General features: G+C 52.1%; 6 protein-coding genes across 10 annotated transcripts in view; 5 read left to right on the forward strand and 1 right to left on the reverse strand.

Moving 5' to 3' along the window:
* The first annotated feature begins 9996 nt into the window (after nt 1-9996).
* TUBB4A (tubulin beta 4A class IVa) lies at nt 9997-14369 on the forward strand. 2 transcript variants are annotated; one of them, XM_081090903.1, is made up of 4 exons: nt 9997-10526; nt 11059-11167; nt 11273-11383; nt 12734-14369. In XM_081090903.1, the coding sequence occupies exons 1-4, from the start codon at nt 10470-10472 to the stop codon at nt 13789-13791; spliced, it is 1335 nt and encodes a 444-aa protein (XP_080947029.1). In that variant the 5' UTR covers nt 9997-10469; the 3' UTR covers nt 13792-14369. The 2 variants fall into 2 exon arrangements, with proteins under 2 accessions (XP_080947029.1, XP_080947028.1); XM_081090902.1 differs by having other exon boundaries at nt 10347-10526; nt 11059-11383.
* A 4926-nt stretch (nt 14370-19295) lies between these two features.
* Nucleotides 19296-28193, forward strand: DENND1C (DENN domain containing 1C). Its single transcript, XM_081091165.1, has 23 exons — nt 19296-19406; nt 20552-20616; nt 20697-20740; nt 20850-20899; nt 21073-21192; nt 21273-21342; nt 21775-21846; nt 21941-22006; nt 22125-22178; nt 22280-22390; nt 23225-23325; nt 23419-23464; nt 23592-23693; nt 23774-23899; nt 24731-24835; nt 25515-25605; nt 25698-25738; nt 25950-26021; nt 26636-26680; nt 26750-26857; nt 27060-27127; nt 27279-27486; nt 27593-28193. The coding sequence occupies exons 1-23, from the start codon at nt 19390-19392 to the stop codon at nt 28139-28141; spliced, it is 2331 nt and encodes a 776-aa protein (XP_080947291.1). The 5' UTR covers nt 19296-19389; the 3' UTR covers nt 28142-28193.
* Nucleotides 28194-28426: 233 nt separating this feature from the next.
* CRB3 (crumbs cell polarity complex component 3) lies at nt 28427-32301 on the reverse strand. Its single transcript, XM_081091166.1, has 5 exons — nt 30919-32301; nt 30527-30702; nt 29693-29760; nt 29046-29189; nt 28427-28719 (listed from the first exon to the last, which is right to left on the reverse strand). Exons 2-5 carry the CDS (start codon nt 30606-30608, stop codon nt 28648-28650), a joined length of 366 nt encoding a protein of 121 aa, XP_080947292.1. The 5' UTR covers nt 30609-30702; nt 30919-32301; the 3' UTR covers nt 28427-28647.
* A 1327-nt stretch (nt 32302-33628) lies between these two features.
* Nucleotides 33629-44170, forward strand: SLC25A23 (solute carrier family 25 member 23; the record flags this gene model as incomplete). 4 transcript variants are annotated; one of them, XR_013995996.1, is made up of 11 exons in its annotated part: nt 33629-33784; nt 34859-34985; nt 35557-35644; nt 35934-36045; nt 37356-37514; nt 37599-37751; nt 37949-38056; nt 39053-39220; nt 40171-40321; nt 41096-41177; nt 41304-41484. XR_013995996.1 is itself a non-coding variant. In XM_081091508.1 (11 exons), the coding sequence occupies 11 exons, from the start codon at nt 33629-33631 to the stop codon at nt 43340-43342; spliced, it is 1458 nt and encodes a 485-aa protein (XP_080947634.1). In that variant the 3' UTR covers nt 43343-44159. The 4 variants fall into 4 exon arrangements, 3 of the variants coding, with proteins under 3 accessions (XP_080947634.1, XP_080947633.1, XP_080947635.1); XM_081091508.1 differs by lacking the exon at nt 41096-41177 and adding an exon at nt 43288-44159; XM_081091507.1 differs by lacking the exons at nt 41096-41177; nt 41304-41484 and adding an exon at nt 43288-44170.
* A 1803-nt stretch (nt 44171-45973) lies between these two features.
* On the forward strand, nt 45974-56847 carry SLC25A41 (solute carrier family 25 member 41; the record flags this gene model as incomplete). The annotated part of the gene is made up of 7 exons (XM_081090691.1): nt 45974-46186; nt 46403-46558; nt 47170-47322; nt 47487-47594; nt 55441-55608; nt 55687-55834; nt 56658-56847. 7 exons carry the CDS (start codon nt 45974-45976, stop codon nt 56828-56830), a joined length of 1119 nt encoding a protein of 372 aa, XP_080946817.1. The 3' UTR covers nt 56831-56847.
* Nucleotides 56848-58386: 1539 nt separating this feature from the next.
* The window catches only part of KHSRP (KH-type splicing regulatory protein), a gene marked incomplete at its 5' end in the record, with an annotated part of 11062 nt that continues 1481 nt past the window's right edge, over nt 58387-67967 (forward strand). The window contains 18 exons of the mRNA XM_081091600.1: nt 58387-58620; nt 60187-60283; nt 60865-60903; nt 61558-61597; nt 62708-62757; nt 63045-63116; nt 63884-63941; nt 64188-64362; nt 64557-64655; nt 65030-65128; nt 65252-65354; nt 66010-66110; nt 66202-66346; nt 66427-66587; nt 66667-66776; nt 67154-67242; nt 67338-67538; nt 67642-67719. Coding sequence (XP_080947726.1) covers nt 58387-58620; nt 60187-60283; nt 60865-60903; nt 61558-61597; nt 62708-62757; nt 63045-63116; nt 63884-63941; nt 64188-64362; nt 64557-64655; nt 65030-65128; nt 65252-65354; nt 66010-66110; nt 66202-66346; nt 66427-66587; nt 66667-66776; nt 67154-67242; nt 67338-67538; nt 67642-67719 — 1951 coding nt within the window. The remainder of the gene's footprint in view (nt 58621-60186; nt 60284-60864; nt 60904-61557; nt 61598-62707; nt 62758-63044; nt 63117-63883; nt 63942-64187; nt 64363-64556; nt 64656-65029; nt 65129-65251; nt 65355-66009; nt 66111-66201; nt 66347-66426; nt 66588-66666; nt 66777-67153; nt 67243-67337; nt 67539-67641; nt 67720-67967) is intronic.

Genomic DNA, 67967 nt, shown 5'->3' on the forward strand with positions numbered 1-67967 from the left:
GGTCTGACCATTTTGTCTCTTTCCTTTAGGCTCCTCCCCTTGTGCGCCGCCCTATCTTCTTCCAGGCCCCACCCACACTATCAAGACCTTTTTTTGTCAAGTTCCTGGTGTGGGATGGAGCCTCCTAGCTAATGGAGAGAGAGAGGCCTCAGTTTCCCCAGCCCTGCCCTTCCAAGGGAAAGCCCCTTCCTCTTGGCCGTCTAAATACCGCCCCGCAGAGGGACCCTGCCCCTGCCCACGTGGTCTGCACCACCCGAGCCCGCCTCTTCCCGCGGTAGCCCCGCGAGGCTCTAATACCAGTCCGGGTGGGAGCGCCCCCACCCCCACGCCATCCCCACAGTCGATAAATTTATCACACAGGGTGTTAACGGGCCTTGCCCGACATGGTGATCTGGTTACCAGCGCCTGTGGCTGAGGAACCCGCGCAGATCAGTCCCGTCCCATTCCCTGCCACACTCCTTCACCGCCAAGATGTTGGTGCTTTGGACATGCTATGTCTGCTGCTGGGTGAGCCTCCTTCCTCCCCTCCCTCCCCCGACCCCCAGCTTTGAGACACCCGTGAGGCCGTGGAGGGGTCTGCCTGCCGGTCTGTCTGTCTTTATCCAAGGGCGGCTAGGCTGGAGCCTGTGGTGTGTCTTCACATCTGTGCATTCATCAGCGTATTTCTGGGATGTCTGGGTCAGTGTGCGTTTGTGTGAATGGGAGAGAAAGGGATTGTACACAAAAGTGACCTCTGTGTGTTTCCCTGTCTTCCTGGGTCTGGATGCTGGGGGTCAGCAGCTGGCTGTGGGTTTTTTTCTTTTTTTCAGTCTCATGATTTTATCTTCTCCCTTCAACCATTTTCTTTTTGTTTTTCATACTGTTGTATGTCTTTTTATATTGAATGTATTGGGGTGACATTGGTTAATAAAATTATAATAGGTTTCAGGTGTATAATTCTATACAACACATCTGCTGTATGACTCTTTGAGTTGCATATCTGGGTCCATCTATGTGTCTGGGGGTTGTCTGTGTTATATGTATATCCATGTGAATGTATGATTCCATGTTTGTGCTCATGCATGTGTATTTCTGTGTGTGCATACAACTAGGTCTGGCTGTGTATGTACAGGGTGTAGAGTGTATCTGTGACTTCGTGTGTGTGTGTTTGGGTCTCTGTGTTGTGTGTTGTGTTGTATTGGCTTGGAGGAGGTATGGTTACTGTGTCCCATGCATACACTTGGTCTATGGGAGCCTTTTCATGCATCTGGGTTGGGGGTGGATCCAATGGTATTTGCGTAGTTAGGTGTGTGTCTGGGTCTATATGGACCTATGTGTATTGTGAGTATATTGTTGCATTTTGTGACTATGTGTGTATATCCCAGTGGGCAAAGTTAGTGACTAAAGCCCCCTTGCTGGGGAGGAGAGTCCAGGCTGGGACACTTAGAGCTCCCAGGCCAGGAAGGGAGTTGGCAGCTGTGAGCGGCTGGGTTCCAACTGCCTAGCTCCACCAATCTACAGTGGGCGAGAGAATGACAGGATCAAAAGAAGGGTGGCAGGCCTGGAGGTAGGCTCACAGGGTGAATGGGCCTAACAGAGAGCCTGGCACCTGCTGGAGACAGGCCCCCTGCCCTTCCTGACCTTAAGATGGTGGGGTCAGGGGCCTGGACCCTGCTCACACACATTCACACCAATATCTCCTAGATCAAGCATGTCAAAGTCTCGGCCCACGGACCACATGCGGCCCACAATGAATATTTTTGCGTCCCAGCCAATATAACAATATGTAAGAGATGTTTTAATAAAACTTTTGTAACTTAATTTTTACAATATCCTGTTATACATAATTATTAATAACGAACTACAACATTCTCTAATGACTGATTACTATAATCATGCATTCATTTCCCTTACGTGTCTTACACGCAGGCGCACCATTTCTCCCCACTAATACTAGCAGCGAATATTTTAGCAGCCGATTGCCACGTCATTAGTCTTGGACTGACTTGTTTGGTGAGAGCAACAGGAAATATTTCGCTTTCGGAGGACAAGAAAAATAGCTTTATTTGCATTACACTTAATAATTTGTGCAGTTATTCAGTGTCTGCTAAGTTAATGTTCAAGAAAAAAATATTGCCCTAAACGGTTTGGCTCAGTGGAGAGAGCGTCAGCCTGTGGACTGAAGGGTCCCAGGTTCGATTCTGATCAAGGGCATGTACCGTGGTTGCAGGAACATCACCAGTAGGGGGTGTGCAGAAGGCAGCTGATCGATGTTTCTGGCTCTCTATCCCTCTCCCTTCCTGTCTGTAAAAAAATCAATAAAATATATTAAAAAGAAAAAGAAAAAATATTAATTTTTATTTAAATGTTCTATTATTTTATATTAATGATTATGTATTTATTTCAGCCCTTTGTATTCAGCATGTCTCTATCGAAATAAACCTATGTTTCTATGAAAATTGAAGCTTTTGGTTTTTTGCGGCTCACATAAATTTAAACCTTGTGTATTTGGCCCATATTAGCCTTTGAGTTTGACATGCTTGTCTTAGATCAACCAGCCACAGAGCCATAGAGATAGGCATGAACACACACACAGATCCCAGACATGGATGTGTGGGTTATGCACACACCAGCACAACCCACACATCCATGAACACACATGCATAATCTTACATACACTGAGATCACAAAAAAGAGCATATATACCCACACATTCACCTATGTGCACCACAAACACCTATTCACAGTATACATGCACATGAGGCATGACGTGTGCACATACCAAGTCATGTGTATCTGCATTCATGTAGATCCCCAAGCACACAGGTGTGCATGCCAGAACAAACCACACACTTCCAAAAATACGTGGCCACATAGTCTCCTACACACCAAAAAAGACACAAGAAAGTTCACACCAATTTACGGCTACATAGAATTACACATTCACCAGGAAACATACATCTACATATATTCATACAGCCACAATAGGAAACAGACATGCTCAGAGACATACTGATGTAGCAGGTGACATAGACATAGATATCCATAAGCACCTACACACAACCACACACACATTCACAGATGCATAGACATGCACACTGCCACAATCACCCACACATCCATCAGGACTGACACATACAGAAAAAGTGAGCCCTTCCACCCTTGTCCCCTCATTATCCCAACTCCTTACCTACCTCATTCACAGGATCCACCCATGAAAGGGTCCCCGGGATTCTGGCCTCCTGTGGCCTTCTGGCCAGACCACTCCCCCTACCTTCCCACCATGTCCATATTGTGGAGACACAGGGAGGACAAACTAACCCAGAATGCCTAAGGAGAGTAAGCTCAAGTGGCCTGTCCCTGAGTAGGGTCTTGTCTGCCCCCTGCAGTCAGCATCCCCACCCGGCTGAGTGCGAGCAGTTTGCTAGCACCCCACATCCGGGTCTTCTTTGCAATGAAAACACCATCACATGCACCCTGGTGGTTCATTACATTGTTGAGGACTCAGCACTCATTACCATGGTCTTCTCATCTCCATCTGCATGGTAAGGGGCCGGCCACTTTCACCCCATGCAGCAGTGAGGTGCCACAGGCAAGCTTCAGCCATTTTTCTGGCAAAGTGGGGAACCCCACCCATTACAGGCTTAAGGCAGGAGGAAATACCACCTCTTTTCCTAATGAAATGGGAGATCTTGCTGCTTGGTGGCATAGAAGAAATCTTTTCCCCGAGGAAAAGGTAAGGCTCACCCCTTGCTGACACAGAAGAGGGGAAATGCCAGCCTCTCAGCCTTGGGCATGCCACAAGAGCATCCCCTTTCCTCCAGTGAACAAAGAAGTCCTCCTTTTACATGCATAAAGCAGGAAGCAATCCTGCCCGCTTTGGGGAAGTTGGGAAATATTCCCTTTTCAAACAGAGGGAACATCCTGCCTCTTTCTTCTGGTAAAAAGGGAAGTCCTACCATTTTCAGGCATTCAGGAGGTCTATCCTTTTCTCCTGGTGTAACAGGAAGTCCTGCCCCTTTCGGATAGGTGACAGGAAACCCTGCCTACACCTGACAAACTAGGCGCCATCCAACCCTTTTCCTGGGTAACAGGAAGTCCCACCTCCTTCGGATTTGGAACTCCTTCCCCTCTCTGAGGTAAAATAGGAGGATGTCCCACCCCTTTTCTTGAAATGGGGAGCCATGCCCCTTGCTTTAGTAAAATAGGAAATCTTGGCCATTTCAGGGACAGGGGTGGGAGAAGGCCCCAGGGTGCTGTGGGGGGGGCAGGGGGGGCACACACGCGCTATGAAATGAGAAGCCTCCCCTTTTGCCTGGTTTAGTGGGAAATCATATCCTCCTTTCCATATGAAGTGGGACATGCAACCTCTCTGAAAAAAAGGGTTGGAGATTTTCTACTCTTGTTGCTTCCTGCTTCCCCGCCCTCGCCCCCGCCCCCTCCACTTCTCCCCACTCCACCCCCATCCTGCAGATCAGCCTGGGAGAGATGATCCATGTCCAGGGCCTGCAGCTGAGCTCACCAGCCTTTATGAGCAGCATCTACAAGGCCATGATCTACAGGCAACCTGGTATCTTTGTGTTTGGTGGCATGGCCAGCTGGTCCCAGACTGACATTGCCAAGATGACCACAGGTCACCTGAGGCCCCACTTCCTGGCTGTGTGCCTGCCCAACCGGGCCTCTTTGGACTGCAAAATTGGCTACATCACAAACCAGGCAAGCTGAAGACATCCTCTGTGCCAGGCGAGTGGGCAGCTGGGGAGGAGAACCCAGGAAGGGGCCCCTCACCCCCGCCGCAGCTGATGGTGGCCCTCCCCTGCCCATCCCCCAGGAAATCCTTCTATTCTGAGCATGCCTCTTTCGGGATGTATGCCATGGTGCATCTGATGGTGAGTGCTGGCGGGAGACAGGCCACACACCCGGTGAGGTCAGAGAATACTCCATTGTCCCCCGCCCCCACCCCCACCCCATGCTTGGTGCCAGCAGTGCCAGGCACAGCTTCCATGGAGCTTGTGTGTGTGTCCGTGGAGTTGGGAGGGCAAGAATGGGGAGGGCCTATCTCCTCTTAAGGCTCATTCAGTGTCTCTGTCCCAGAATGGCAACTTCCAGAACCCTGTCTCCTCCTCCCTGCAGCTGGAGACGGCCCGTGCCAGGCTAGGTCCATGCCCAGGGCTAGGTTCCACCAGGAGCGGGTGGGAGGGAAATCAGATCCTGCTGAGGTGCAGGTCCAAAGTTTTGGTAGTGAGGTGGCAGGAGGAGCTGGGGAGAAGGGAACCCGCTGGGAAGCAGCCGATGACCCAGTGGACAAAGAGAGCATAGATTCTGGTGGTGGAATTGGATCACATACACGGGAGCCAGCCCAGAGCACCTGGGCACGTGGTGGACAGACACAATGACACAGACAGAGGCCCAGGCCACGGGGCATGTGACAGTCACACGGGTGTTTTCACACCAGCAACCCAGCAACATTTCTTCCTGAAAGACAACCCATTCTGCTGCCAGCCTTTAAAAAAGACAAGACCATGTAACAAAGTAAGTACAGCTTCTGTTTGATAAGAGAACAGGGTCTTTGAAGCCGGATCTACCACAGCCTCAACTGTGTGTAACACTGGGTGAGACACTCAACTTCCTTCTCAGGCCTCCCATTTTGCATCTGTAAGATGGGCACGCAAACAGCAACTGCCTCCTAGGGTTGCGGTTTCATGTTAAAACATAAACAAGCAGCCCTGACTGGTTTGGCTTAGTGGATAGAGCATTGGCCTGTGCGTGTTTCTTGACTTCATGTAGGAAAGATTTCACAACACAAGCCCAGGTGATTTTGAGAGCACATTTATTACAGCTGGGGACAGTGAAACAAAGGAAGAGCTTAGGATAGAAGAAGCAACGGGTGAGAGAGAGAGAGCCTAGGTGGTGCTCTGCTTTGGCTCTCTGGAAATGTTACAGGGGAGAAGTGAGCCATGATGCGGCTGCTGTTAGCTCACTGAAGTCAGAGAAAAGGGGGCCTTAGAGACAGAATCAGAGGGTTAGCCCAGGACAACCGGCCATTGCCAGTTGCTCCCCTGGTTGCAAGTCTCATGGAGACCCTTAGAGCTGGGGGGGGTGGGGGGCAGTAAAGATGCACACTTGAAAAGGAAGAAAAGTGTGGACGTGCTCCAGAGAGAGCCCCTCCTGGATCTTTTTTCTTGAGAGTTCTTATTTGTTTTCTAAAGGTGGGACTTTTAGGGAGGTCTTAGAGCAGTGGTTCTCAACCTTCCTAATGCCGTGACCCTTTAATACAGTTCCTCATGTTGTGGTGACCCCCAATTTCATTGTTACAAATTGAACATAATTAAAGCATAGTGACTAATCACAAAAACAATATGTAATTATATATGTGTTTTCCGATGGTCTTAGGCGACCCCTGTGAAAGGATCGTTCGACCCCCCAAAGGGGTCGCGACCCACAGGTTGAGAATCCCTGTCTTAGAGGAAGATCTCAATAGAATATTTATCAGCATTATGCTGATTCACCAAAATGAGATTTATTCCCCTGACCTCATTCCTCCTTGGGTGTGGTTGGCACAAATGGCATTGGTTGGATTTCTGTTATCTATCTCCCTGAGTTGGGTAATTTAAGCTGTTTACCCTCTGGTTGGAGAGAAGTGTAAACCATTTACTCTTCTTCGCCCCCCCCCCATTTTTATTGAATTTATTGGGGTGACATTGGTTAATAAAATGATATAGGTTTCAGGTGTACAATTCTATAATATGTCATCTGTATATTGTATTGTGGGTTCACTGCCCTAAGTCAAGTCTCCTTCCATCACCATTTATTCCCCTATACCTACTTCTATCTCCCCCATCCCCTTTTCCCTCTGACAATCACCGCACTGCTGTCTGTGTCCATGAGGTTGTGTTTTTTTCCCCTCACCCAAGGATATGTTTTTGTTTTATTTTTTAAATATTTTATATGTTTTTGTTGACTTCAGAGAGAGGGAGAGAGAGAAAGAGAAAGAAACATCAATCAGTTGCCTCCTTCATGCACCCGGACAGGGGATAACCTGCAACCTAGCTGTGTGCCCTGACTAGGATTTGAACACACAACCTTTTGGTGTATGGGACAATGCTCCAACTAACTGAGCCACCCAGGCAGGGCCCATTTACTCTTAAGTGTTCTTGGTTAGGGAAGATAGGATTTTGTGATTTACTAGATGGCTGTAAACTGCTTGGTCATTTAACTATCTGTCTCAGTTTCCCTTTTCCACTTGTGTTGGCTTACTAATCTGTCTCACTAGAATGCTGTACACATTTAAATGGAATGGGGAGAGGAGGTGACTGACTCACAGATACTAGGGGTCAACCTGGTTTATACCATCTGATCCATCAGGAATTTATTCTGGAATCCAGTTAGCTGGGGGGCTAACTCAATTTTTTCCCCAGTTAATTAACACAGCAATTCTCAGCACTATTGACATTTGGGCCCAGATAAGTCTTTGGTGAAGGGAGGAGAGAGACCATCCTATACACTGTAGATGTCTAGCACCATCCACCTGCTAGATGCCAGTAGCATACACACAACCGCCACCAGACATGGCAACCAAAAGTGTCTCCAGATATTGGCAAGTGTCCTTTGGAAGGCAAATCACCCCCATTTGAGAACCACTGGTTAAAACTAGAGGCCATTGGTGAATGTGAAGGACCAGCCATATGGCTGAAGTGGCTGACTCAATGGCTGGAAGCCCTAGGTGGCAAGGATGGGGATTTCTGGATGGCAGAACTGGAGGCTGCCATCAAAAAGGAGTCTGGACCTGCTGGTGTGACTCAGTGGTTAAGCCTCAACCTATGAACCAGGAGGTCACCATTTGATTCCTGGTCAGGGCACATGTCCAAGTTTCGGGCTCAATCCCCAGTAGGGGGTGTGCAGGAGACAGCCAATCTATGATTCTTTCTCATCATTGATGTTTCTATCTCTCTCTCCCTCTCCCTTCCTCTCTGAAATCAATAAAAATATTTTTTTAAAAAATATTCTGCACAGCAAAAGAGACCATCAAAAAAATGAAAAGGGAGCTCACCGTATGGGAAAACATATTTGGCAATGATACATCTGATGAAGGGTTAATATGCAAAATATACAATGAACTCATACAACTTAACAAAAGGAAGACAATACAATTAAAAAATGGGCAAAGGACCTAAATAGATACTTTTCCAAAGGGGACATACAGAGGCCAAGAGACATATGAAAAAATGCTCGAAGGCAACGATCATCAGAGAGATGCAAATTAAAACAACAATGAGGTATTACTTCAAACCTATCAGAATGGCTACCATCAACAAGTCAACAAATGACAAATGCTGGCGAGGATGTGGAGAAAAGGGAACCCCAGTACCCTGCTGGTGGGAATGCAGACTGGTGCAGCCACTGTGGAGAACAGTATGGAGTTTCCTCAAAAAATTAAATATGGAACTGCCATTTGGCCCAGTGATCTCACTTCTAAGAATATACCCTAAGAAACCTAGAACACCAATCAGAAAGAATGTATGCACCCCTATGTTCATAGTAGTGCAATTTACAATAGCTAAGATCTGGAAACAGCCCAAGTGCCCATCAGCAGATGAGTGGATAAAAAAACTGTAGTACATTCACAGCATGGAATACTATGCAGCAGTAAAAAAGGATCTCTTACCCTTTGAGACAGTGTGGAGGGACTTGGAGAGCATTATGCTAAGCGAAATAAGCCAATCAGAGAAAGACAAGTATCACATGATCTCACTCATATGTGGAATCTAATGAACAAAATTAACTGATGGACAAAATAGATCCAGAGACATAGAAGCATGAAACAGACTATCAAATCTCAGAGGGAAGGAAGGGGTGGGTGGAAGAGATCAACCAAAGAACTTGTATGCATACATGCATAACTCATGGAGACAGATAACACGGTGGTGAAGGCAGGGGCAGGGGCGTGCTAGAATGGGTGAATAGAGGATAGGAAGACATATGTAATACTTTCAACAATAAAGATTTAAAAATAATAACAATAATAATTTTTGAAAAGGGGTGTGGCCCTAGCCGGTTTGGCTCACTGGTTAGAGTGTCAGCCCATGGACTGAAGGGTTGCAGGTTCAATTCCGGTCAAGGGCATGTACCTCAGTCGCAGGCTTGATCCCTACACCGGCAGGGCACATGCAGGAGGCACCAACGGATGTATCTCTCATATCAATGTTTCTCTCTCTGTCTCTCCCCCTCCCTTCCACTCTCTATAAAAATCATATCCTCCTTGAGGATTAACAACAAAAAAAAAAGAGAGAGATCTGGCCTTCACTTAAGGGACATCACAGGAAGTTTTGTACTGCCCCTGATAATAATTGTAATACTAATAGCTACAATTTATTGTTTACTCTGTGTGAGGGGAAATCAGGGCCATCTTACTCACTGGGCCATGGCATCTGACTTTCCCCACGGGACTGGGGGGTGGGCATTCCTGACTGCCTGTCTGGCAGATGAGAAAATTCAGCCACAGAGGCAAAGCTGCCCAGGCAAGGTCATATGGCCAACAGGAACTGTGAAAGGTAGGGTACTAGCTTGTAATAAATTATAACACTGGAGCAGAGAGGTGCCGATCTGAAGAAAGCAAAGCAGTCCCCAAAGCTCACCGTTCCCCCTCCCCCTTGAAATCCAGCTCTAAGTCTTAATCCCTGAAGTTCCAACCCGGGCAAGGCTAGGGTGACCCCGCCTGCTACAAACCCAAGGCCCAGCAGAAGTGTCCAGGGGGAGCGCAAGCCTCCATCAGCTCCCACAAACAGTCCCAGGAAACATGGAAGGAAAATCTGGTTTTACTGTCTATGCAGCTTCAAGTCCTCCAAGAACCTATCGCCCTCCCCCTCTCCAGGACAAATCGCAACTCGGGAGCCACCAGTTTGAGCCCACAAGAAGTCCTCCCAGTAAATAAAGGGTTCTAGGAAGGGTACCTACATGGAATGGTTCGGACAGAGAAACTGAGGCAGGGCCTCCCGGGCCGGGGCGGCGGGGGGGGCGGGGGGGGGGGGGGTGACAGGATGTCTCCACGCTTGTTTACCCGGCCTCTCCCTTCCCCCGCCCAATCTCTGCAAAACGCGAGTCGCCAGACCAGGCGAGGGGCGGGGAGCCGGGGGGGGGGGGGGGGGGGGGAGTACAAGATGCTGATAGCGCCTGACGGGTCTCCCCGCCAAGGCCCGGGGTGGGGGCGCACGGGGCCCTGGAGAGCCCCAGCGCGTACCCCGGGAGGTCTCCAGGTGGCTGGCTTCCTCCACCCCCGCCCGCTCTGTCCCAGGGCGGGACCAGGGGGCGGAGCGGGCCGGTGACAGGCCGTGACGCGGGCCCCACCCTTTCTTATAGAGGCACGCGGGGGGACTCGGGGACCGTGTTTCGTCGTCGCTGCCGCCGCCGCCACCGCGTCCACCTCCTGCCCCGCCACCACAGCTCCCAGCATCAGCGCCACCGCCACCGCGTCCGCCAGCAGCGCCACCGCCATGCGCGAGATCGTGCACCTGCAGGCCGGCCAGTGCGGCAACCAGATTGGGGCCAAGGTGCGCGGGGAACCGGGCCCCGGGAGGTGGCTGAGACGAGTGGAGCGGGGCCCTTGAACTCCGCGGAGCTTCCCGACCTTGGGCCTTTTGGCCAACGGGGTCTCCAGGAGGCCAGCACCCCAGGGACGGTGAGGGAGGGGGCGCGGGGGCTGGACCAGGCTGCGAACAAAGGGGCCAATGGGGGTGGGGACCAGCCTTCTGTCTGCTGGCCACAGCTGGCTTCACAGCTGGCCCACTGTCCCCTGCACACGCACAAAGAGTCCCAGACTCTCGCGCTGGCTGCAGCCAGGGTGCACTGACACCAGCAGTCTTGGCTGGCGACTCTGCTTCACCCTGCCCCCACCTCTCCCTTCTTGCTGTTTCATCCCTGCCTCCCCACCATGCCTTTAGGTCCCCCGTTCACCTTGCTGGGGGACAGGTGGCAGCCAGGGAGGTGGTTGGCGGTCCTGAGCCCAGAAGATGGAGGCCAGGGCAGGCCTGGATCCCCTCTCCCTCTCTACTGGTTCTTACCCCACCACCACCACCCCCCTAGTTCTGGGAGGTGATCAGTGATGAGCATGGCATCGACCCCACGGGCACATATCATGGGGACAGCGACCTGCAGCTGGAGAGAATCAACGTATACTACAATGAGGCCACAGGTAGGATGCAGGGGCACCTTCTGGAGCGGGGGTGGGAAGGCATGGGGGGACTGCATGCTGGTTCCTGGCGCTCACCCCAGCTGACCTCCATCTGCTTCCCGGCAGGAGGAAATTACGTGCCCAGAGCCGTGCTGGTGGACCTGGAGCCAGGAACCATGGACTCCGTCCGCTCCGGCCCCTTCGGCCAGATCTTTCGGCCTGACAACTTTGTGTTTGGTGAGTGCCAGGCATGGAGTACAGGCAGGGAAGCCCCTTGCTCCTTTGACTTCCAAATGCTTAGTGAAAACTCACCCTCACAGGCCCCAAAGACCAGCGGGGGAGGCAGAGCGGGCAGTCAGGGCTGTGTTGGCGACAGCCAGCCGGGCGACTGTGGGAGCCCAGGGGAGGCATCTGATACAGTGGCAGGGGTGGGTGGGGTGCGTTGGGGTTGGGTGGGGGTGGGTAAGGAAGGCTTCCTGCATGAAAATCCCAGCTCTGCCACTTCATACATTCTACACAGATTTATTCAGCACCTACTGCATGCGGGTCCTACTATATCCCCAGGGGGATACACATGAGAACAAAACAGACAAAGCTCTCTTCTCCCCTGGAGCTGGCACCCTGGTGGACGGAGGGAGGATGGCAATATAAGCAAGTAAAGCTCAGGCACTGATCCAGTCAGCTGGGTGACTCTGGGCAGTCTCTTCGTGCTCATCTCCTCATCTTTAAAATAGGGATAAAAAATCTACTTCAGCCAAGACCGGTTTGGCTCAGTGGATAGAGCGTCGGCCTGCGGACTGAGGGGTCCCAGGTTCGATTCCGGTCAAGGGCATGTACCTGGGTTGCGGGCACATCCCCAGTAGGAGATGTGCAGGAGGCAGCTGGTCGATGTTTCTCTCTCATCAATGTTTCTAGCTCTCTGTCCCTTTCCCTTCCTCTCTGTAAAAAATCAATAAAATATATTTTTTAAAAAATCTACTTCACAGGCTTGTGTGGCTCAAAGCCATTAATATGTGTAAAGGATTTAGCCCTAACCGGTTTGGCTCAGTGGATAGAGGGTCGGCCTGCGGACTGAAGGGTCCCAGGTTCGATTCCAGTCAAGGGCATGTACCTTGGTCGAGGGCACATGCCCAGTAAGGGGTGTGCAGGAGGCAGCTGATCAATGTTTCTCTCCATCAATGTTTCTAACTCTCTATCCCTCTCCCTTCCTCTCTGTAAAAAATCAATAAAATATATTTTAAAAATATATGTGTGTAAAGGATTTAGAACTATGCCTAGCACTGAGAAAAAGGTAAATAAAGCACTTGTTGTTTTCACGATCATTATTGTTATTAATGTCTGCAGCCTAAAAGATGATTAGGGCATGGAAAGGCAGGAAGGGTGTACAAGACAGAGGGAACAGCTGAAGGGAGGGGCAAGGATGGAAGCAGAGAGGACAATGAATAATCATCACAACAAAATTATAATAATTTATGTTATCTATAATAATAATTTTGTCATTATTGTTCAACCACTAGGATGGCTGGGGGAGGGGCTGGGGAGGCTCTTCCCACAACGGCCCGTGTGTCCCGTTCCCTTCCCTTTCAGGCCAGTCCGGAGCCGGCAACAACTGGGCCAAGGGCCACTACACGGAGGGCGCGGAGCTGGTGGATGCCGTCCTGGACGTGGTCCGAAAGGAGGCTGAGAGCTGCGACTGCCTGCAGGGCTTCCAGCTGACCCACTCGCTGGGCGGGGGCACGGGATCCGGGATGGGCACGCTGCTCATCAGCAAGATCCGGGAGGAGTTCCCCGACCGCATCATGAACACCTTCAGCGTGGTGCCCTCGCCCAAGGTGTCGGACACGGTGGTGGAGCCCTACAACGCCACGCTGTCCGTGCACCAGCTGGTGGAGAACACGGACGAGACCTACTGCATCGACAACGAGGCCCTGTACGACATCTGCTTCCGCACCCTCAAGCTGACCACGCCCACCTACGGGGACCTCAACCACCTGGTGTCCGCCACCATGAGCGGGGTCACCACCTGCCTGCGCTTCCCCGGCCAGCTGAACGCCGACCTGCGCAAGCTGGCCGTGAACATGGTGCCCTTCCCCCGCCTGCACTTCTTCATGCCCGGCTTCGCGCCGCTGACCAGCCGGGGCAGCCAGCAGTACCGCGCCCTGACGGTGCCCGAGCTCACCCAGCAGATGTTCGACGCCAAGAACATGATGGCCGCGTGCGACCCGCGCCACGGCCGCTACCTGACGGTGGCCGCCGTGTTCCGGGGCCGCATGTCCATGAAGGAGGTGGACGAGCAGATGCTGAGCGTGCAGAGCAAGAACAGCAGCTACTTCGTCGAGTGGATCCCCAACAACGTGAAGACGGCCGTGTGCGACATCCCGCCGCGGGGCCTGAAGATGGCAGCCACCTTCATCGGCAACAGCACGGCCATCCAGGAGCTGTTCAAGCGCATCTCGGAGCAGTTCACCGCCATGTTCCGGCGCAAGGCCTTCCTGCACTGGTACACGGGCGAGGGCATGGACGAGATGGAGTTCACCGAGGCCGAGAGCAACATGAACGACCTGGTGTCCGAGTACCAGCAGTACCAGGACGCCACGGCCGAGGAGGGCGAGTTTGAGGAGGAGGCCGAGGAGGAGGTGGCCTAGACCACCCCATTCATTCACCCCTGTCGGCCCCCACCCGCGCTGGGCTGCTCACCTTTGACCCCTTAGAGCTCCTCTTGGGCCCCTGAGAACCCTGCAGCACCACCAAGCCTGACTCAGCTCTGACCCTCTGGCCCTACAACCTTGACTTCTCCCCTGATCTCAGCTGACCTTCGACCCCTGAGCCCCACTTTGGCCCACATTTAACTCCATGAACCCTGTTTCTCCGTGACCTCTCCTTCACCTATGACCTTACCCACCACCCCAATGCACTCCCAGACAAATAAACCCCAGTCTACTTTCGACCCCCTCTCCCTCTGAGCCTCCCTTCACCTCTGACCTTGCCTCACCTTTGACCCCACCACCCTCTGACCCCACCTGCTCTCTGGCTTCTGTAAGCCCCCTGTTTTATCCCTGAACTCACTCCCCTCAACTCCAACTGACCTTGGAAAGCCAGGGCTGGTGGAGGGCAGCTGTGTGGGAGAAGCAGCCCTGGAACGTGTGGACAAGAGAGGCTGTGCCCCCATCCCGCCCCACCTCCTCCCCCTGGCTCACCCTCAATAAATAAATTGTTGTCTTGCCATGTTTCTGCTGAGTGCATTTTCCATCTCCCTGTGGGAAGGCCAACAAGCAAGGGCTCCCCCTAAAGGATGGAGGTGGGTGCTGAAGGGACGTCTAATCTGGGGAGGAAGAAAGGGGGCAAAAATTCTAGAGTCAGACCGAGCTATGCCACTAACTGTATGGTGTTGGGTAAGCACTTGTGCTCTCTGATCCTCGATTTGCTCACCTGTAAAATGGGATTGTATATTTGCCCCCATGACCCTACACACACACACACACCCCAGGAATGTTTGTGAGGATTCGAGGAGCTCTTACGGGCATAGTGCCTGGCACAAGGAGTACTTGGCAATGGAGCTGTTGCCATTTTCTGTGGGCATCTAGCAAGTATGGAAAGCAGAAGTCTTTAGGGAAGGGCACTGGGGAGATGGCAACCTGGAACTAGCATCCAAGGGACAGTCCTATCAGAATAACAGTCGCTAACACGGATGGAGCACTTCGATGTCCTGACATGCCTCATCTCATGTAACTCTCACACGAACCCTGTAAAATCTGAGCTTTTCTCTTCTTTCCAACCAAGGTTTAGAGATACAAAGCATATCCATTAGCTTTCCTTGTGTAACTATCCCCAAAAAGTTTAGGGGCTTAAAACAACAACAGTCACTTATTTAGTTCTCAAATCTGTGATTTGGGCAGGGCTTGGAAAGGCAGCTTGTCTCTGTTCCCCGTGGCATCAGCTAGAGAATCTCAACTGAGGGATTTACTTCAAGGGGGCTCACTCCTATGGCTGCCAAGTTAATGCCAACTGTCCTCTGGGCATGCAACAGGGGCAGATAGAATGAGGGCATCAGTACCTCTCCATGGCCTGCTTGGGCTTCCTCACAGCAGTCCCCAAAAGCACGCATCCCAGGAGAGCAAGCAAAATGCATTGCATTTTTCTGACCTAGCTTCAGGAGTCACTTGGTGTCCTCTGGACTGCTCAAAGTCATGTCCATGTTCAAGGGAGTGGGATGTAAACTCTACACACACCTCTGGAGTGCAGAGAGGCAAGATTCCCCAAGAGCATGTGGGGTGGGAGATATAAGGCTGTAGCCATCTTTGGAAATTACAGTTTGGTCCCATGACTATGAAGCAGTGAGCTTCATAGCCTGACAGTTCAAAGCCTGACAGTTTAAGTCTACAACTCTTATTCCACTTCAGTGTAAAGACCATTCCAGGCAAATTAAGCAGAAAGAAATTTAATATAAGAATTACGACACCGTTGGAGGGACTGAGAGAGTGGGCTGTAAGCAAGTGATTCTTAAACTTCAGTGTGCAAAAGAATCACCAGGAACACTTTGCTAGCACACAGCTTCCTAGGCCCCACACTAGAGTTTCTGATTCAGCAGGGCTGGGGCCCAAGACCTTGCATTTCTAACAAGTTCCCAGGTGAGGCTGCCTATGAGACCACATTTTGAGTAGCCCGGAAATAGGCCGGCACAGCACAAAGCTGACCACTAGGGAGCTGCTTCCTCTGCTTAGTGAGAAAGGTGGAGAGCCAACAGGCTGCCATCAGAGCCATTAATTAAGTTCAAGAACACCTCCCAAGACCCACATAGCTGAACATAGGTCCACTGGAGTGCTCTGCAAAAATCAACTAAAATGAATATAAAGTTAATTAAATATCCAGCAGGATTCACACACACACACACACACACACACACACACACACACACAGGAGGGGAGGTCCACCTCACTTCTACCTTCCAATCTCTCAAGCATTTCTAGTTGGTAGAATCTGCATCCAAAACCAGAGCTACAAAGAAGTTTAGGAAATGTGGTTCTTCTCAGCTTCTGCAGTACAAAGGAAGGCAAACCAGAAGGAAGAGAAAGAAGAAAGGAGTTATACTGAGAGCCAATTAACTATTCCCATCACACTCTATGCTGGAACCCAGCCTTCCCCCACCCACCACCACCACCACTGGGCCCCACCACAGGCAGGCAGGAGGCAGGAGAAGAGTGAGAAAGGCAGCCTGGATATCCAGCCCACAGCAGCCCTCATCTGAGCAGGCCCAGCACAGCACTGGGTGGTGGAGCAGACAGTGGACTAGGCCAGTGGTCGGCAAACTGCGACTCGTGAGCCACATGCGGCTCTTTGGCCCTTTGAGTGTGGCTCTTCCACAAAATACTGACTTCTGCGCATGGGCCACGAAGTTTCAATCGCACTGTACATGTGCGCCTGCACGTGGTATTTTGTGGAAAAGCCACACTCAAGGGGCCAAAGAGCCACATGTGGCTCACGAGCCGCAGTTTGCCAACCACTGGACTAGGCAATGAACTTGGCTGTCTTTGGCATCTCCAACCTAATGTGGCCACAAAAGAACTCCCTATTCTACCCCTAAAACATCCCTTTTCCCAATAAGCAATGCCGTCCTCTCGCTCAAACCCCAAATCTAGGAATCAGCTTTGATTCATCGTTTCCCACACCAAGCACACTCTTCCTATCTTTTGCTGAGTACATTGTTTCTTCTTCAAACTGTGGCCTGTAACCACCTGTCTATACTCTGATCTAAGCCACCGTAATTGTTCATACAGATAACCCCAATCACTTCCCTGAGTCCCCTCTGCCACCCCTACCCCTGCACTGTATCCTCCTTCTGCAACAGCCAGATGAGCTTTCACAAGCAAATAAGAACTTGTCTATTCCCTGCTCCAAACTGCCCCATGACTTCAGTCTCACTCAGATTGAAATCCAAATTCTCACCTTTGTCTTCGGCCCCTGTTGACTACATCCCCATCACCCTCCCTCTCACTCAATAAACTGTGACCTTCTTCATGTGCTCAATCATATCAAGTTTGATTCAGCCTCAAGGCCTTTGCACAGCCTGTTTCTACTATTTCTTTTCCTCGAATGTGTGAATGGCTAGCCCCTTTTCACCCACAGGTGTCAGTTCAAATGATATCTCCTTTGAGCAGCCTCCCTGGCAACTCTAAATTAGCACCCAGTAGCTCTGCATCACTTATCTGTTTACATACTTGTTTCTCCCAACTGAAATGTAAGATTCATGAGGACAGGAATCTACCTTGGTCAACACATGCCTAGAACAGCTTGACACAGCACAGGCCCTCAGTAATTATTTGTTGAATGGATGAGCAAGCAAATGAATGACTTTCTGCCACACTGGTAGGTAAGTGAGAGTTCTGTTTTCCTCATATCAAAGTGAGGAAACAAAGACACAGAGAGTGTGGAGATGGCTTCTAAGATGGCCCCAATGATCCCTTTTCCTCCATTCATGCCCTTGAGTGATCTCCTCCCCTTGAGTTTGGGCTGGACCTGGCAGTGGCTTCTAACCAACAAGGTATGGCAAAGGTGATAAATGTCCCTTCTGAGATTGGATTACAAAAAGCTGTGACTTCTGTCTTGATGAACTCCGTTGTCTTCTCAGCTTGCTCAAGTTGGTAAAGCAAGCAACATGTTGGGAAGGTTCACATGGCAACAAATTGAGGGCAGCCTTGGCCAACAGCCAGCAAGAAACTGAGGCCCTCAGTCCAATAATCCACCATGAACTAAATCCTCCAGCAGTCACGCAGGGAGTTTTCAAAGAGCTCCTTCTCCAGTCAAATTACAATGACCTTCTTCATGTGCTCAATCATATCAAGTTTGATTCAACCTCAGGGCCTTTGCACAGCCTGTTTCTACTATTTCTTTTCACCACATGTGTGAATGGCTAGTTACAGCTCAACAGATTATAGTTGAGACACCCTGTTGTAGAGGACACAGCTAAGCTGTGCCCAGAGCCCTGGTCCTCATTCAGATCATAAATGTGTATTCTTTCAAACCACTAACTTAGGGACATTTAATACACCGCAATAGTAACTAATACATAGAGATCAAATGACTTGCCTAAGGTCACATAGACACTAAAGAACTGAATCAGGTCTTGAACCCAGGTCTCTCTGTCTCCAAAATCATTCCCTTAACCACTTACCTGACCTGCCTTTCATAATAACAGAACATATCAAAAGCTTGATTCAGGTTTGAAAGTTTGTCTATGGATCCTTGTGTTTCAACACGGCATCTGTATGCCTATGTGTCTGTCTCTTTCTAAGTCTGCAGCTCTGATTGGGGGTGCCCAACTGTGTCTCTCTCCATGCACTTAACTATGTCTGGCTGTGAATCTGACTTGTGGCTGAGCCCTGACTTTGTCTGTCCCTTTGTTACTGCTCTAGCTATGCCTCTGTTCTATGTATTTCCGTCTGTCTTCTGAGTCTATTTCTCTATTATCTTGCTTGCATTGACAGCTGTGATCTCTGTAGGTGTGCCCATCTGTCTGTTGCCCTGTCTGGAACTGTTTATGGCTGCATCCTTGTGTTATCTCTCTGCATCTATCACCTGTGTGGGTGAGGACTGCTTCTTGTGTGTGTTGCCCCTCTGAGCTTGTCGGTTTGTGTCCGTGACTGTGGCCTGCCTGAATGCCTTGGTATCTTTGTGTTTGTCTACTGTCTGTGACTGTTCTGGTCTGTTTGTCTGTGTCAGTCACTTCTGGCTGCATGTGTGTTATCTGTCAAGTGTTTGTGCCTGTGTTCTGACCACAGTTGGTCGTCTGATTCTGGGGTGTCCTGTGTCCATTCTGCGGCCCAGCTCCCTCTGGTGGTCCAACAAGGAATAGCTGGTGCAGATGGACCAAAGGAAAGAAGAGTTGAGGGAAGAGGAAGTACTTTAGGCAAACTGAATCATGGGCTGCACAGAGAGGGGAAGGATTGGGTATGATAGCAGGGACCACACGTGGCCTGGCCTGGCCTGGCCTGGCCTGGCAGGATGGGACTGGGGTCTGGCCTCTGAGCCACCCATTGCCCACCCATCACGAGGAAGGGCTAGGAGACAGGATGCCTGGTTTTCTCGAAGTGGGTGGGGGCAGGGACATACCTCCGGGGACGTCACCCATTAAACTTCCTCTCTCTGCCACACAGGAAGCTGAGCCGGCTCAGGGCCCAGGCCCGAGCAAGCACGGGCCCCCAGAACCCTTGGGGAAAGGGCCCCACCGGGCCTGCCCAACAGGGACCATGGAATCCAGAGCTGAGTAAGAACATCCCCCCCCCCGGCCCCCATCCTCTAGACCAAGATTCCTAGACCAGGCTTGGGCTGGGGACAAGGGGAGGGGGTCTGGGGCAGGCTGGGGAGGAGGCCAGAGCCACAGGGGCAGGTGGCCCAAATCAAGGCTGGACTCAGCTGGCTTAGAATATGGACTCCACTCCCTCCCCCCACCCTTTCTTTCCTCTCTCCCCCCAACCCCACACCTGCGCCTCTATGTGACTATGTTTATAATGCTGAGTGAGCACCTCACCTCTTGGTATATCATAGTTTCTGGGTCAGCAGAGTGAGGGAGGATTGTGTGTCCCTGTGTGCAAGTGCTTGTGCAGGACTCGTATCAACGTGAGGGTGAAGTGTTGGGGGTCTCCGGGTGAGGGGTGGTGTGTCTGTAGTCAGTCCCCATCCTATTCTTCTGTTGCCTCCTGGTTCGCTATCTCTCTCCCTAAGCACAAGTCTCTGCATCCTTTGCGTAGGGGGCGGAAGCAGGGGACAAGGGAGGTAGGCGTAGACTGCAGGGCTCACAGAAGTAGGAGGGCATGCTGTCCTCTCTCTGGTGTGAAATTTGAGGTCAGCCCCTGAGGCCTCATGAAGTCTCACATACAGAGATGCACAGGCAGGGCCTCTTGATCTCAAAACCAGAGCAATGTTCGCACATCTACCCAGTCACACTCACAGCCACACAAGAAAACATGGACTTATTCACCCTCACACTGGCTTGGCTTGATCACACTGTCGCAGTCCTACCTAACATACACTGGACAGCCTCATCCTTTCAGGCCAACATGAGATAGAATCACACACACACACACACACATCTGTATGCTCACACAAGCCATACACACACACCTTCTCACACAAATCATGCACACACACACCTGCTCAAGCAAGTTATGCACATACACACACAGTCACACTCCCTCACTCTGCTTCATACTTCCAGTCTCACACACACACGATCAACACCATTCCATGCACACCCAGTCGTACAATCTACACAATCACTGCCACAAACCCTTGGGAGTCATGCACACACAGTCGCACAAGTCACACAGGCACACACAGTCACACATGTGCAGATACAACCACACACAGAAGCCAGTCCATGGACCCACTAAGCCCTTTCCTGTCCCACAGAGAGGGTCCCCCTGCCGTGTTTGATTGGTTCTTCGAAGCAGCCTGCCCTGCCTCCCTACAGGAGGGTGAGTGGGGGAGGACATCAGGGGAGGGGAGTGGAAATGGAAGGTGGGGCCCTGAATGTAGAGGCCTGTTCTCCCTGCAGATCCACCCATTCTGCGGCAGTTCCCCCCAGACTTCAGGGACCAGGTATGCAGGCTGGTTCCTTGCTCCCCTGGGACCAGGGTCAGTCCTCCTGGGGGAGGTTGTGGGGCCCAAAATGAGTGGCCACAGAGTGTGTGCTCTTTTTCACCCCCAGGAAGCTATGCAGATGGTGCCTAAATTCTGCTTCCCTTTTGATGTGGAAAGGTATGGAAGAAAGCAGACAGCCAGCGACCTGGGGACCTAAGGACTCAGACACCCAGGGAATCAGGGGCCCTAACAACTAGGCCCGGATGATGGACACAGTACTAGGAGCACTTGCGGGGGGTGGAGGGAGTGGAGGAGCTGGGACCCAGCCTCTGAGCATTTTTCACCTCCAGGGAGCCTCCCAGCCCTGCGGTGCAGCATTTCACCTTCGCCCTCACGGACCTGACCGGCACCCGTAGATTTGGTTTCTGCCGCCTAAGGGCCGGTGCCCACAGTTGTCTTTGCATCCTCAGGTGTGAACTATTGGGGCAGGGGTTGCGGGGGGAGCCTCGACCTAGGAGTGCTTCATGGAACCCGCTTCCTCTCTCTACAGCCACCATCCCTGGTTTGAGGTGTTCTACAAACTCCTGAACACAGTGGGAGACCTCCTGGCTCAGGACCAAGTGAGACCAGGCCCCGCCCCCCCATTCCGCGGGAACCATAGGCCCCCCACCCCCACAAGCCCCCAGCCCTGCTCAGAACTCACAGGCCAGACGGAAGCCCTGGGCTCCTCTCAGAACACCCAGCTTGAGCCAAGACCTTCAGAATCCCCAACCTACCTTTTCTTCTCTTGTTTTAAAATATATTTTTATTGATTTTGGAGAGAAAGGGAGGAGAGATAGAAACATCAATGATGAGAGAGAATCATTGATTGGCTGCCTCCTGCACGCCGCCCCACCCCCCCACCCCCCAACTAGGGATTGAGCCTGCAACCCGGACATGTGCCCTAGACCGGACTCGAACCCAGAACCCAGGACCCTTCAGTCCGCAGGCCAACGCTCTATTCACTGAGCAAACCGGCTAGGTTTTGACTCAGACACCTCACCCCCACCCAGGTCTCGGAGGTCGAGGAACTTCTAAACCTGCTGCAGCGGACCCTGCCAGAGACCCAGGCCTCCGTGGAGCTGGTGAGTAGCTCCGAACCCCTGGGCATGGGACCCCAGGTGGATGGGGAGGCAGCCCCCCAGCCCTGAGGACCACACAGACACACCTCTCCCTCAGGGCAGCGGAGTGACGATCTCCAGTGTGCCCGGCGGGATGCCCCCAGCCCCCGGGAACATCAGGCCGGTGAGCAGGGCTGGGGACCCTGGAAGGTTGGGCTCCCAGGTGAAGCCAAACCCCTGATTAATCGGTCCCCTTGCCAATCTCCTCTCTACCTCCCCACCACCACCACCACCACCACCAGCTTTCCTATTTCGTGGCCCCTGACTCCGGCCGCCTGCCATCCATTCCGGAGAACGTGAGTGGGCTCCTCCGAGGGGGCGGGAAGAGGTCCCGAAACCCGCAGGGACTGCCAGGTCCTGCCGTCCCTGGCGCCCAGCGCTCCTCCCTGTCCCTCAGAGGAACCTAACCGAGCTGGTGGTGGCGGTGACCGATGAGAACATCGTGGGGCTGTTCGCGGCGCTCCTGGCCGAGCGGAGGGTCCTGCTCACCGCCAGCAAGCTGAGCACCGTGAGGCAGGGGCCCGCCGGGCGGGAGGGGCCGAGACCGGGCTTCGTCCCTGGGGGCGGATTCCTACTCCAACCTCACCCGGCGTCACCCGAGGGCAAAGTCCTGGGTCTGCCCCTGTGAAGGTCAGGGTTGAGCTGAACGCTGGCTCCACTCCGGTGGGGGGAGTCAGCGTGGGTAGCGTCTAGCTGCCGTTTGCAAGCTCCTCTTTGGGAATGCCGAGTCAGACTCCACCCACTGGCTCCGCCCCTCTGGAGGGCGACGTCGGGGAGCGCTAAATTCCAGCTCGGCCCCTAGATGGAAGGGCAGAGAGGGTGGCCGTGGAGGCTGAATGCTGACTCCACCCCTAGGGCAGGACCGAGGAAGGTAAATTTTAGCTCCGCCTCTTTAGGGGTAGGGTCAGTGGAGCTGCGTCGTGGCTCCACCCCTAGAGGCGGGGCTAGGGCGACTCTGTTAGCTCCGCCTCGTTGGGGGTGGAGCTAGTGGGCTTAGTCACAGCTCTGCCCCTAAGAAGAGGGATCCCGGAGGGTTGCATATTAGTCCCAACCCTAGGACTTGCCCTGAATCGTAGGCCACTCGCAGCCCCTCCCCCTGAGTAAGCACCTCTTACCTGACCTGTCTTTCCTGGCGCCACCTGCTCCAAGCACTGTAATTTGCCAAATTCTAGGTCTCCACCTGCTTCCTAAAGGGGTGTGACTTTTCACCTCTTACCAGAAGCGGGTGGGTAAGGTGAGGTGGGTGGGAAATGGAGCTGGGAGAGGGTTCTTGAGCCACCCCAGAGAGGGTTCTTGAAGCTGGGGGCCAGGCCCTGAACCCACAGTACCCACCCGTCCCCAGCTGACCTCGTGCGTCCACGCGTCCTGTGCCCTCCTGTACCCCATGCAATGGGAGCACGTGCTGATCCCCACACTGCCGCCGCACCTGCTGGACTACTGCTGGTGAGGGGCGGAGTCTGGGGAGGGGCCGGGCCTGGGGGGCTGGGGACCAGGGCGTAGGGCCTGCATGACCCTGCTCCCTCGGGTCGTCCGCAGCGCTCCCATGCCCTACCTCATCGGAGTCCACGCCAGTCTCACAGAGGTCAGTGGGAGCGGCCATGGACTGCAAGGACGGGCGGAGTTCTCCTCCCTCTGCATCCCCAGATACCTTCCCCCGCCAGGGTTCCTCGGACTCTGAGCTGCGGTCCCCCTACCACCCTCCAACACAGAGAGTGCTGGAGAAAGGCCTGGAAGATGTCGTGATGATGAACGTGGACTCCAATATCTTAGAGACGCCCTTCGACGACGTGCAGGCGCTGCCTTCCGACGTGGTCAGTATCACCCCTCCAGCAGCGTCTGGGAGAGGGAGGCCCCAAACCCACCCGCTCAGCGCTGCTCCCTTGTCCTCCAGGTGTCCCTGCTGAGGCTGAGGCTAAGAAAGGTCGCGCTGGCCCCAGGAGAAGGGGTGTCCCGTCTTTTCCTCAAAGCCCAGGCACTGCTCTTTGGGGGGTACCGCGATGCGCTGGTCTGCAGCCCGGTGAGCAGGGGGGATGCTGAGGAGGAGGCCTAGTCGACCCTGGATGATAATATCATTTAGAGTGTTTACTCTATGCCTCCATTTGCTCATCTATAAAATGAGATCCAGATAGTACCCACCCAAACGGATGGTGTGAGTAAAATGCTTGGATAGTGCCTGGCATATCACGAGTATTCAAATGCTAGGTTCTACTATTACTATCTCATTTAATGCTCATGACAGTATTATGAGATAGGTGCCATTATGGTCCCATTTTACATGTAAAGAAACTGAGGCTTGGAGAAGTCCTGAGGTAGGTGAGTGTTAAACCCAGGACTCTGATCTGCTGACTTTCAACCCCCTCCCTCAGTTTCCCACTATTCTATAAAAACTTAAGGGAGGGGGAAATTCTATCATTTAAGTATCTGATGTGCCTGTGGCTGTGCCTTAACAACACGTCTGGAATCTGCCCATTTCTCCCCATCATCTGTCTCCACCCTGGTCTGGTCCCCATTATTGCTCACCTAGATAAGCGTTTTCGCCTCCCTGATGAGTCCCCTCTCCCCGGTTCCACCCTCACCCTCATAGTCTGTCCTCCCTGAAGCGGCCAGAAGTCACCTGTGAGCACCCAAGTCAGGTCTCACCCCTCCTCTGCCCTCTAGGGCTCCCACCTCCCTCTGGGTAAAAGCCCAAATCCCTCCCCCCCCCCCTTGGCTCACCAGGTCCTGCACAGGAGCAGGCATACAGCAGGCACTCAATCAACATTTGCTACATAGATAGATGGTAGAGTAAGGGAGGCAGCTGGTGTCCAGGAGAGCCTCCGGGAGCTCAGGACGAGGATCCTTCTTCCAGGGCCAGCCTGTGACCTTCAGTGAAGAAGCCTTCTTGGCCCAGAAGCCCGGGACTCCCTTGCAGGCCTTCCACCAGCGGGCTGTGCACCTGCAGCTGTTTAAACAGGTGCGCCGGAGCCCAAGGGCGGGATTGGGACCTGGGGGGCGGGGTTAGGGACGCCACGCCGGGGTCCTGTGGGCGGGGCTAGAGTCGGTCTGGCGGAATCTCCCTCTTCCGATTGGGGAGACAGGACTGAACTAGGTTTCTTAAAGATAGGGGTTCCCGTCCTGATTTTCTAAGGGACAAAATCTACTCCTTGGGCCCTGGGGAAATAATGCCGTCTTCGGAAGTTCTGGGCGTGTCCAGATGCGCACATCCTTTGGGAGCAAGGAGGAGGCGGGCCGGGACTCCGGGGTACCTGGGAGGGGGCTGGAGCGGGATCGGACTCCTGGGTTCCTGGAGGAAGGTGGGCTGGACTCCAGGATCCTTCAGCGCGGGCGTGGGTTCTAGGGTCCCTGAAGGTGGGGTCAACCTCTTCCAGGGTCACTGAGAGGTGGGTCGGTCCGAAGTGGCAGAATCTAACTTCCGGGTCCCTGTGAGGGGCGGTGTCTGGTCCCTGATAACAGGTGCTGACCTGGGGCTATAGGAGGCGGTTGGCCCTCTGGCTTCCAGAGGTGGCCTCCAGACCTCCTGGGTCCGGTGAGTGGGCCCCTAGCGGGTCAGGAATCACTTTTACTTCCTGAGGGAGAGAGGACTCCTAGTCCTTGCATTCAGGTGTGACTCTGATCCTTTCTCCCATCCCCAGTTCATTGATGGCCGGCTGGAGAGGCTTAACACAGGAGAGGGGTTCTCAGATCTGTTTGAGCAGGAGATCACCTGCAGTGGGGCCTCCTCAGGTGAGCCCTGAGTCTAGCCCGGAGTCCCTACCCCAGCAGCCCCCCCCCCCCCAACCCCCGCCTGTCATGACGACGCTCTCTCCTCACTCCAGGCACCCTTCGCTCCTACCAGCTCTGGGCAGACAACCTAAAGGTATTGAACACCTGTCTTGTTTATTATTGGATTAATTTAATCCCACAACAGCCCCCAAGTAGGGTCATTATTTTGCTCATTTATAGAGGTGAAGAAATTGAGGCTCAGAAAGGGAGAAGGGCCTGTCTGGGGTCACACAATCCTTGAGTGAGGTGGGTCCTGGGGTAACCCCAGATGCCCACACCTCTCTCCCTTGGCACTCTCTCTCCAGAAAGGTGGTGGTGCCCTCCTGCATTCCGTCAAGGCCAAGACCCAACCAACCGTCAGAAACATGTACCGCTCGGTGAGGCTGGGCTAGACAGGCTGTTTACTGGGGTGACAGAGGACATTTTAACCCCACATTTAAAGTGCACATGCTTTTATCACCTGAATCAGCAGTTACGCCATTAACAATTTTTCCCACTTTCGTTTTCCATTCACTATTCTCATGTGTGTCAGGATTTCTTTCCTATTTAAAATTGGCAACCAAGATTCATTGGTTTTTTTGTTTGTTTTGTCCTTCTCAGACACTGCAAACCCCGCTTCTATCCTTTTGGGGTTTTTCTCCCAAGCACATTTCCTGGGGCCAACTTCTGCAGCTCCAAATTGTCCATTCAATTTTATTCTTCACTCGGCTTTTGAACACGGACACATTTTTATGATGTTCTGTTTTTGCCACTCCCCATTTCATCTGGGGGTTCTTTCCCCCAGGAATAGTCCTTTTGTATTAGCCAAGGGGGCGAGAGTTTGTATTGACTCCTTAGGTGATGCATGGGGAATTGTGAATACATTTGTGAGACATAAACATGAATAGATGGCAGACTCCACTGTTCTAGGGAACAGGGGGCTGAGTTCTCAAACGTCCCGTGTCAAATCACCTCAAATCTAATTTTTTTTTTTTTTTTGGCTCCTCCATAGGCCAAGAGTGGCTTGAAGGGAATGCAGAGCCTCCTGATGTACAAGGTAAAGCTAATGGCCAATGGGTGGGGGGAATGGAGAAATGGGCTCCTGGCTCACCCAACCTCTTCCTAGGATAGGGATTCTAGCCTGCAGAGGGGGGGCTCCCTCAGGGCTTTCTCCCTCACCAGTCGCTCAGATCACCTGCAGCAGCGCCTGCCTATCACCCAGCACTTTGGACAGGTAAGATGCCCCGCCTCCACCCCGACACACACACCTGGAATTATCACCAAGTCCTCCACCCATCCTCGATCTCCATCTAGACAACTTGCCTCCCTCCTCGTGTACCCCAGTACCTGATGCCCGCTTCACACTCACCCTCCTTCACACAGCTCCCCTGACTCTAGCTCCTGGGGCCCCACCCCTCCAAACCTGTCCTTTGCAGAACCGGCCCCTTCGCCCCAGCAGGAGACACCGGCAGGAAGAGAGACCTTCTGAGTCCCTGGGGGAGAGGTAAGGCTCAAAGGCAGGAGAGGGGGCAATATTGTAAGTGGGAGGCCAGAACTAATGGGGAAGATGATCCCCACATTCCAAACCTGCCAGAGCCACCAGACTGGAGCTGGGGGTTGGGGGCAGATATCTGAGGCTGCCTAACCTCACACAGGACACCCCCTCTGAGCCCGGAGGCTACCCGGGACTCCTGGGCAGAGGAAGCTCTGGACAGCAGCTTCCTGGGGTCTGGGGAAGAACTGGATTTGTTGAGTGAGATACTAGACAGTCTGAGCACGGGAGCCACAAGGACAGGCAGCCTGCGGCCCAGCCAGAGCTTAGACTGCTGCCACAGAGAGGACATGGACAGCTGCCTCAGCCTGGTGAGCCCTCCAGTCCTCTACCACTTGCCCACCCATCTTGCCACCCCCTCCCCCTCTAAATTCCAGCAACTTGCTAATCTCCCCACTCCCCCCACCCCCCGTCCAGCCTAACTTACCAGGAAGACAAAGGTGGCAACCAGATGAGGAGGACCCCCCAGAACCCCATTCCCAGTCCCTGCCTGCCGGCCTGCCATCTCTGCAAAACCCCCAGCCTCCGGATACCACCAGGCCTTCAAAGAACCTCAGTCTCTCAGAGGCCAGCCAAGAAATCACTTCTTCAACGCAATCGTTAACAGCTTCTGCAGACCCAAGCAGCAGCGGGGACCTCAAATCCTCTCTCACAGAGCCCCATCAACACACCTCACCTCTCTCCCCTCTCCACGAGGCCGCCGGAGAGCCCAGAGGCCAGAAGAGCTCCTGCTCCCAGCTCTCCACAGTGCCCACCCAGCCCAGACCTCCAGAGAGCCCCCAATCTCTGCTACCCACAAAGCCCAACTCAGATATCACCTGGACATCTCCAACCTTCGACTCTACCTCAGATCTCGGTTTCCCAGAGAGCTCCAGAGCCCCTGCTGTGCCCGCTAGCAATCCGCAGGAGCCCCAGGCCAGGAACCGGCCCAGAGTTGCTGAGCTTAAAAAGTGTTTTGAAGGTTAAGGACCAGGCATCTGGAGGAGATGCCATTCTCTCAATAAAGTCTCAAGAGCCCAAAGCTGGTTTTTCCTGGTGAGTTTACCTGTGGGCCCTCTCTCTGCTCCTAAACCCATCCCATCCACCACCTTCCCCACTGGGGCAGCCTCCTGCTGGCTCCGAAGGGTAGTGAAAAGCCTCTCTTCCAGGAAACCCTCCCAGCCCCTAAGATCCTCAAAACCTTGCAATTCATCCTCCACGGCCTATGAGCCCTGCATTTACCTCCTCCATCTAGGCTAATTTCTGCCTCCACCAGTTCAAAAAAAGGTTTTATTATATCTCACTATCAATTTTACACATATATATATATATATAAAATGTCAGCATCCCCACCCTCCATTGCCCTCAGGGGCAGAGTTTTGAAGCACCTTTTCCCCTTCTATTCTTAAGCCCAGGTTTTGAAGGCTCAGAGAGGGATCAGCCTTCCCCCAAGGTCACACAGCAAGGGAAGGAGATGAAGAGAGGAAGGGGACCTAGATGGGCAGGCACCCCTGCACTTTCTCCTTGGAGTCCTGGGGAGCCTGGGCCTCGGTTGCGTGGGAGAACTGAAAGGAAAGGAGAGGGGGGTTGTCGGGCCTGTGTGGAGACGGTGCAGCAAGCATAAAGGCGGGTCCCTAGCACCGGCACCCCCAATTGCAGGCAGAGTCATGCAGAGGCGACATGCTTCGCAGAGCCCGCCCGGCAGGTGCCCCATGGCCCCAAAGTCCAACTGAGCCATCATGGGCTCGTGTCTCGGTGGTGGATGCTGTGTGGGAGCAGGTGCTAGGCAGTCCTGGGTAGTGGTGGTGGTTGTGGCGGACCCCAGCGTTCAGATGAGCCGCTCCTCAGGAGGCAGCTTGAGGTTGGGGGGTGGTGGCGCTCGGGCACCCACCTGCTCCTCACTGCTGGGCCGGTAGGTGCCTTCCGTCTGCCGCTTCTCCCGCAGTTTCCGCACCAGCAGCACCAGCCCCACGGCCAGAAGCAGGGCAGCCAAGAGGGAGAAGACCACGATGATGGCAGTGGTGGCCTCCTTAGACTGCGAGACAGGGGACAGGTGTGACTTCCCTGAATCTGGGGATTCTGTCTGCCCCCACCTTAGAAGCATCCCAGGTTCCTAATCCCCCCACACACCCCTGCTCCTTTTGGTGACCTGGTTCCTCCACCTGATCCCCATCTATCACATTTGGGGCTCCCAGTCCCCCACACCTGCCATGTCTGGGGTCCCCCTTCCAAGCACCCGTCACATCTGGGTTCCTAGCTATTCCCCCCCTCCTCCCGAGAGGCCTATAGGGCTCCTGACCTACTGCATGTGCCACCATCTACTCCCTTCCTGAGGTTCTGGGTCTCCCCAGTCTGGGCCCCTGGCTCTCCCTAATTGTCGTGTTGATATTCTGTTCTCTCACACTTGGGGTTCTCCAATGCCAACCCCCATCCTGGCCTGCCACCTCTGGGGATCTAGGCCCCTCCACCTGCTACTTGTGGATAGCATTCTAAATAGAATCCCTGCTGCCCTCATGCCATATATACCCCCCAACTCACCAGGGCCCCATTGAAGCTGGGGTATGGGGTGGTAGTGGTGCTATTCTCGTATGCAGTGGGGTCCAATGCTGTGAGGAAGTGGTAGAGAGAATAAATGAAGCTCCATCTATCACTCCCATCCTGGCACATCTGCCCCCTTCCTTGGGGATTTCCCCTGCCCTCACGCCCCACCCCCAACCCCGTTAGAACTCTGCTCTTCTCGCTGTGGGTGCTCTGCATGTCGGAGCCAGGCCAGCTGTACTGCTACTCCGGCCACCCTCAGCCCAGTGGAGCCCAGCAGTGAGGAATCCGCCCACAGTAGTTTGCAGTTAGTGCTGAGTTGGGGGCTATGACAAGATGGTGTGAAAGCCCAACTGTCCCTTCCTCTCCCCTCCCCCACCTACCTGGCCTTTTCTTGGCTCTGAAAGATCTGGACAGATCCTGCTTTTGCCTGGAGTATCTATTTGATTCCGCCCCCACCCCCATCCCCACCCCAGGCTCTTGAAACTGGAAGGACTGAATGGCTGGGTCCACCCATATGGCCAGCCTGGTGGTCATCCTGGACTCAGAGCCCCAGGCAGGCAGGCAGGCCTCCTCCAGGCTCCCAGACAGCCCAAAACACCTCAACCACAGAGACTCAGATATGCAGGCCTCCTCTCCCTCCAGCTCATAATTCCACCCCAAACAGGAACTCAGGAATTCTAGACCAACTGCGACCCGTCCAAGGAAGGACTTAGGAATTCAAAATCCCCAGCCCTGACCTTGTAGACTGCTGCCCCCAAGGCACTCCATGCCCGCTCCCCAGTTCTTGACCTCTCGGTGTCCCGGATCCCCAGCGCCCCTGCCGGTACCTACTTTGCCCCCAGACCCGGCCCCAGCGGGCGGGCAGCAGCGGCAGGCCGAGCGCCAGGAGCAGCCCCAGGCTGGGGCTCGCCATGGGCCTGGGGAGATAGGCTGGTGGCACCAGGGACAGGGCTTCTTGCGCGCCGCTCCTACCGCATCTCGGGCCAGAGGTACTTACGACTTGGCACCTGCGGGCGGGAGACGGAGAAAGGCCAGGGCGTGGGGGAGGAGGCTTGACCCAGGCGCAGGCCCAGGGAGGGGCGACCCGCGCCAGGGCACCCCGGAGTCCAGCCCCGCCCCGCCGCCAGAGGTCAGAGATTAAAAATTAACTCGGGAAGTGCATTCCTAGGCTCTGGAAAGGGAAGGGGGTAGGCAGAGGGGGGCGGCGCGACCTGCCTCCCTACCTGGCCCGGGCGTCTTTGATCTCACTCAGGTTCCCGGTCTGCTTCCCTCGCTCGATCCCTCCGTGCGTCCCTCGGTCGCTCGGCCGGACCACACCGGCTCCTCCCGCTCACGTGACCCGGAAAGTTTAGTCACTCACCTGGGAGGGGAGCGCACTTCCGGCTTGTGCACCTGAAAGAGATAAGGGGGCGGAGCCAGGCGGGAGGTGGGGCCGCGCAGCGTGCGCACCTGTAGCGGGAACCCAATCCTGTGATGCGGAAAAGAAAGAGGAGCGGAAGCGCGGAAGTGCAGGAGGAAACTCCCACGTGGATTGCGGTGACGTCTGTAAGACGGCACAGGTGCGGAGACACACGAGGCGTGGAGACACGGTGGCATGAGGCACTCCTGTTCGGGGCCGACCCAGATGGGGAGTCCCTCATGAAAAAACACCTGCGTGGTACACACCTGCATGGGAGCGAACCTGTAGAAAAGACATCGGCAAGGACAGGTAAGAAACACACCTGTGGGAGACATCTGCATTGAATCACACCCATTTGGCGTATAGCTGACCGGAAGCACACCTGTGTGGAAAACAGCTGTGTAGAACAGCTGTATTGTAACAAACACCTGGCTGAGGCGTTCTGGCGCACGGTTTTGAGGACGCGGCTGCAGGGCTCACCTCTTGAATGAACACTTGGATAAGGAATTTCTGTGTGGAGATGTATTGGCAATACCGGTATGAGACACACCTGCACTTAAGTACACCTGTATGGGACTCAGTTATACGGAAACAGACCCATACGGGTGTATACTTAACACGAAAACACCCGTGCGGGTGGAGACGCTGTATAACGCATTCCTGGGCGGATTTCTGCTGAGAAGCATACCTGTGAGGTGAAGGAAGTACAGTGGGGCCTTGACTTACGAGTTTAATTCGTTCCGAGACCGAGCTCGTTAAGGAGCTCGTAAACTCAAATGACTCTATCAACTCAATGCAAAAAATCGGCCGAGAGACAGCTGGTATCTCAAAAAACTCATTAGTCGGGACACTCGTAAGTCAAGGCCCCACTGTAGTCTTGTATGAGGAACATCTGCATAGAATTGAGCTCACATGAGAGAAAGACCTGAGAAGATCTGTATGAGGCACAGCCACACTGAAGCACCTGCGGGGGGAGGGGGGCAGCACGACAGAGGTGTATGTGTATTGAGGCCCACCTGTCAGGATGTAGCTGAGAAAACACCTGTTTGGGGTATCTCCGTGGGAAACATGTGTAACCCCCATGATGAAGGGCACCTGCAAGGACCACCTTTACATAAAAGCATCTATAAGAGGCTTGTTGGTCTGAGACGCACCTGTTGGGGCAGAAGCTGAGTGGAAACCAGTCCTTATGGCTGCATCTTTGGATAAAGAACGACATTAATAAGACGACCTCCTCTTGGGGACTGTAGGGTGAAGAGGGATGGTCACGGGCAAGTTAATCCCTTTTAGGGTATATAGAGTGATGGGTAAGGATCCCAGGTCTGGATAAATTCCTGCTGTGCCCTTACTGGGCACTGGACTGGGGAGAGCGCCGTAGTGTGCTGTTTCCTCACCCGGGAAGTGGGAAGGCCAGTCCCACCTGCCTCACAGGGCTTGGCGGGGCGACCCGAGAGGTGAGTAGAAGGCCTGGCATGAGCAGCGCTGTGTCCGTGTGAGCTGTTGTGATTATCCGCTGTCTAGTGATCTGGGCGCCCCTCCCCCTCATGATAAATAGCGAAACTGCGCCCGAAACCAGTGGGAGGGACGTTCGGCAGCTGCCGTGGGCACGACTGGCTGGGGCCCCGCCTACTGTGCTCCGCCACCCGGTGCAGGTCCCCAGCCGCGCCGGGGACACTGAGACCCCCTCCCCCCGCACCCCCACCCGAGGCTGGTCCGGAGAGCGCACTCGGCCGGGCGTCGGGGTGGGGCCGCGGCCCCGAAAGACTGCGGGGCGAGCCCGGGGAGGCGGAGCCCGAGGCTGCCCGGGGTGGGTGGGCAAGGCGGGCCCGGCGGGCAAGGCGAATAGGAAATGGACTTTGCAGCTGCGCCGCGCGTTGGTCTTCCGTTTCCCGGTCTGAGTGGGGCAGAGAAAGAAGGCGAGCGGGTGGCATGAAGGGGCGAGAGGCAGCGCCGCGCAGAGCTCTCGGGTCTCTGGGGCCGAGGGGGGACGTGCAGTGAGCGGCGAGCAGACGGAGGGCCAGATGGCGTTGGGTTGGTTCTTGAGCGTGGCTGGCGAAAACGAGACCTTGGTAGGAGAGGGAGGTCAGTGGGAAGAGGTGACGGAGCCCAACCCCTGATGTCTCCCTACCGTGCCACCTTGGGCAGAAGGTAAACTGAGGCACGCAGAGGCGGCACCCTGGAAACAGAACTGAGATCGCGGGTCTACCTGGCCCTTCTTCCCTCTTCCCGGAATGAGCCCCGAGGCTGTGCCCTAGACTGTGCCATTCCCGAGCATCCCCGACAACCCGCCCCACGCCCCCAGCTCCGCCCCGGCTCCTCCCCCAGAGGGTCGGGCAGGCGACGCAGGTTCTGACGCGGGCGGCGACGGCTAGCAGTCACTGCCTCCTGCCAGTGCCCGAGCCCGGCCGGCCGCGCGGAGGCTGCGGTAGCGGTGGCCGCGGAGCTGGCCCTGTGGGGCCCCGGGGGGGAGGGGGTGCCGCGAAGCCCCGGCTGAGGCCGCCGCTGCCGGGCCTCCCTCCCCCCCGGAGGGCGCCATGCGGGGGGGCCCGGGCGAAGCGGAGCGGCGGCAGCGCTGGGGTCGCCTCTTCGAGGAGCTGGACCGTAACAAGGACGGCCGCGTGGACGTGCAGGAGTTGCGCCAGGGGCTGGCCCGGCTGAGCGGGGGCGACCCGGACCGCGCCGCCCAACAGGTACCCCTGCCAGGCGAGCCGCACTGGCGCCCCGCGGGCGCTGGGTAACCCGAGACCCTGAATGGAGCGCCGGGAGCCGCCGGGAACTGCCTGTGGCTGGACTCCAGCACCTGTGCCCAACCTGGGCGGCTCTGTTCCCTTCCCCTTGCCCACCCGTGTCTGGGCCTAACAAGTTCGCTCTAAACGGGGCTAGGGTGGCCCGGAGCCTGCGGTTCGGCTGGGGTCCCACCCTCGTCCCCCAGAGGCAGGGGCTGTCCTCCTGAGAATAGAGTCTGGTCTGCTTTCCTGCCCACTCCCCCAAACACACTCTCGGGTCAACTCTGCCCAGCCCAAGACATACCCTGCTCCCACCCCCACAGACACGCTCTCCCCTTCCCCCTCTTCTGGGCCACCACTGCCCTCCCCACCAGTTGCCCCAGCCTCTTTGTTTACATTCCTGCCCTTTCCCAGACCTGGCTCCGAGCCCCAGGCTGTCCCAGCCAGGGACCGGATCCTGTCCGAGGCCACCTCCTCCGGGAATGCACCTATCAAAGCATGAACTTGCCCCTGGGCCAATGCAGGTGTCCCCCACACCTGTAGCCCCAGATGCTACTGGGGTGGCTCTATAGCATCCTGACACCTCCAGTCCAACCTTCCAGCGGGAAAGCACAGGCCCTACAGCCGCTCAGCTTGGACCTGTCTTTGCCCCACATTGCCCAGAGCTGTCTCTAAGGGGAGCTGCTGAGACTGCCATAGGGCCAGATTTTTGTAAGACAGCTGGGAGGACAGGCTTTCAGAGACAAGAGCCCAGTGCTACCTCCCACTTCCCAACTCGGTAACCTTGAATGAGTTCCTTGACCTTGGAGAACCTCAGTTTGCTGTCTGAGAAAACTGGACAACCGCTATCCACCCCAGAGCCCTTCTGTGGCCTTGGACAGCTTGCTGACAAGCCAGCCGACGGAGGGAGGGGTGAATGCCCCTGTCCCTGTCCTCTAGGCACCAGGGGCCCTGGCTTCCTGGGACATACGCTGGCTATGCCCTCTCCAGATGGGGAGCAGCCTCCTGGAGCTCCCTTTGTCCCTTCCCCTCTGCCAGGGCCTCTCCCCAGAGGGTGGTGCTGACCCAGATGGCGGGCTGGACCTTGAAGAGTTTACCCAATACCTGCAGGAGCGGGAACAGCGCCTGCTGCTTCTTTTCCACAGTCTGGATCGGAATCAGGATGGTAAGGCCCAGGGATGGGGCTGTGGGAGCCGGGGAGACGCCAATGGGCATAGAACTGGTGATGCCAGGAGGAGGGGTAAGGCTCGCTTCTCCCTGATGACTCACAGGCTATTTTAGGAACCCTCCTCACCCCCAGCTAGGTAGGTGGTTTGGGGCCCAGCCAGCCCATCAAACCTTCTCTTCCTGGAGTGAGACCCCTATTATTTACCCTTAGATTTTTTAAAGGGACAAAGAGCCCCCCTATTGCTCCTGGATTCCCTATGGAACAGAGACCCTCCTCCCCAGAGTATCTTCTAGGTCTCCAATATCACCTCTTGATCCTCTATGGTGCAGGGAGCCCCATAATTACCCCGACGTTCACCTCTTCATTTATTCATGGATCAGAGAATCCCCCAACATTGCCCAGTCCCACTTCTCTGATCCCAGCGGGGCAGGGATTCTCTAACCCTGCCACAAACTTCACCCAGGTTTCTGGATCCCTGGTCTTGCTAAACCACTCCCATTTCAAACTGTCCTGCTCCTCGGCCTCAGGGCCCCCCCACACACACATGCTTCCCCACCTTGGTTCCCAGGTCACATCGATGTCTCTGAGATCCAGCAGAGTTTCCAAGCTCTGGGCATTTCTATCTCTCTGGAGCAGGCACAGAAAATTCTACACAGGTGAGTAGTTGGGGTCCAGAATCCCAGGTAACTCTGGCCCCTGGGATCCCTTGATTGCCTGGATCCTCTGGGCCTTAGACCAAGTACCAGGGTGGTCGGAGCTGAGAAGTTGAGCTTTGGAGTCAAGTCCATCTTGGGCCAGTTGCTTCACTGCTCTGAGCCTCAGTTTCCCCCACTGCAAAATGGCCAGCTCTCGGTGCAGTCGAGCTTGGTCTGCCTCCAAATCCAACCAGAGCCTCACTCCAGCCCGCCCCCCAGCATCAGGCACTGATTCTATCCCACCCCCCAGCATGGACCGTGACGGCACTATGACTATCGACTGGCAGGAATGGCGTGACCACTTCCTGTTGCATTCATTGGAGAATATGGAAGACGTGCTCTACTTCTGGAAGCATTCTACGGTGAGGTGGGGGTGGCTTTCCTCCTCCCCTGGGGGGCTAGCTCAGGTCTCCCCAGGGTACGGAGGGGCTGGGTCAGGATGCTCTAAGCCAGCGGTTCTCAACCTTCGGGTCGAGACCCCTTTGGGGATCTAATGACCCTTTCACAGGGGTCACCTAAGACCATCGGAAAACACATATATAATTACATATTGTTTTTGTGATTAATCACTATGCTTTAATTATGTTCAATTTGTAACAATGAAAATACATTCTGCATATCAGATATTTACATTACGATTCATAACAGTAGCAAAATTACAGATATGAAGTAGCAATAAAAATAATTTTATGGTTGGGGGTCACCACCACATGAGGAACTGTATTAAAGGGTCGAGGCATTAGGAAGGTTGAGAACCACTGCTCTAGAAGGAGGAGCCACTGGGAGCAGCCAAGAAATGAGACTCGGCTCCTCTTTCCTTCCATCCAGAACTGTGGGGCTGAGGACCCATTTGGGGAGGTCTCTGCAATCTGATTGGAGCCCTTGAGACTTCCTGAGGGGCCTCTGGGAGCAGGCTGTGGGTACTGGGAGGGCAGGGAGGAAACCTCACCAAATAGGGCACCTGGCCTCCTACCCTCAACCCACACAGCTCCCTTTCTGGTTTTTAAATGCCTCAATTAAGGATTCTGCTGCTAAAAAGACAAGAAGCCACTGCCTCCAGAGGTTCCAATGGGATCCACAGGAATTCGGGAGGGGTGCTCTAGATTGCCATTTCCGGGGGAGGGGGAATTCCTGAACAGTGTTTCTGGTAGGAACTGATGCATTTGGAGGGGATCCATTTGTGGGATATGGTGAGATCTTGGGAGGTGCAGAAATTCATGAGGGGATTCATGGAGGGGCTTGGTTGGGAAGTTTATAGGGGGACTCTAGAGGAGGGATTATCTCTGTGGGAGAAATCCCTATGGGATTTGGTGAGACCTAGGGAAGGATCTTCGAGGCGTCTTATCTGAGAGGTCCCCTGTAGGACCTTGTGTGGCCCTGGAAGGTTCTTCTGGAATCCTTATGTGGGACACCCTTGAGTGGGATCCTTCAGAGTGATCTGATTGGCTCTGGAGGGATCTTTATGTGGGAAATCCTTCAATGGCATTTGGTCAAAGTCCCCAAGGAGGGATATTAGGATCTTACATAGGAGACAGATGACTGACTTGGATGTTTTGGTGGGATCTGGTAGGGAATCTCCAAGATTCATTGATGGACTGTTTGGGTGTCTGAGGATTCTTGGAGACACCCCTGTTTAGAGCTGTGTTACATCTCTCCACCCCTGCATCCTCAGGTCCTGGACATTGGCGAGTGCCTGACTATCCCTGATGAGTTTTCAGAGCAGGAGAAGCTGACCGGCATGTGGTGGAAGCAGCTGGTGGCTGGTGCAGTGGCCGGCGCCGTGTCACGGACAGGCACAGCCCCTCTGGACCGCCTCAAGGTCTTCATGCAGGTAAGGGGCCCTGTAGAGATGCACCCTCTTCCTGAGACCTGGGCCCTGGAAGGGACTGCAAAGTCACCTTTTCTCCCTGCATAGGTCCATTCCTCCAAGACCAACCAGCTGAACATCCTTGGGGGCCTACGGAACATGATCCAAGAGGGGGGCGTGCACTCTCTATGGCGTGGCAACGGCATCAATGTGCTCAAGATTGCACCTGAGTCAGCTATCAAGTTCATGGCCTATGAGCAGGTGGGGGCAATTGTGGGGAGGCATGGGTTAGGATTCAGAGGATTGGCTTGGGGGCAGGGGATGTCTGCAGGTCCCCAGGAGTGCACATCTGTTCCCCTGCATGATGCCCATGACAGGAGGACAGTAAAGGGGCGGTCCAAGTGCATGGAAAGCTCACCCCCTGAGGTCCTGCCCACCACTGTGTCTCCCACCCTCAGTTCAAGCGGGCCATTCGGGGACAGCAAGAGACACTGCATGTGCAGGAGCGCTTTGTGGCTGGATCCTTGGCTGGTGCTACAGCCCAAACCATCATTTACCCCATGGAGGTGAGAAGGGGGGAACCCTGACTGAGGCCCCATTGCAGGGTGGGGAGGCCTGCAATAGTCATTTCTCTTCGTGGTGTGATAAGCATTGGGATTATAACGTTGCCTCTCCCTGACTCAGACTGTAGCTCGTTACAGCAGTGCTGTTTCATGTCTAGCCTCTCTGGGAACTGCAATTTGAAATGTGACTTCTGGGGATGGTCGTGTTGGTTGTAACTGTTTAGACAGCCATTGTGGGAGAAGCCATTTATGGATATACCTCTTCTAAGGATGTTGGTTTCCAAAATGCTTGTTCCCAAGGGTATCATTTCTAGGTAAACCTGTTTTCAGAGAAATCATTGTAGGTTTTAGGTTGTGTAGTGCGTCAGGTAGGATTCTGAGTGATGGAAAACACAAATCACATAAGTGAAGTCTAACGGTGAGCGGTTCAGTGCTGGCATGTGGCTTCAAAGTGTTAGAGACCCAGGCTCCTTCCCACTATCTTGTTCCACCAGCTCCACATGTAGCATCCACCTTGTGGACAAAAATGACTTCTTGTTCCAGTCATCATCACATCCACATTCCAGCCAAGAAGGAAGAATAGACAGAGAAAAGAACATCTCTGCCTTTAAGGATGCTTTTCGAAAGTTACACATACCTCTTCTCCTTCTGCTTCTGTTTCATTGGCTGGGGCTTAATCACATGGCCCTACGCCTAGGGAAACTGAGAAATGTAGTCTTTATTTCTAAAGGCTATGGACCATAATTTCCTGAAAATTATGGTTCCTTTTATTAAGGGAGAAGGGACCGTGATATTGGAAGACTGTTAGCCGTGGCTGCCACATGTAACCATTTTTAAGTATGGAGATTAGAGATACCAGAAGATTCTAGAGAAAGCGGTTTTTTAAATTCACTTATTCTCAGGGTATCTCCTTCCAGGAGTAGCTATTTATAGGTGTCTTCCTTCCTGGGTGTAGTGATTCCAGAGGCAACTTTCCAGGGATAACCGGGTTCTCCCCAGGTACTAAAGACACGGTTGACCCTTCGCCGGACGGGCCAGTACAAGGGGCTGTTGGACTGTGCATGGCGGATCATGGAGCGAGAAGGGCCCCGTGCCTTCTACCATGGCTACCTGCCCAACGTGCTGGGCATCATTCCCTACGCGGGCATCGATCTGGCCGTCTACGAGGTCTGTGGGCAGCCCACCCCTCTCTCCTTTCTTCTTCCCTCTGGGATCTGCCCACGGGCCACCCATTCCTGTGGGGCTGACTCAGTTGAACTCCAGAACCAGGGCAGACAATCCTGGGGTAGAGAAGCACCATGGACCTGGGGACCCTGGGGAAGCCTTTCAGGCATTAGATAGCCTCACTCTTTCACTTACCCCTGCAGTTCAGCCTTCTGGGGTCTCAGGACACATGATAGTCGGGACCCCATATTTGCTGGGCACTGGGCAGACTGCTGTATCAAACGAGAACAACACAGCCCTTGCCCTCCTGGAAACCACTTCAGCAAACCAGGAAGCCAGTCAACCAGCAAATAAGTAATTTTATTATCTCATAGGAGATAATAAAGCAGGCTATGTAATCAAAAGTAGCAGTGGACAAAAGAGCAGGTCTGGGAATGTCTAAGGAGAGGGAGAGAAACATCGATGTGAGAACAGAACATCAATTGGCTGCCTCCTGCATGTCCCCTACTGGGGATCAAGCCCACAGCCTGGGCATGTGCCCTGACTGGGAATCGAACTGGCAAACTTTTGGTGCACGAAACAACATCAACCAACTGAGTCACACTGGCCAGGGCTTCTCTGACTCTTATAAGGACCCTTGTGATGACATTGAACCAACCTGAATACTCTAGGATCATCTCCCATCTCAAGGTCCTTAACTTAATCCCATTGCAAAATCCTTTTTGCCATGTAAGATTCCATATTCACATGATCCAGGGACTAGGGGGGCCATCATTCCATATACCATAGAGGGTAGAGGTGGGGACTGAGTGAGAAGGTGCAGGTAAAATGATTGTGTTGCATTTAGGGGTACAAAGTGCTGAACTAGCTGTCATGGGATATAGCGAGGTCTCTGAAGCCAAGGTCCTAGTGTCACCCACCTTCAACCCACCCTATTCCCCTCTTCACCCCAGACCCTGAAGAACCGGTGGCTCCAGCAATATAGCCATGACTCGGCTGACCCGGGCATCCTCGTGCTCCTGGCCTGTGGCACTATCTCCAGCACTTGTGGCCAGATAGCCAGTTACCCCCTGGCCCTGGTCCGGACCCGTATGCAGGCCCAAGGTGAGGCCTGGGTGGGAGGATGGGTGGGAAGGTCTCACAATTTGGGTCCCACCTCCACTTCCCCAGCTCTTCCTCCTGGGTAGGTAGAATCCCAGGCTAGAATACTCCTGGATTTGAATGGCCCAACCAATTCCCAACCTTTCTCTGGGCCTCAGTGTACCTATTTGTGACAATGGAATGGGAACCCTTTGCCCTAACTAGGAGAGCGGATGCAACGAGTAGTGGAAGGGCCCTAGCAATCTTAGCTGGGAGGTCACTTGGTAGGCTTCAGCATATTTGGGCTGGTCATTCGAGATCTAATTTGCAAGGCTGGATTCATAAGGAAAGGTGAGGAACGGGTTAAGGAGGGGCAGGGCCAGGCTGGTTATCATCTTGTGTTTCTCTGTATTTTTCTTTCATGGGTTCTTTCCTTGATTTCCCCTACTATCCCTGAATCTATTTTGAGAATTTCCTAGGAAATGTTAGCATTTGTGTCCCATGATTTTTGCTGAAGGATTATCAGGGCATAAGACAGATGTAGTTCACAGGCTGGAGAGGAAGAAAGATGCCGAATAAGCCATTCCACAGTTGATTATGGATTTAGGGTTGAATAAAGGGGAAAAGGAGCCTGACTTAGACTGGGGTGCCCAGGAGGGCTTCCATGAAGAACTGGCTTTAGAATGGAGGTTGCCAGGATGAGTTAGCTGGGAGAAGTGGGAGCGAATCATTCCAGGAAGAGGACACTACTGTGCCCTCTCCCACTACACACACTCATACCTACTCTGTTTTGAATAGTCCCCAAACTTGGGCCCTCCAGATTGAAGTGAAAAGGTGAACAGTCCATTCCAAGGCCAGTAGAAGTCCTGACTCTTGAGTGGTAGGTCCTGCTGTTAGTCTAACCTTCCTTTATCCTGCTGTAACTGCCACCTGGCCCAGCCCTGAGGGGTGGGAGGGGGAAGGGAGAGGAGGACCTTTGACCTGACCTGGCCCCTACCCCTCCCAGCCTCCATCGAGGGCGCCCCCCAGCTCTCCATGCTGGGTCTGTTCCGTCACATCCTGTCCCAGGAGGGCATACCAGGCCTCTACAGGGGCATCGCCCCCAACTTCATGAAGGTTATCCCCGCTGTGAGCATCTCCTATGTGGTCTACGAGAACATGAAGCAGGCTCTGGGGGTCACATCCAGGTGAGGGACCCGGCCTCACTAAGATTCCTCGCCTCAATCATGACGACCCCTACACCTCAGAGACTGATGGCCCAGCCAATGGATCCCACTCAAACCACAGGATCCCTATACTTCATCCACTGGGTCCTGCATCCCACATCCCACCTACTGGGTTCCATATTTCCCTGACTCCCTTCCCCTCACCCCCGCCCCACACACACTGGGTCCTAGACCTCCATGTCTTAACCACTGGATCCCCCACAACTCATCTAATGAATCTTGAAACCCTAACCACAGGAGCACATATCCCTATATCTAAGCACCCAGGCCCCAGCTCCCTCAGGCACCAGATACAGTGTCTTCCTACAGCACTAGATCCCAGATCCCCAGCCCCACTGGCAGATCCCAGACCTCCACGCTCCAATCCCTGGATTCCCAAGCTTGGCCACTGGATCCTGAATATTAAGAAACCTCAGCCACCAGCTCCTGGCCATGTGATGCCCAGATCCTGGGGCCCCCACTACTGGATCCTAGATCCCCTCATCCCAGCCAGTGGATTCCTGAGTTCCTTTACCTCACTGGGTCCCAGATCCCTCTGCTTTGACTGCCAGATCCCTACATTTAAACCACTACGTCCTCAGCCCCCAGCCCACCAGATTCCAGATCCACAAGCCCTGAGACACCGGCTCCTGGCTCCTAAAACCACAGTCACGAGAGCCCAGAGGCAGAGCCACTGGGTCCTGGTAACTGTAGCTGTTGGCTCTCTAATCCCTTCACGCAGGCCCTGGATACTGAAATTCCACCCACAGGAAACAGACCCTGACACTCCCAGGCACTGGATCCCACCTCCTTAGCCCCTGGATTCTGACCTGAATCCTCCCAGACACTGGCTCAGATCCCACATCTAGATCCCGGTAGGCTAATCACAGCAAAATGGCTCCATATGGCCCCTCACCCAGACACACATGAGAGCCCAGAGACCTTCCCCACCACAACATGGACCTGGGAGCCTGGAGGAGCCCCACATCCTGGCCTCCTGGCTCCAGAAAACCCATGGGGCTTGTTCAATGTCCTGATATGGCTCGATGCCCCTCTCACACCTTGCACAGACACTGGATCCCCCCACTTCCCCAGCATGGCCATATCTCTGGGCCCTATGAGGACAATGCTCCCTCCAACGCTCCCCCCAACCCTCTGCAGTGTCTTCCACTCCCCACCTTATGAGCCGATAACTCCCAGAGCCTGGGTCCTTTGGAGGGTCCCGCGGCTCTTTCTTGGGGGCTGGCAGTGAGGCAATCTGAGGTGGGGGACACATTAAGGGGACCTCCCCCCAGCCTCAGCACTACCAGCCTCTCCTCGGGCTTCAGAGGTGAAAGCCAAGAGCAGGTTTGTCTACACAGACCATCCTTCGGATCATGCAAAATGAACCAAACCCCCAGAACTCATTCCAGGTCTACTTTCCTATGGAGAGGAGCAGACATTCCCTCACCCCACCCCCAGCCCCCAACTAACCCAAGCCCCAACACCCCCATATACATTCTGCACTTTATGGTTGGATTCTTAATTGGGGGTCCCCTTCCTCCACTCCTCCCAAGTCCTTGGAGAACCCCATTAAAGGACTACAGAAGAGGAACCACTGTTTGTGACAGGTAAAGGACCTCCCCAAGACTTCCACCTCTCCCCACCTATGCCATGCCCCACATCCCTGCCTGTATGTGTTATTTCAAAGCAAAAGAACAAAAGGAATACATTTCTACGCTCTTTTCATTGTGGTTTTTACTGAAAGGGGCGGGTGGAGGTGGGACACCCTCCAACTACCCACAGGAAAAGGACATGGACCACCTTCCATCACTCACAGCTGGAGGAGACCAAGAAATGACTCCGCTGGGCCTCAGCTTCCACATCTGCGAAGTGGGGCAAGGAGAAGTCCACGTGCAGGAGCCCTTCTAATTGTTTTCGTATTGTTCCTAATTACACAAGTGTATTCGTTTCCCGGGGCTGTCATAACAAGTCACCACAAATGGGGCTTAAAAACAACACATTTTTTGATGGATATATTTGTATTGTGGTAAAACACACATAACATAAAATTTACCATTTTAATCATTTTTAAAAAAATATAGACTGCCTCATGAGTCTGTGTGTCATCCTTGTGCCTGGGGCCATGCTAATCTCTATCATTCCAGTCTTAGTACCCGTGCTGCTAAAGCGAGCGCACCATTTTAATCATGTTTAGGTGTACAGTTCAGTGGTATTAAATACATTCACATTGCTGTGCAACCATCCCCACCATCCATCCCTGGAACTTTCTTACCTTCCCAAATTGACACTCTGTCCCCATCACACACTAACTGCCCTTCCCCCAGCCCCTGGCTCCCACCATCTACTTCCTATCTCTGAATCTGACTCTAGGGACTTCCTGTGAGCGGAATCACACAGTATGTGTCCTTTTTGTCGGGTTATTTCACTGAGCATAATGTCCTCAGAATTTACCTATGTTGCAGTGTGTGTCAGAATTTACTTCCTTTTGACGGCTGAGTAATATTCCATTGTCTGGATGGTCCATTCACCCATCAGCAGACACTTGGATTTTCCCCCACCTTTTAGCTATCATGCATAAAAACAACAGAGATTTGGGGTCATGGGGGATGGGGAAAGGGGAGCATCTGTAATACTTTCAACAATAAAGACATTTTAAAAAACACGTACAAAAGCAGAACTTTATTCTCTCACAGCTCTAGAGGGTAGAAGTCAGAAATCGAGGTGTTGGCATGCTTACGCTCCCTCTGAAGACTTCAGGGGAGGCTTCTTCTTCGCCTCTTCCAGCTTCTGGTGGCTGCTAGCAAACCTTGGTGTTCCTTGGCTTGTAGACCCATCATCCCACTTTCTCCCCGTCTTTACATGTCCAAACTCTCCTGTATGGACCGTGATAGTCACCCTCCAAGATGTCCCCCAATGACTTCTGCCTCTAGCGTTTGCATTCTTGTATAATCCCTTCTCTCATTGTACCAAGGTGAGTTTGTTTGGGCCAGAGAATACAGCGGAATTGACGGTATATCACTTCCAGGATTAGGTTATAAGTGAACTGCGGCTATTATCTTGTTTGCATTTTAAGCTGCTGGGGGGGGGGGGTTGCGGGGGGGGGGGCGGTAATTCATTACGTCGCAGTAGCTCACTGATACATACGCACATCCACAGATACGATTTTCCACATACTCAAATAAGGGATCAAACCTTGCTAACTTTTGTATTTTTACTTCCTTTGAACTATGTCCTCAGCATCAATTCCCAGGAGTGGGTCAAAGGATATTGCTATCTCGGAGTCATGCCACCAGAAAAATTGTTATGCAATATACACAGCTTTCAACAAGGAATTAGCATTGCCAGCGTTACTACCACCATGCTTGCATAGAGTGTCCGCATTTTTAAGTTTATTTAATTGGACCAGTTAACGTCCATTTTCGTGTCTGCATTCTTATATCCCATGACACGATGGCTGGGATTTAGGAGGCTCTGCAACTGACATGCAGTGTGACACCAGACAAGCTTCTCCTTCTAAGCCTCAGCTTCCCCACCTACAAAATAAAGGGTGTTTTGGGGGAGGACGGAGATGCCCTCAGTGAAGACTCTTGTTGGATCCTACTGACAACACTATATGGTAGAGTTTATCATTACTTCCCATTTCCAGATGGGGAAACTGAAGCTCAGAGAAGTAAGGCGGGGACTCCAAAGTCACACAGCAAGAAGTGTAGAGGTGAGAGTCAAAACTCAGGTCTTCCTGACTCCAAACCTATTCCTGTCTTTTGGGGGGATCAACTGTGTCTCTCTCCCCCAAACTCCAGAGCTGTCCCCTTCTCTCTCACTTTCATCTCCTGTTGCCATGACAATGAAACCCTGTAGTAGTTTCCTATGGCTGCTGTAACAAATGATGCCAAACCTGGTGGCTTAAAACAACACCAATGAATTATATTGGAGGTCAGAAACATGACATGGATCTCTCTGGGCTAAAATTAAGCTATCGTCAGGGCTGGCTCCGCATTTTCCAGCTTCTAAAGGTCGCCTGCATTCCATGGCCGGTGGCCCTCCCTCCATCCTCAAAGCCAGCGATGGCCTTGAGGTCTTGCTCACAATGTATAACTCCAACACCAACTGTTCTGGCTCCCTCTTCCCTGTTTAAGGACTCACAAGAGTACCTTGGGCCCATTTGGTTGATGCAGAATTACCTGTCCAGCCCCCTATCAGTTGGTTAGTAACCTAAATTCCATTTGCAAACATAACACCCTCCCCCCTCTCATGTAACATAACACAATCACAGGTTTAGAGGGATGAGCAGAGTGAGGGGAGACCCTCAGTCTGTCCACCATATCCAGCTAGGTCACAAGGGCCTCTGTGACCTCATTATCCCCGGGACCCAAATTTACTAGGCAAATTTACAACCTCCCACATGATTGCTGGTAGGCAAATCTCTTGCCAGGCATCTGAACCTCAATGTCCTGACTCTCTAGCTGCCATGGTAGTGAAACCTGAGGAAGCCCAGAACCCTTGCTCAAGGACCCAGACCCTATTTAAGAGGGTCAAGGCCTTGTTCACCAAAGCTTCGCCCCCTCCTCAACCCCCGCCCCCACCCCCACCTGTCTTCTGGAACCCAGGCTGTACTCACGTGTATGGATATGTGTTTGGGCATGTGAGTAAAAACGACCTGGAGCACCTCATATCACAGCAGGTGAGATACAGGTCACTCAGAATCTCCAGCCAGAACATTGCGGGGAGAAAGCCCCACTGCCCACCCCTCTACATGGCCCACTTCCCTCCAAGCAGACCTAGAATTTCATCTTGAAGCCGTGAGGACCAGGGTGGGCCTTTCGCCAGGAGGGGGTTCTGGAGATGTGTCTGGTTCCAGCCTGGCTGAGTATGGGCAGCAGCTGGGTCTGCCCTGCTGGTTCTTGACACAGGAGAGCAGTTGATGGTGCCCATGGATGTCCTGGAAGTGGATAACATGGGAGCCTGGTGGAAGTTTCTGCTCTCAGGAGCCACGGCTGGGGCAGTGTCTCACACTGGCACAGCCCTCCTGGACCGTGCCAAGGTGTACATGCAGGTGCGCGGCGGGGGGGGGGGGGGGGGGGCGGGGGGGGGGAATGGGGGAGTGCATGACGCTGAAGACATTGGGGTCGGGACGGACAAAAATGGAGCTGATGGAGTTCCAGATGGGGGTGGGAGGGTGAACTGGAAGCAGGTAGGCCGGTGGGATGGTTGAATGGAAATGGAGAAGGGGTTTGAATTGGGATGACGAAGGAGCTGATGTGAATGTGAAACTGATGGATTGTGTTTGGGCATGTGAGTAACAACGACCTGGAGCACCTCCCATCACCTCCTATCTATGGAGTTGACTTGGGGAAGGAGTTGAGAAAATGGTACCGGGGACAGGGTAGGGGTTGTAATCAGGGATTGAGGATGAGAGTCTTTGAAGACAAAGTAGGACTCGAGAGGAGAGGAAGGTGGATGGGGTGGAAATGTGGCTCAGTGTGGGGTTTGGGTCTGCATTGGTGAGAGAATTCTAGGACCAGCCAGGGAAGGAGCTGGAGAAGGAATGGGGATATGGGAGGGGTTGTGTGGCTGGGGACAGGATGGGCTTGAGTTCCAAGATGGGATGGGGATGAAAATAGGGTGAAGGACTTCTCACAGGTCCAGGGACCTCTCTACCGCCAGGTCTACTCCTCCAAGACGAACTTCATGAATCTACTGGGGGGGCTACGAAGCATGGCCCAAGAGGGGGGCTTCCATTCCCTATGGCGGGGCAATGGTATCAACATACTCAAGATAGCCCCTGAGTACGCCATCAAGTTCTCCGTCTTTGAACAGGTGGGGGATGGTCTGCTTTCCCCAGCCCCACCCTTAAGTCCTCACCACTTCCCCAAAACTCAGATCACTATCCAAGACGTTCACCCTCCAGTCCTCTCTCTCCACATGGGTTTCAGGTAGAAAGACAGTTAGTTACTCGCTCTTGCTCCTCTCTCCTGTCCTAGTGTAAGAATTATTTCTGTGAAGGGCATGGGTCCCCATCCTTTCAGGAACGTCTCCTTGCTGGCTCCCTGGCTGTGGCCACCTCCCAGACGCTCATCAACCCCATGGAGGTAAGAGAATAGCTGACCCACAAAAGATGAAAATTAGTTGCCCGCTCCAACTACTTCCTCCTCCCCTGTCCCTCTCCACTTTTCCTTCTTTTTCTTCATGTAAGATACGTATCAGACTTTTATTTATTTTTTATTTATTTTTTTTAGGATGACAAAAAACTTTTGTTTTTTTAGTTTTTTATACTTGCTGATCTTATTCAAATTTTTTCTTCAGCAACAATCAATTTTCATCCAGCCCAAATATTGATACTAAGGTATTAATCATTTCCTATCCATTAAGTTAGCCTTTTAAGTAAATATTTACAGACATTTTCTTCATTCAATATAATTCTCTTCAGGCACAAACATGTTATAAGCCATTCCTTCCCCCCACCCTCCCACTCCCAGTATCACACTTTTAAAAATATTTTTTTTATTGATTTCAGAGAGGAAAGGAGAGGGAGAAAGACAGATATATCTATGATAAGAATCATTGATTGGCTGTCTCCTGCATGCTTCCTATTGAGGATGGAGCACAAAACCTGGGCATGTGCTCCAATCGGGAATTGAACTGTGACCTCCTAGTTCATAGGTACATGCTCAACCACTGAGCCACATCAGCCAGGCTCATATCAGACTTTTATTCCAGATGGCTACCTGGTCACCTCAACACTATTTATTGAATGAGTCTCATCCTTTCTTCCCCAGTGATCAGAGATGACACCTTTTTAATTTACAAAATTCCTGTATATATTTGGGTTTATTTCTGGCCTTTCTCCTCTTGTTGCTCTGGTGTCTATTCATGCACCAATATCTTTTACTTTTTTTTAATGAATAGACTTTATTTTGTAAAGCAATTTTAGGTTGACAGAAAATTTGAGCAAAAAGTACAGAGAGTTCTCATATACTTCTCCCCACAAATACAAAGTTTCTACTATTATTCACATTTTGCATTTGGGCGGGACATTTGTTACAATTGATGAGTCATATGGATACATTATTTTAAACTAAAGTCCATAGGACATTAGGGTTCACTCTTGGTGTTGAACATTCTATATGTTTTGACAAATGTATAATGATGTGTGTCCACCATTACAGTATCATACAGAATAGTTTCACTGCCCTAAAAAGCTACTCTACCTATTCACCCTACCTCCTTCCCTGAATCCCTGGCAAGCACTGATCATTTTACTGTCTATACAGTTTTATGTCTTCTCATTCTCCATTCTTCTCTCCTTCATCAGTTTTTCAGGCTATTATTCTCTGTTGATTTTTCTATATAAAATTAGATGCAATTTGTCCAGCTCAAAAGACAGAATCAACTATTGTTTTTGTTTGTTTTTAACTTGGATGGTGTTCAATTCATAAACAAGTTAGAGATTGCTATTATTTATATGATGTTGAGTCTATGTATCCAGGAACATATTCATTAGTTCTTTAATAGTCTTTAAATTTATTTTAAATATAATTCTTACACCCAGAAATCAATGGCATTTTCATACACCAATAATGAATTCTCAGAAAGAGAAAACAAACAATCCCACTTACTACTGCAACAAAAAAAAATTAAGATACTTAGGAATAAACTTAACCAAGGAGGTAAAAGACTTGTACTTGGAAAACTACAGGACAATGGAAAAAGAGATAGAAGAAGATATAAACCAGTGGAAGAATATACCATGTCCATGGATTGGTAGAATTAACATCATTAAAATGTCAATACTGCCAAAACCGGTTTGGCTCAGTGGATAGAGCGTCGGTCTGCGGACTGAAAGGTCCCAGGTTCGATTCCGGTCAAGGGCATGTACCTGGGTTGCGGGCACATCCCCAGTGGGAGATGTGCAGGAGGCAGCTGATCGATGTTTCTCTCTCATCGATGTTTCTAACTCTCTATCTCTCTCCCTTCCTCTCTGTGAAAAATCAATAAAATATATTTAAAAAAAAAAAAAAGAAAAAAAAATGTCAATACTACCCAAAGAAATCTACAGATTCAATGCAATCCCTATTAAATTACCAGCGGCATATTTCACAGATCTAGAACAAATACTCCAGAGATTAAAAAATGGCAGCAGAGTAAGTGAATGCTGCACAGATATGCTCCCAGGAACAAACTGGAATTACAACTATAATACAGGGAAAACTTCCTGAATAATCAACAAAAGACTCACAGAGAGAACCCTGATACTAGAGGACCCAAAGTGGAGACCACATAGAGACTGGTAGGAGAGGCAGAGATGCAAAAGGGCTGGCTGGGCACCCACAGGAAGCAGCTGAAGTTCCAGAGAGATATCTTAGCTGTTGCCACTGAAAACTCTGGGATTTAATCCCCAAGCTGGGCCCCCCAGCAGAGAGCACCACAACTGAGAAGGGCACCCACATAATATCTGGCTGTGAAAAGCAACAGGGTTGCTATCTGCCAGGAAGAGACAGCTGAAAATTCAGGCACCCGCTTAAAGGGCCAACACACAAAATTCCCTGTGGAGCCACCCACCTTGTGATCTGGCAGAGGGAGGGTGGAGTGGACTGGAGCTGTGTGAACAGAAGCCAGGGTTGGGTACCCTGGGGATACAGCTCAGTAGGCAGACATCCCTGGTTTCCTGGACTGAGTCATTCGCTCGCACAGCAGAGGACATCTTTCCCACACAGACATTTGCTTTGCCTTGGGGGAAGACAGTTGACCCACCCTATTGAAAAACTCTTTGCCCTGAAGCCACTTAAGCAACTAAAAATAACAATTAGCCTTCAGGCAGGAGCAACTGCTCCATCCTGTTGAAAAACACTCTTGCCACACCAGAGGATGATTGCCTGGGGCAATTCAAGTCAGAATCCTATCAGTCTGTAGGCAGAGGTGGTCTCTGGAGGCTTTGAGTCTTTGCCTGATCTAATTAGACAGAAACAGCATTTGACACTGTCCTGCACTAGAGATTGAGAGACATAGAGGATCTACCTAATACATAGTCACAAACCCAAACGGATAGCCAAAATGAGGAGACAGAACAAATACTCCAAAAATTTATATGGAACCAAAAAAGACCCCAAATGGCTGCAGCAATCTTCAGAAAGTCTGATCACAACACCAGATATCAAGTTATACTACAAATCCACTGTAATCAAAAATAGGCTGGTACTGGCACAAGAACAAGCATATAGATCAATGGAATAGAACAGACATCCCAGAAATTGATCCAAGCCATTGTGCTCAATTAATATTTGACAAAGGAGGCAACAGCATAAAATGGAGTCAAGACAGTCTCTTCAATAAATGGTGCTGGGAAAATTGGACAAATACATGCAAAAAAAGGAAAAGAAAAACTAGACCACCAACTTACACCATACACAAGAATAAACTCTAAATGGATAAAAGACTTAAATGTAAGTTGTGAAACCATAAAAATTCTAGAAGAAACCATAGGCCTGGGGTGGGCAACCTTTTTGTGAGTGCGTGCCAAAACCAGCAAAATCTCTGACTCAAAATTCTTCTGCGTGCCAACCCTAATTTTTTGAGAACATGTTATGCCTACTTGATATCTCTTAATGTGTGTACATATGTGAAGAACCTTGAAGAAATAATAAAATTCATTCGAGCGACAAATACACAGTATATGATGATGAAAAATACATTTATTTTTTAATGTATACATGTACACTGATAGTCCGACAAAAAACTTTATGACTCCGTTTGATATTATCAGTGGGACTTTTGCTGCTGCATCACTGATGACAGAGATTTTTACATCAGGTTTATATTTTGTGACCTTCAGAGATATGCAGGAGCTGCTACTTTCATCCGTCAGGCTACTCCTCTTATGAGACTTAACAAAATTCATCACTGAGAAAAATGACTCACAAGTGTATGTGGATGAAAACATGGAGAGTGATGTGGTTGCGAAGTTTTTTAAACAGAAAAAAATTTCTGGAATGGCATTCCAAGTCCTCAATAGTTTGTTTTTGACACTTCTCTCTGGTACTCCTGTCTCTAATCGCTTTTTTTCAATGTTTTCCAAGTCAACTCTAAGGTCAATAAATTTCTGCTTCCAAATTGAGCTACTCTGAAATTCAATCAACTGCATTTCAAAGTCAGCCATGTCTATCTATCCATGAAAACATTTGTAAGTTTAGTTCCTCCAGTTTCATGCTGTCTGGAAACCTCATGAATTTTGCTGTCTCTTCCAGTTCTCTGAATTTCGCAAATCTTGAGAAGAACTGCTCAATAGTTGACTCGATGATGTTTAAAAACAGCTTTTGAAGGCTTTGACAGTCTGTTCTGTCATCTTTTGGGAGGTCTTTGATGTGCCTCTTGAGGTTTGGGAAATATCTAAATCTCTCACCATCCACATCCCTCTTAAAGACTTCCAGTTTCTTTTCAAAAGCCTTTATATAACCGAACATAACATCAAGTGTCTTGCCAGTTCCTTGTAATTTAACATTTAAGTCACTCAAATGTTCACAAAAATTGTAAATGGAAGATTATAAGAGAGGGTTTCGAGTGCCAGCAAAAGTTACTGGCGTGCCATGTTTGGCACGCGTGTCAGGGGTTGCCCACCCCTGCCATAGGCAGAAAAATCTCAGACTTCTCTTGTAGCAATATGTTTGTGGATACATGTCCTAGGGCAGTGGTCGGCTCTTTGGCCCCTTGAGTGTGGCTCTTCCACAAAATACCATGTGCAGGTGCGCATGTACAGTGTGATTGAAACTTCGTGGCCCATGCGCAGAAGTCAGTTTTCGGAAAGGAGATAGATGAAACAAGTATACAAGACGAGTGTGGATGGGAGAGTTGGAAGGGGTCGACCTCAGTGAACGTACCTCAATCAGATTGAGGATGTTTTTAGCAAAGGCCAGCTTAGGAGTACCCTAATTAAGTTAATAACAATGTACCTACCTATATAGTTTAAGTTTTAAAAATTTGGCTCTCAAAAGACATTTCAATCGTTGTACTGTTGATATTTGGCTCTGTTGACTAATGAGTTTGCTGACCACTGTCCTAGGGCAGTGATGGCGAACCTTTTGAGCTCGGTGTGTCAGCATTTTGAAAAACTCTAACTTAACTCTGGTGCCATGTCACATATAGAAATGTTTTGATATTTGCAACCATAGTAAAACAAAGATTTATATTTTTGATATTTATTTTATATATTTAAATGCCACTTAACAAAGAAAAATCAACCAAAAAAATGAGTTCTCGTGTCACCTCTGATACACGTGTCATAGGTTCGCCATCACTGTGACCTAGGGCAAAGGAAACTAAGGATAAAATAAACAAATGGGACCACATCAGAATAAAAAGCTTCTGCACAGCAAAAGAAACCATCAACAAAATAAAAAGGGAGCCCACTGAATGGGAGAGCATGTTTGCCAATGATACATTTGATAAAGGGTTAATTTCCAAAATATAAGGAACTCATAGAACTTAACAAAAGGAAGACAAACAATCCAAGGAAAAAATGGACAAAGGACCTAAATAGAGACTTCTCCAAAGCGAACATACCGATAGGCAAGAGACATAGGAAAAAATGCTCAAAGTCACTGATCATCAGAGAGATGAACATTAAAATGACAATGAGGTATCACCTCACACCTGTTAGAATGGCTACCATCAATCAATGACAAGTGCTGGAGAGGGTGTGGAGAAAAGGGAACCCTAGCACATTGCTGGTGGGAATGCAGACTGGTGCAGCCATTATGGAAAACAGTATGGTTTTTCCTCAAACAATTAAATATGGAACTGCCATTTGACCCAGGGATCCCACTTCTAGGAATATATTCCAAGAAACCAAAATACCAATCAGAAAGAATGTATGCACCTCTATGTTCATAGCACTACGATTTACAATAGCTAAGATCTGGAAACATCAATAGATGAGTGGATAAAAAAAGCTGTGGTACATTTACATTTACACCATGGAATACTATGCAGCAGTAAAAAAAAAAAAAAAAAAGGATCTCTTACCTTTTGAGACAGCATAGATGGACCTGGAGAATATTATGCTAAGAGAAATAAGCCAGTCAGAGAAAGACAAGTATTACATGATCTCACTTATAATGAACAAAACAAACTGTTGAACAAAATAGATCCAGAGAGATAGAAACATGGAACAGGCTGTCAAATCCCAGAGGGAAGGTAGGGGTGGTTGAGTGGGAGGAAAGAGATCAACTAAAGAACTTGTATGCATTTATGCATAACCCATGGACACAGACAATAGAGTTTTGAAGGTCTGGGGCAGAGGGCGGGCAGGCTAGAAGGGGTCAAGGGGGAAAAAGGGGGATATAAGTAATACTTTCAATAATGAAGATTTAAATATATATATAATTCTTGCCCTCATCTGGTTAAGTTTTTTTCAAAGTGTATTCGTTTTCACTGGCTGTGTAACAAATTACCACAGACTAAATTAGCTTAAAATAATCCTTACCCCAGGATATTTTTCCACTGATTTTTAGAGAGAGTGGAAGGGAGGGAGAGAAAAAGAGAGAGAGAGAAGCATCAGTGTGAGAGAGACATATTGATTGGTTGTCTGCCTCCCACATGTGCCCTAACCAGGAATGGGGATCAAACCTGCGACCCAGGTATATGCACTTGACTGAGAATCAAATCTGTGACCCTTTGGTGCGAGGGTGGACACTCTAACCACTGAATCACACCATCCATGGCTAAAATTACAGATTTTTATTTTTATTTTAAATATATTTTATTGATTTTTTACAGAGAGGAAGGGAAAGGGATAGAAAGTTAGAAACATCAATGAGAGAGAAACATCGACCAGCTGCCTTCTGCACACCCATTACTGGAGACGTGCCCACAAGCAAGGTACATTCCCTTGGCCAGAATTGAACCTGGGACCCTTCAGTCTGCAGGCCGATGCTCTATCCACTGAGCCAAACTGGCTAGGGCAAAATTACAGATTTTTAAAGATTTCATTGATTCTGTGGTTCATGCCTGGGCACTGGCTAGTGAGGTGATCTGTGCAGGGTTTTATCTGGTGGAAATCAAGGTGTCAGCTGGCTACCAACGAACTCATCTGAGGCCCTTCTGCCAAGCTTCCTGGTTGTTGGCAGGATTCAGTTGCTTAAGGTTGTAGGACTGATGTCTTCGGCTCCTAGAAGCCAACCATGTGGTCCTCTCTGTAACAGTTTGCTGTTTCAGACCAACAGAGAGTGTCTCTGATGCTTCCAGTTTTTCTACTTCTACCTCTGGTAATAGACCTCTTTAAAGGACTTGCCTGATTAGGTCAGGCCCATCCAGGACAATTTCTCCTGATTCATTTAAAGTCAACTGCTTAGAGGCCTTTATTACATCTGCAAAATCCCGTTACCTTTGTCATTACCATGTAACATGATCAGGGGAGTGCCATCTCATTGAGTTCACAGGTCTAGCCCACATTCAAGGTGGGGGAGTACACAGGGGAAGCACGAATCTTGAGGACCACCTTAGAATTTTGCCTACCACACTGTGTTTTGTGTGTTTTTTTTGCGAAATTGTAGAGTTGCCAATATTTTGATGTTGGAGCATTTCATAAAAATTCCTATTTCTGGCTCTTTCAGAAAATTGGCAGATCTGGCCACCTGGATGGAGCCTGCACTCCCATGGCGCTATGTTTGGCTGGTGCTAAATGCAAGCTGCCACATACCCCACTTGGCTCATGTCACTTCCCTTCCCCTCTTGGCCTCTGTCAGCACTTGAACTTCTGAACCCAGGGTTGAGAGCAAACACAGGCCAAGGAATGGGACACAGAGCCAAGGGAGCTCTGGATTTGACACCTAGCTTTGCACATTCCTGAGCAGTTTCCTCATTTGTAGATGGGGACAATGGCCACTGCTGAGGTCACTGAGAGGATTAAATCAAATGAGCTGCCTTATTCCTCACCCTCCCCAGGTGCTGAAGACACGACTGACCCTGCGCCGAACAGGCCAATACAAGGGGTTGCTAGATTGTGCCAAGCAGATCCTGGAGCAGGAGGGCACCCGCGCCCTTTACCGTGGCTACCTGCCCAACATGCTCGGCATCATCCCTTATGCCTGTACCGACCTGGCTGTCTGTGAGGTATGGGTCCCTCAGAGGGGGTAGCAGGGGTGAACCCAGGCCCTAGCAAGCTTCCTCCTGTCCCCCTTTCTCTTGCAGATACTCAGAGACTTCTGGCTGAAGTCAGGCAGAGACATGGCGGACCCTAGTGGCCTGGTCAGTCTGTTGTCAGTGACGCTGTCCACAACCTGTGGTCAGATGGCCAGTTACCCACTGACTTTGGTGCGCACCAGGATGCAGGCTCAAGGTCAGCCTGGCCCTAGTGGCCACCGTGTATGGCTCTCCCCGCTTGGCCCTCCACCAACCCTCTGAATTTCTCATCCCCAAACTCCCACATCTGATCTTGGCCAACTTCACTGACCCCCTAAGCCACCAAGACTTTACACTCATCTCCAAATCTGATCCCAGCCCTCAAATTAATACTACAGATCACTAAAATGAACATCCATCTTCCAAATGATTATCACAACCCCCCCGAAATATGACCAAGGCCCCCATTCTGACCTCAAGACATAATATCCCCCAAATGACCTCCTAACTTCTCCAAGTCAGATCCAGTCCTCAATTGGCTCCAAAAGGCAAAATGGTTCCTAAATTTGCCAAATCTGACCCTTAGATGTCCCAAAATTCATAACCACTCCCCCACAACCCTGGAAACTCCCCAAATGTGACTCCCTCAAATGGACTCTCAAACAACCCCAAACATCCAAGTGGGTCCTTAGCCAACCCCCTTCACCTTGAAAATGTCCCCAAACTATTCCTGAGCACACTCCCCAAAATCTCTAGATCTTAGAAGTTACCTCCCAAATAGGCTTGAATGTTTTTAAAGATGTTCCCAAAAGGGAAATCTGAAAATTCCTGCCCGAATTGCTCTCCCAAACCAATTGATTTTCTCTACAAGTCTTCTTTCCAACTGACCCCCCGAACCTCTGTCCCTGGCTCCACTCCTCATCCCCTAACATTCCAGCACCCCCCCACCACCACCCCCACCACCACACACACACACACACACTCCCGCCCCGGGAGGCCAGCTTATCTCTGAGACGCTGAGCTTGTTCCTGTCCCTGCAGACACTGTGGCGGGTTCGAACCCCACCATGTGTGGAGTCTTCCAGCGGATCCTGGCCCAGCAGGGCTGGCCAGGGCTATACCGAGGTATGACCCCCACATTACTGAAGGTGCCGCCGGCTGGTGGCATCAGCTATGTGGTGTGTGAAGCCATGAAGAAGACCCTGGGTGTATAGACAATGAGCTAAGCCACACACCCTGGGCAGAAATGGGCAGAGGATTCAATGTCCCCTGGCCCCAAAGAGCCCCCCAGGCTCAGGCCACAGGGAAGTTTTTTTCAGGAAAAGCAGACTGGGGGTCTGGGTCAGAAGATGCTCTCCAGATGCAGCCTGAAACTACTATGGACTCCAGTTTGGCTCGTAGTAGTCTGTCCTGGTTCCAGGGCAAATTGGTGAACATGGAGTCAAACCAGGAATAAAGTGATGGTTTCTGCTAAACATGTCTGGGATATCTGGATTGAGGAGGGGAGCTGGGGACCTGGATACTTGGGTCCAAGAGAGGAGCTGAGTATCTGACTCCGTGGGTCCCGGAGCGGGGCTGAGTACCTCGGACCTCTGGGTCCTGAATGGGAAGGATGGATGCTGCCTGCGCCCAGTGAAGCTTGGGTCCCGGGACCTAGTGTGAAGCAGGTGTGGGGTGTGCAATTAGGGTCTGGGATCCCTCAGTGCTGGGAGGGAACCATGGCCCAAAACCCATCAGCTCGGGAGTGGAGCTGGTTCCATAAATCCTGGAAGAGAAGGGCTCCTAGAGCCATGGGTGGAGAAAGGAAAAGGGGTTACAGGGGAACCCCTGGGTTTCCTCCTGCTCTCAGGCCACTTCAACTCCAGAAAGCACCCGATCTCCAAGGCCTCAAGCAAACCACGTGCCTGGCCTACCCAGCCAGGCTCCGGGACGCTAGCCCTGACGTCAGGCCCGAATTCTGGCAGCCAGTCGCTATTGCGTATGTACGCTGCCACTCATTCCCCCTTCCACTAATCCCCTCTCGCCGTCTGGTAGCAGGCTCCGCCCCAATGCAGCTGCGATTCCACTGGTTCCCACTAATACTGGGCACCTTTACTTCATTGCCATTTGTCTAGACTGGTGTCAGTCACCTAACACCTGCCCCCGTCTCTCAGCCATTGGCTTAGAAGTCAAGGCTGGAAAAGGATTATGGTTAACATGAAAAGCCAATCCAAACCCAAGCGCATCATCCAGAACTCGTAAGGGATTGGATTAAATTGACTGCCAATCTTTACAAGAACCGCCTTCCGCGTGCACTCATTGGCTTGTGTTCAAAGGAGCCATTTGCTAGGCTCCTCCTTCCTGTACGCTTGACTCTTCCGAGCGGTCAATAGGTTCAGAAGCCGCCCCGCGATTCTGGAACTCCGCTTCATTGGGCCAACCTAGCGCCGGCAGCCAGCAGCGCATTGCCTCAGAGAGCTGTCAGTCACACAGCGCCTACTACCCAGTGCCTTCCGCAGCACTCCGATTGGTCGCTTGACCACAGAGCCCTTGATTGGTGTCCGGGGAGCGGCGGCTGCTTCCTATTGGCCCGGTCCTGCCGTCTGTCACGGCGGCGGGAGGGGGGCGTCCCTCCCCCCCACCATCGTCTTCCCAGCCGCTGGGTTCCCAGAGTGCTCCGCGGCCGTGTGGAGCGAGGCCTTGTTCCCGCGTTGAGCCGCCGCCGCTGCTGCTGCCGCCGCCTCCACCTCCTCAGCTTCAGCAGCCGCGCCAGGCCCGGCCCCGCCGCGCCATGTCGGACTACAGCACGGGAGGACCCCCGCCCGGGCCGCCGCCGACCGCCGGCGGGGGCGGGGGGTCCGGGGGCGCCGGGGGAGGCCCTCCACAGGGCCCGCCAGGCGCAGGGGACCGAGGCGGCGGGGGCCCGGGCGGAGGGTCGGCCGGCGGCCCTTCGCAGCCCCCAGGCGGGGGCGGCCCGGGAATTCGCAAGGACGCCTTCGCCGACGCCGTGCAGCGGGCCCGCCAGGTGAGGAGGCCGCGGGCCTGAGGGGCGCGCGCTCGGGCGGGGGAGGGGGCGGGGTCACGTGCGCGCGCGCACGGGGTCGCGAGTAAGGGGGCGCCGTGGCCCCCGCGGGGTCACGTGGAGCAGTAGGCTGGGGCCTGGGCCGCCCCGCGCGCCTCGAGTGGGGTCCCCCACGGGTGACCCTTGCAGGGGGAAGGGGCGTCCGGGGGATTCCCACAAGCGGTCCCTGGGTGTGCAGGGGCCCCCGAGTGCCGGGGGTACCTCTGCCTCGCCTTCGGGTACGCGAAAGCATGCTCCGCCGTTCTGGAAGGAAGGGGTCCGCCTTCCCCGGTTGGTCTTACTTGGCCCCCACCTCCCCGTCAGGGCACAGAACTGCTTGCCCTCAACCCAGCCCCGCTTCAGCCCGCTCCCCAGGAAGAAGGGACTTTGGGGAAAAGAAGTCCTTCCTCCTGAGTACGGAAAGGGGACCCTTTCGCTGCCCGAGCGGCCAAGCGCTTCAGTGAAACGGGGAGGGTGGGCATCGGAGCTGGCTCTTTTTGATGCTTCCGGCTGCTTGAAAGCGTGGTCTTCTATCTTTTTGATGAAGAGAGGAGGATCCCAACGCGTGTTTTGAGTCTTGATGACAACATGGAGGTGACACATGCTGGTGGGACCAGCCTCCCCAGAGCCCGGCGGGGAGGAGGCCCATAGAATGGGAGGACTTGGCCGCCCTTTCCGGAAGCCAGACCCCAGCCCCCGATCCTCCCAGCGCCTCCAGGGCAGGGTAGGAGGTCCCGTTAGGTGGCCGCCCGGCTCCGCCCAGTGTGCCCGAGGCTTTCTCCCTGCCATGGGAGGTTTTAATGTGCGCTTATGTCTGCTTGCCCGCTGAGCTGTCTTGATTGAGCAGCTGTACCTGGGGGAGTTGGTGCTGGGTGCCCCATCTGGACAGCCCAAGAGCTTTGGCTCCAAGTGTTCAATAGTTGAGAAGTGAAAGGATAGATACTTAGTTTTTGGGTTTGTGTTTCTTTGGGAAACTTGTAATACTTCCACAAACAGACTCTGGTGTTAGGTTTGTTGGATAGGGGTGTATTTGAAGTTGCTCTTCGTGTGGCTAAATTGTAACATGTGCTCCAGAAGGGTCTTTTGTTTTCCTCAAATGAAGATTTCAGATGCCTTGGAGCAAAAACTGCCCTGAGATTTGTTTCACAAGGGCTAAGGCTCTGAGGGTGAGGGAGATGATGCTCTTCAGCATCCTAGAAGAACCGGCTGCATTGTGGAGAGGACCCGAGGACCCTCAGTGGCACTGAGCTTCCGTTCCCTTTACCCCAAGTTAGTGTGGGTTACAGTCTGGCCACAAACCATTTGGGACCAAATCCCATCAAGAAAGGGAGTTAACTGTTGAACTCTGAGACCTCAGGTGGAAATTCCTTCTAGAATGTCTTAACCATCAAGTTCTTCCCTAAATTAGGGGGAACCTGACTCTCAGTCCGAACAGCAAAGAGAACAGGAGAGATTCCGAGAAGTTGATCTGAGCCCCACGGAGGTTGCTTTTTGGTGCTAATTCTTCTCTGCTTACAACTTCATTTCTAGATCGCAGCCAAAATTGGAGGCGATGCTGCTACAACAGTGAATAACAGCACTCCTGACTTCAGTTTTGGGGGCCAAAAGAGGCAATTGGAAGATGGAGGTAACTACTTGCGGGGAAGGAGGATAGAGAGTGAGGTGCCTTTGTTTGAATGTGGTTCAGAGTGGGGGGAGGGCAGCCTGCTGCTGTTCAGTCTTTTAAAACCTCAGCAATCCCAGCTTTGTTCATTCTTTTTGTTGGGCCACCATCCTGAGGTATCAGGTGGCTGAGAGGAGAGCAGATTGACTGTGGCTGGGTCCAAGTTGTAAGTTCTCAAGATTGTTTCTCCCCTTCTGGTAAGCTGGGGAAATGCTGGTACTGTTATTGAGGCCCCACATGAGTAAAGTTTGGGTGGCCAGCAACTTCTTTCAACCAGAACCCCGGCTGCCCAAGGCAGGTCTCATCCTGAGCTAGAAGGACTCAGATGCCACTATCATTGTTTCCCTGTTATAAAGGGCTTTTTTACCCTTAGTGCCGGTTGATGAAGTCTGGCCTCACTTAGGGGTTGGTCTTTCCTGTCTCTGCTCTGATTTTGGGGGGTAGCAGAAGAGGGGATAGTTTGCCAGGAAGTGTGGCACCAGTATCAGAATTAAGGGGGCTGTGGGTGGGTGGGTGCTGCATCTGACATCCTCTCTCTTTCACAGACCAACCGGAGAGCAAGAAACTGGCCTCTCAGGGAGACTGTAAGTCTGTTGGGTAATGCAGGCAGAGGGCAACTTCAGGATCTTAGGAGGTTGTTTGGAGTTGGGAGCACTGCGCACCTGTCCTTTATGGAGGCTCTAGGTGTTCATCATCTGGGCTTCGTGATCTTTGGGGTTCCTATAGCCCCCAGAAATTGAGGCGGAAATACCCAGTGCCTATGCTGTTGTGAGCAGGGTCCACTATGCTCCATTGCTCAGGAGGGCTTAGACCAGCGGTTCTCAACCTGTGGGTCACCACCCCTTTGGGGGTCGAATGACCCTTTCACAGTGGTCACCTAAGACCATCGGAAAACACATATAATTACATACTGTTTTTGTGATTAATCACTATGCTTTAATTATGTCCAATTTGTAACAATGAAAATACATCCTACATATCAGATATTTACATTATGATTCATAACAGTAGCAAGATTACAGTTATGAAGTAGCAACAAAAATAATTTTATGGTTGGGGGTCACCACAACATGAGGAACTGTATTAAAGGGTCGAGGCATTAGGAAGGTTGAGAACCACTGGCTTAGACTGTAACAGTGTTAGTCGCTCCTATGTAGGTAGGAGCACCTGGGGTCAGTAGTGTTCTGGGTTCCAGAGAGAAACCACGCCAATCTTTCCTTTGGATTTTCTCTCTGTAGCCATCAGTTCTCAACTTGGACCCATCCATCCTCCCCCCAGGTAAGTTGTGATTTGGAGAAAATGTCGTTTGTCTGTCAGCTGTCTCTGGCCTTTCTTACTGTCTTGAGGGAGAACTCTGTCTGGGAGCCCTGCACCATTTCAGGATGGTCCACCAAAGAGTGGACTGAGGGGTAGAAGGTGCTGCCTTTATCCCTGTACTTACCTGTCTTCAAGGCTGGAGGTAGGACAGGGTTGTGGCATTTCCCTGTAATGACAGAATGGTGATTTCTGCACCATGGTGCTTCCTTTGTTGGGGTGGGGACTCTCCAGAAGCACACACATCTGTCTTCCTCGAAAAGGCTGGTTTTCTCGCCCATCCTCTGCAAATGCTTGTTCCCTGAGAACGGATGGAGCCTACCTTATTTCCTCCCCCACCCACCCCATGTCTTCAATGAATCTGACATAGAATCCTTTGTGAAGGACCACATTGTTTCTTTTATTTTTTTAATGGGCCAACATTTTTGTAAAATACAATAAAAATGATTTGCTAGGTCCCTAGCTGGTTTGGCTCAGTGGATAGAGCATCGGCCTGGGGACTGAAGGGTCCCGGGTTCGATTCCGGTCAAGGGCACATGCCTGAGTTGTGGGCTCGATCCCCAGTAGGGGGCGTGCCAGGAGGTGGCCGATCTGTGATTCTCTCTCATCATTGATGTTTCTGTCTCTCCCTCTTCCTTTCTCTCTGAAATTAATAAGGATATATTTAATTTAAAAAAATGATTTGCTTGGAAAATGAAATTTAAAAGGTGCAAAATTACTCCTTTTTTTATTTGTTTTTAAAGTCCGTGGTTATAAATTGACTTTATCAGATTGCTATAAAAGTGTCCAGGTGCTCATTCTCGCCCTGAGTTAGGGACAGCACTGGTCCAGGGGCCACACTGCCTCAGAACAGGCCTTCCATGGCCCGCGCGGGGAAACTTGGCCTCAAGAAATGGAGTGACCTGCTGTGGGACAAGAGATCCCCAGCCTCATGCTGCTAGATTTTGCATGGGCTTGTGAGGTCTTGGTCCCATCATAGGGAGCAGGGTCAGAGGCCAGAAACATCGGGGGCCCTTTTCTCTGGCAGATCCTTTGCTTTCCCATTTGAGACTGACCTTCATTGTCTCTTTGCAGGACTTCAATGACAGAGGAGTACAGGGTCCCAGACGGCATGGTAGGACTAAGTGAGTGTGGGTCACCGTGCTCTGGGGTGTCCATTATATCCACAGCCCCGCCCTGGGACAGTGTCCTGGAAGCCCTGCCAACCCAGAAGCCTCTGGTCTGAAAGGGCTTCCCCTGTTAACCTGTTCTTTCTGGACTGGAAGAGCGGTTATCGTCGCCTTTGAATATTCATGTGGCCCCACCATCGCCTTGTTTACTTGGTGCTGGCCCCTTCCGTCAGCTCTGCTTTTTTTTTTCTTTTGTATTCCATTTTAAAGTAACTCACTTTTCTCCTTTCTTCACCACCTAGTCATTGGCAGAGGAGGTGAACAGATTAATAAAATCCAGCAAGATTCAGGCTGCAAAGTCCAGATCTCTCCAGGTATGAGTGAGCCAGTTTCGCGCCAGAATGAATGCAGGGGCTGGGCTCTTTGCACTTTAGTATTCCTCTCACTTTTAACTTGACCGTTAGACATGAAACATATTTGTTTGTTTTATTTATTGAGTGCCTTCTATGTGCCAGGCTCAGTGTAGTATCTCCAGTGTACAGCACCACGGATGTAGCTCTGACTTTTGTTTCCATTTTATGGGTGGGGGGAGAACTGAAGGGGAAGATCTAGAATTGAACACAGGTTGTCTCATTCCAGGTCTGCTGTGAACCATTATGTTAAGTTGCCACCTAAACATCTAGTGGAAACCAGACAGGAATATGGGAGGCAGGAAGGTGCATTAGAAAGAAAAGTTTTGAGAGTGGGCCTGGGTTTGAATCCCAATTCTGCCTGCTCCTCTGTAGGAGTCTGCTTCTGAGGCCTTGTTCTAGCAGAGTGGAGTTTGTTAACTAGAGGGTGTGCATGTGATCATTAGTGGTGGCAAAAATGGTCCAGGGTTTGAACCTTCCAGAACCTGCCTCTCCTACCTCATCTTTTCCCCTAAAAGTTCTGTCTCCCTTGTTGGACTTTAAGCTTCCTGACCTTGGCTTTGCATAGGGCAGCCTCCCAGGTGTTTGGGGAGGTAAATTGATTTGTCAGGCTGCTGAATGGTGGCAAAAGTGGCTGGTGATTGTTCTGGAAGTTTCCTCATCTCCACTAAAAGCCTTTCCAGGGTCTGCAGGCCCGGAAAGGCACTGACCCTATCTCCTCTTCTCTCCAGACAGTGGTGGCCTCCCTGAGCGCAGTGTGTCCTTGACAGGAGCCCCAGAGTCTGTCCAGTAAGTGCCTGGCTGGGCCTGTCATTGTGATGGGAGTGGGCAGAAGTCCTCTTGGTCCCTTTGAAAATGGGGGGTGACTCCCACACCATGTCCTTGCAGCCAAGCCCCAGGGACCGTAGTACTCTCTTCCTCATCATCTGTCAAACGCATGTGTTGGGAGTCACCTTCTTTGCTTTGAGCTTTGGGGAGGGGGGGTCACCAGGCCAGTACTCTCAAGTGACAGCACCCCATTCTTCCCCTTCCCAGGAAAGCAAAGATGATGCTGGATGACATCGTCTCTCGGGGTCGTGGGGGGCCCCCAGGACAGTTCCATGACAACTCCAACGGGGGCCAGAATGGCACAGTGCAGGAGATTATGATCCCCGCGGGGAAGGCTGGCCTTGTCATCGGGAAAGGCGGGGAGACCATCAAACAGCTACAGGTGAGGGAGTGGAGACAGAAGGTTCCATCCATCCCAAGAAAGTTTCCATCCTGTATCTGGTCTGCACACCACCACCACCCCCAGCTGCTTTCCCAGTCTTCTATCCTTTTTGATCATGGACCCTGCCCCAAATGCACTAGTCGCCAGAAAGTTATTTGAAAGTCCTACACTGACAGTCGACATTGGTTTTAAAGGAACGTGCTGGAGTAAAGATGATTTTAATTCAAGATGGTTCCCAGAATACAAATGTTGACAAGCCCCTTCGGATCATTGGAGATCCTTACAAAGTGCAGGTGAGTGTGCCCTGCGGTGATGGTGAATAGTGGGTTTTAGAGAAGGGAGAGCTGGTGGGCTGCCTGGAGATTTGAATAAAAGTGGAAAGGTTTTCAAAAGCACTGGCTTTGAAGTCATCCCAAGGTTCATGTTCTTGTGTTGAATTCTCCCTTCAACAATGGTTTGTATATGAGCAAGTGGCCTAACTGATCCTCCATCTTCTCATGTGGAAAGTGGAGTTGCTGGCCATGCCTGCCTCTCAGGGTGGCAAATATAGAGCTCGGCACCTGTGTCAGTCCTTAGCTTAAGCCTGTGACCCCTTGGTTTATGGGAGGCTGGGGGTGCAGTGGGGCAGCAGGGCTTGCCATGTGCACCATGCCCTGTGTCTTTTCAGCAAGCCTGTGAGATGGTGATGGACATCCTTCGGGAGCGTGACCAGGGCGGCTTTGGGGACCGGAATGAGTATGGATCCCGGATTGGCGGGGGAATTGATGTGAGTGTGGGCTTCCCCCAGAAGATGGAGGGCTCTGCGGGGGGTGAGAGGCTCCTTGTGTCCAGTGGGCAGCAAAGCTATGGGGACAGAACTCAGCTGACCCTCTCTCTGCGTCTCCCTCAGGTGCCAGTGCCTAGGCATTCTGTTGGCGTGGTTATTGGCCGGAGCGGAGAGATGATTAAGAAGATCCAGAATGATGCTGGTGTGCGGATCCAGTTTAAACAAGGTCAGGGCCAAGTCGTGTGATGTGTAAGCCAGTGCTGTCCTCTTAAGATCAACCTGAGTGTCCACTGTGGGCAGCTTGGCACCATGGTTAGCATGCTGTGCCTCTTTACTGTTGGATCTTGTCTTTCTCCTCTGTGGGACAGCCCCGTGAGAGAGTTGGTGATGGGCACACTTTCTGTGTTTTCCTCTCCTGTTGAATCTATCTCATCCCTCTCCCCCACCAGTAGCCTGTCTCAACTAGGCAGCCTGGGTAACTTGGGCACTGGGCTGGATCAAATCACTGACCCAACTCTGGGCTCCTGCCAAGCCTGTGAGAGTCTGAGGGCAGGTCTGTGGGGAGGAGGGACCCCTTTCCTGCTTTTCAGAGATTTGTTGTTCTTAGTTCTATGAAATGCATCTGTTAGTTCTGGGGGTTCTAATTGCAGAAAGAAGCCTCAGCTACCTCCCTGCCCAGCTGGTCAGTTTTCTTCTCTGGGGACATGGGGCCTGCCTGCCTCCTTCCTCACTCCTGAGTACGTGGAGTGAGGCGAGCGGCACTGAGTCTGAGATGTCTCAGACACCTAGCTTGGCACAGTACTGCCCTGAGGAGGTGTGGTGGTTTGGAGTTGTGCTTCTCTTTTAAATCCGTGTCTCCGCTCTCTGGATGCTGGCCTCAGATGATGGGACAGGTCCTGAGAAGATAGCTCACATAATGGGGCCCCCAGACCGGTGCGAGCATGCGGCGCGGATTATCAATGACCTCCTCCAGAGCCTTAGGGTAGGTGGCATGGGGTAGGTGAGAAGAGCTGGTGGGGGCAGAGTAATGTGCCTGGCTTCCTACATTTATTCTCCATCTCCCTGTCTTGCAGAGTGGTCCCCCAGGTCCTCCAGGGGGTCCTGGCATGCCCCCAGGGGGCCGTGGCCGAGGAAGGGGCCAAGGCAACTGGGGCCCGCCTGGTGGGGAGATGACCTTCTCCATCCCCACTCACAAGTGTGGGCTAGTCATCGGCCGAGGTGAGGAGGCCTCTCCCTGCCCTTCATCCCTCACCCACTCATTCCTCCCTCCCTCCCTTCATTGCCTGTGTCCCCTGCAGGTGGTGAGAACGTGAAAGCCATAAACCAGCAGACGGGCGCCTTTGTAGAGATCTCCCGGCAATTGCCGCCCAACGGGGACCCCAACTTTAAACTGTTTATTATCCGGGGCTCGCCCCAGCAGATTGATCATGCCAAGCAGCTCATCGAGGAGAAGATTGAGGTGGGCTCATGGAGGGCTCTGGGAGTCCGGCTCCTGACTCCTGACTCCCACCACTGACCTTGTCACATTCTCCTTCCAGGGTCCCCTCTGTCCAGTTGGACCAGGCCCAGGAGGACCAGGCCCTGCCGGCCCCATGGGACCCTTCAATCCTGGGCCCTTCAATCAGGGGCCACCAGGGGCTCCCCCTCAGTGAGTACTCTTCAGCTGCCTGGGATTTGTGACATGGGTGTCAATATGCTGGCAAGAAAAGCGACAGGCCCCGTTTCCATTTACCACCAAGAGGTCCATCCTCATCTTTCAGAAGCAATGATTGTTTGGGCCCAAACACAATCCATTCCAGCTTTGTTTCACAGACACCATCTTTTATAAGATGAAATAGGTGTTGACCTTGGTCTCCACCCCATGCACAAATCGGCATGTTGATTTTGGGGTACTTTGTTTCATAGCCTGGATCTTATGCATTTAGTTGTCTCACATCTTTCCTTGGGCCTTCTTCCTACTAGCCATCTCTACCCTGCAAAGGAGCAACCTCCGCTCATGTGTTCCCCATCTTTCTCATCCTACAGTGCTGGGGGTCCCCCTCCTCACCAGTACCCACCCCAGGGCTGGGGCAATACCTACCCCCAGTGGCAACCACCTGCTCCTCATGACCCGAGTAAGTAAGGCTACCCATTTGAGGGGCAGCGCAGGGTTTGGGCCCAGGATTGGCTTCTGTGTCAACTCTCAGCCTGCACTGCCCTCCTCTTGCAGATAAAGCCGCTGCAGCCGCCGCAGACCCCAACGCAGCCTGGGCTGCCTACTACTCACACTACTACCAGCAGCCCCCAGGCCCCGTGCCCGGCCCCGCACCTGCACCCGCAGCTCCACCTGCCCAGGGCGAGCCCCCTCAGCCCCCACCTGCTGGCCAGTCAGACTACACTAAGGCCTGGGAAGAGTATTACAAAAAGATCGGTGAGTGTGTGGGTTGCTGCATGGGCTCAAATCAGCCAGAAGGGCACAAGAAGGCAGCTGTGTCCCCTTGCTGTCGTCTGACCTTGGTGCCCGCCTCCTGCAGGCCAGCAGCCCCAGCAGCCTGGAGCTCCCCCACAGCAGGACTACACAAAGGCCTGGGAGGAGTACTACAAGAAGCAAGGTGAGTTATACAAAAAAATAGAGGGTGCAAGTACAGTATAGGGAACGTAAGTCATTATTATGATTTTGTACAATGACTTAGTATGATGATCACATCCTAAGGAATTTATATGGCGAATCACTTATACACTTGAAACTAATATAACATGGTTGTACTTCAACATAATGTTTTTTTAAAGCAGGCTGAACTGGTGGGGCCTGAGGCAAGGCAGGGCCAGGCCCCCACTCTTGCCCAGCCACACTCACCCT

This window comes from Myotis nattereri, assembly GCF_964212035.1.
Source record: "Myotis nattereri genome assembly, chromosome: 5".
Lineage (NCBI taxonomy): Eukaryota > Metazoa > Chordata > Mammalia > Chiroptera > Vespertilionidae > Myotis > Myotis nattereri.

Excerpts from the sequence above, each read along its gene's own strand:
- TUBB4A (XM_081090902.1), top strand. The coding sequence starts at position 10,470 with ATGCGCGAGATCGTGCACCTGCAGGCCGGCCAGTGCGGCAACCAGATT. Across the intron at positions 10,527-11,058 it reads GCAACCAGATTGGGGCCAAG|TTCTGGGAGGTGATCAGTGA; the intron begins GTGCGCGGGGAA and ends CCACCCCCCTAG. Across the intron at positions 11,384-12,733 it reads GCCTGACAACTTTGTGTTTG|GCCAGTCCGGAGCCGGCAAC; the intron begins GTGAGTGCCAGG and ends CTTCCCTTTCAG.
- DENND1C (XM_081091165.1), top strand. Across the intron at positions 23,694-23,773 it reads AGGCGCTGCCTTCCGACGTG|GTGTCCCTGCTGAGGCTGAG; the intron begins GTCAGTATCACC and ends CTTGTCCTCCAG. Across the intron at positions 23,900-24,730 it reads ATGCGCTGGTCTGCAGCCCG|GGCCAGCCTGTGACCTTCAG; the intron begins GTGAGCAGGGGG and ends TCCTTCTTCCAG.
- CRB3 (XM_081091166.1), bottom strand. The coding sequence starts at position 30,608 with ATGGCGAGCCCCAGCCTGGGGCTGCTCCTGGCGCTCGGCCTGCCGCTG. Across the intron at positions 29,761-30,526 it reads GGGCCGGGTCTGGGGGCAAA|CATTGGACCCCACTGCATAC; the intron begins GTAGGTACCGGC and ends ACTTCCTCACAG. Across the intron at positions 28,720-29,045 it reads GGCCCAGCAGTGAGGAGCAG|TTCTCCCACGCAACCGAGGC; the intron begins GTGGGTGCCCGA and ends CTTTCCTTTCAG.